General features: G+C 47.6%; 4 protein-coding genes and 1 pseudogene across 4 annotated transcripts; 2 read left to right on the top strand and 3 right to left on the bottom strand.

Annotated features, from left to right (window-relative positions):
• Nucleotides 1-10,544: 10,544 nt before the first annotated feature.
• On the bottom strand, nt 10,545-14,572 carry LOC136493645 (oxygen-dependent coproporphyrinogen-III oxidase, chloroplastic-like). The gene is made up of 8 exons (XM_066489744.1): nt 13,836-14,572; nt 13,229-13,304; nt 12,609-12,703; nt 12,018-12,101; nt 11,638-11,725; nt 11,235-11,359; nt 11,057-11,155; nt 10,545-10,875 (listed from the first exon to the last, which is right to left on the bottom strand). The coding sequence occupies exons 1-8, from the start codon at nt 14,394-14,396 to the stop codon at nt 10,807-10,809; spliced, it is 1,197 nt and encodes a 398-aa protein (XP_066345841.1). The 5' UTR covers nt 14,397-14,572; the 3' UTR covers nt 10,545-10,806.
• A 12,065-nt stretch (nt 14,573-26,637) lies between these two features.
• On the bottom strand, nt 26,638-30,079 carry LOC136492327 (uncharacterized; annotated as a pseudogene).
• A 16,638-nt stretch (nt 30,080-46,717) lies between these two features.
• Nucleotides 46,718-52,187, top strand: LOC136493644 (probable potassium transporter 15). Its single transcript, XM_066489743.1, has 10 exons — nt 46,718-47,281; nt 48,297-48,525; nt 48,623-48,871; nt 49,055-49,105; nt 49,208-49,468; nt 49,705-49,757; nt 49,875-49,989; nt 50,172-50,426; nt 50,523-51,045; nt 51,259-52,187. The coding sequence occupies exons 1-10, from the start codon at nt 46,973-46,975 to the stop codon at nt 51,773-51,775; spliced, it is 2,562 nt and encodes an 853-aa protein (XP_066345840.1). The 5' UTR covers nt 46,718-46,972; the 3' UTR covers nt 51,776-52,187.
• A 10,140-nt stretch (nt 52,188-62,327) lies between these two features.
• On the top strand, nt 62,328-66,123 carry LOC136494409 (protein ENDOSPERM DEFECTIVE 1-like). Its single transcript, XM_066490572.1, has 6 exons — nt 62,328-63,326; nt 63,429-63,548; nt 64,710-64,826; nt 64,904-64,993; nt 65,464-65,571; nt 65,859-66,123. Exons 1-6 carry the CDS (start codon nt 62,388-62,390, stop codon nt 65,916-65,918), a joined length of 1,434 nt encoding a protein of 477 aa, XP_066346669.1. The 5' UTR covers nt 62,328-62,387; the 3' UTR covers nt 65,919-66,123.
• A 356-nt stretch (nt 66,124-66,479) lies between these two features.
• On the bottom strand, nt 66,480-67,825 carry LOC136494410 (late embryogenesis abundant protein, group 3-like). Its single transcript, XM_066490573.1, has 2 exons — nt 67,646-67,825; nt 66,480-67,542 (listed from the first exon to the last, which is right to left on the bottom strand). The coding sequence occupies exons 1-2, from the start codon at nt 67,823-67,825 to the stop codon at nt 66,673-66,675; spliced, it is 1,050 nt and encodes a 349-aa protein (XP_066346670.1). The 3' UTR covers nt 66,480-66,672.
• Between the last annotated feature and the right edge of the window lie 3,211 nt (nt 67,826-71,036).

Genomic DNA, 71,036 nt, shown 5'->3' with positions numbered 1-71,036 from the left:
TGTGCCGATGTCGGCCACGCTCCACAACAGGCGCTTTTCACATCTACTCCCTCGTCCGCAAAAATATGTAATTATGAGATCGTGCCGGTCAAATTTATAAGCTTAGTAGATCGAGGCTGCCGATTGGGAACCACTTCTAGCTTCTTTCGTCGTTGCCCTGCCCCTTGTGTGAACCGGATTGCAGTTGGTCCACGGGCCCAGGCATGCAACTCGCGACGACCTTTAGCTTGGCACGCACATACACACACTGGGGTGCAGTGCAGCTCTGTAAAGCGATGGAGGGACATGCATGGTCAGGTCAGATAAGATAAGAGCCCTCCTTTAGTTCCACTTCAATATCCTAAAAAGTGCTACAGTACCTGTCACATCGAATGTTTGCAGTCCGTGTATGAAGCATTAAATATAGACGAAAAAAACTAATTACACAGTTTGGTGAAAAATTAGGAGACAAACGTTTTGAGCCTAATTAATCCATGTTTAAACACTATTTACCAAATAAAAACGAACATGCTACAGTAGCTCCGAATTTCAACTTTCTGGAACTAAACACAGCCAGAGTCGTCTCAATACGGCAACAGACAGAGATGGGAGCACGGCGGGGAGCATGCCGGCGAACGGCGGTGGCCTCGCTCGCAGTGGACCAGTGGGGCGGTGGCCGTTTATCTCATCCCGGACTCACCACCGGAACCAAATTCTACTACTACTACTGGCTCTACGTTGAGTAGCCGGGTACGGGGAAAGCTCCCCATCTTTTACAGGGCTTGTCTGGCTTTTTTTTTTTAAGAATGGCAAAAGCTTTGCCACTGTTTTATTAATAGGGGTTTTGTGTAGCGGACCTTGCAAATTCATACTCTCTCCCTCCAAAAAGGATGCAATATAATTCTCGTTTTCTAATAAGTCACAATTTTAACTTTAAACAAATTTATATTAGTAAATATTTAGTGGCATAAATGCTAATATTCAGCCTGTTCGTTGGTTGGTTTTTGGGCTGATAAGTCCGGCTGGTGCTGGTTTGTTGTAAGAGGAAAACATTATTGGGTGGCTGATAAGCCCTAGCTGAAACTAACAAACGAACAGAATGAATTATCTCTATAAACTTGCCAAGCTTAAAAACAAGTTTGCCTTATCTTAAATTTAGGATTGTATTTTTTTTAGGACGAAGGTCCAACACAGTGCACAGTTCCTGCACTAGTACTATCCCATAGTTTACTATAAAAACAGAGCACTTTGAAGCGAGCGGGAAATGATGCGGTGTTTTGAGTATATTAAGATTACTGAGCACCCATGACCCATGTTGCAGCACTTGGCACGAGTAATTTTTTCAGTGATGACCCGCATGCTGGCTATAGGTTCCAATCCGATTCATTTTAGTTTTTACACACCATCCAGCTTTAGGTTGTGTTTGGATCCGGTGACTAAAATTTAAGAGGTGTGTTGGGAGGATGTTGCATGGAGTGTTCGGATACTAATAAAAAACAAATTACATAATTCGTCAGTACTCCACGAGACGAATTTTTTAAGCCTAATTAATCCGTTATTAGCACATGGTTACTGTAGCATCGCATTGTCAAATATTAGACTAATTAGGCTTAAAAATTTGTCTCGCAAATTAGTCGTAAACTATGCAATTAATTTCGTAATTAGTCTATATTTAATACTTCATGCATGTGTCCAAACATTCGATGGGACAACGACTAAAATTTAGAAGGGGCACCCAAACACCACCTTAACTGCCTATCAGTAATCAGTTCATCAGCTAGCGCCTCTCCATTCCTTCATTTATGTGCACATGAGTTGTTTATGCGCCTGACGAAAGATTGTTAAACCTAGATTCGGTGTGTCGTCTCTTTGCTTTGTGCGCTAACCTAGACCGACTGTCTAGATGTCCCTAGCCTCGTATCTTTCTACTCCGGGCAAATCACAATTCACAAGCAATCAGCAATAGGCATTAGTATAAGCAATCCCATATAAATAATTGCTATCGCTAACAAGCAAGATTTGGAGGAAAATTCATGTGCCGATCCATCAACTTGGCACGAGGTGTCAAGTAGTCCCTCTACTATTGAAATACTGTTTTTGGGTCTACGAATTTGATTTCGGATGTCATCCAGGTCCAAACGGGTTTTAACCCGCTCCATTGGTTGGCGTGGTGCGCTGACTGTGTATGACGTGGCTCTTACATGTGAGACCCACATGTATATTTCTATTTTATTTTTTTCTTGTCACTTTTCTGTCAATTTCCGTTCCTCTGTTCGCACAACCCGCGGCGACAGCGGCGAGCCTGCGCACGGCCGGTTTGGGGAGCCCGTGGCGGCAAGCTCGCGCACGACCCGGGGGGCGCAGTAGGGCCCACGGCGGCGGTGAGCCCGCGCGCGGCCGACCTGGGGGCGCAGCAGGGCCCGCGGCGACGGCAGCGGCGATCCCGCGTGCAGCCAATCTGGGGGCGCGGCGGATCCCGCAGCGGCGAGCCAGCACGCGGCAGGTTTTGGGGCTCGGCGGAGCCTGCGGCGGTGAGCCCGTGCACGACCCGCGGCGGTGAAGGTGTCGTAGCGGAGGAAGAGCCTGCCGGCGAGCACCACCAAGCTCATGCCGGGGCGATGCTTGTTGTCAACGCTCATCGTGTCGGTCTCCCTGCTGTTGGACCACGTACCACAGCAGCTTCCTGCCCTCCTCGCCGACGAACCGGTCGCCAACGAACTCCCCCGCCGTGGGCCTGAACACACGGGCGTCCCTGGTGGCCAGCGGCTGGTACCCGAACACCATCTCCCCCTTCTTCACCTCGTACGTGTCGTGGCTCTCCACCGGCAGGTCGGCCCTGGCGCGCCCGTACTGGAACTTGACGAGCCGGTCCAGGCGCAGCACCTCCCACACCTACACCACGGAGCACGTCAGCTCCATCATCTCCAGTGCCGCCGCCGTCACCTCGCCCTCGCCCCCGGCCATGGCGGCGTGGATCTCCGCCGCCAGCTTCTCGTGGAGCCCGCGGCCGGACTGCGCGACGCGCGCCAAGCTCCCGGTGAACATCAGCCGCAAGCCGCTGTAGCTGTTGAACGTCGTCGCGAACAGCAGGTTGTGGCAGGCCTCCTCCCTCGTTGTGCGGGCACGACGTCGTGCGCGAGCTCACCGCCGCTGGCTCCCCAGGTCGACCACGTGCTGGTTCGCCACCGCCGCCGACGCCGCCGCCACGGGCCATGCGCGAGCTTGCTGCCACGGGCTCCCCAAACCGGCCGCGCGCGGGCTCGCCGCCGTCGCCGCTGGTTGTGCGAACAAATGAACGAAAATGGAGAAAAATTTGACAAGAAAAAATAAAATAGAAATATATATTCCACATGTGGGTCCCACATGTAAGGGTCACGTCATACACAGTCAGTGTGCCACGTCAACGTACATAGCGGACGTCATACACGGTCAGTGTGCCACGTCAACGTACAGAGCGGGTCAGGACCCGTTTAGACTGATAACATCCGAATCTAAGGCCCGATGGTTGGTCTGAAACTTGGCTGAAAAATACTGTTCCGATTAAATCGTTGTGAGAGAAAAATACTATTGAAGAAGCCGAACAAGCAAAATATAAAGTAAGCAGAGCCTAAATTAATGATCTAGAAATAGTATTTTAACATATTGTACAAGTCGAAAGACCGAATATGTATTTTTTTCTCTATTTAGGTCTTGTTTAATCGGACGAAATTTGAGAATTTAGCTACTGTAGCATTTTTGTTTTTATTTGACAATTAATATTCAATCGTGGACTAATTAGGCTCAAAACGTTCGTCTTGCGATTTCGAACCAAATTGTGTAATTATTTTTTTTTGTCTATATTGAATGCTCCTTGTACGTATCGTAAGATTCGATCTGATGGATACTCTAACATTTTTTTGAAAAACTTTTTTTTAGAACCGAAGAAGGCCGAGGATCTAGCATATCACTGTTCTATGCCTCTATAGTCCACTAGCTCAAAGTTCGAGGCACATGCAAGTATCTTACTGTATGTGGGTGGGGCCATGCGCAATTGCTGAAATTAGATATTTGTCCCCGGCCAGCGGGACATTGTGATGAGGGGACAAGTGCTATAGCTCGATCGCAAATAAACAATCAAAGGGGTGAGCAGAATATATAGCGGTACTGCATGCACATATATATTATTATAATTATATATACGCTGGAGGATAATCACTCAAGTGCTTGTGCTTTTCCCGGCACAGGAGCAGCAATGAGAATTACTGTATTGCTGAGAGCAGTGCCGGATACTGAGCCAGCTCAACTCGGCTCATTATCTTAAGGAGCCAGAAGGCCAACTTGGCTCAGCTCATTTACGAGCTCGAGATGGCTCATTAAACTCGTAAACCAGATATAAAAAGTACACAGAATATACTATTTATATTTATCTAAAGCTCGAGAATAGTAATAATACAAAAGGAACACATCCAATAGCCTTAAATAAAAAAAATTAATATATGCTAATATATATACAAGTATAATAATATACTATAGTATTACACCATACATCCATGGTCCATACTCTATACCATACATAATGTGTCCATGAGTATCCATACATTCATCAAAAACAAAATAATAAAGTCATAGTAATCCTAAGTTTATAGGGTCTAGACCAGTCATCAACCAATTGTAAAGTATAAGACATGAAGTAATACAAAAACTAATATAAGTTTCGTTGCTTTTTTTCCTAGAAGTGTGGCTCATTTGACTCACGAGCTGACTAGAGTTGGCTCGTTATAGCTAACGAGCAAAAATCTTAGCTCGGCTCAGCTCGTTGCGAGCTAACGAGCTAAGTTTTTTGCCGGCCTTAGCTGAGAGGCGTAGTTTTGGAGTGAAAACTGGTGGTGTGGCTGGTTTATCACTTTCAAGGGTGTTATTAGTATAATTATCTCTGTGCGTGCGTATCTTTATGTTATATCTAAGTCTCCGCATTAATATTTACAAGATAAACTAAAAAAACATAATAAATTATAAAGTTCTCATAAAAATCAGTGACATCTCGTCATCTACTTGAAGGATATGACGCTGATCATCGTAGACAATAATAGCCATAAGATATGTTCTATTTTTCTAAAAAAAACTATCTATATTTGCCATTATAAAATAGTAAAGTAATCCCCTAAATCTTAATCTAAATTCGCATCATTGTCATTATGTAAACAACTTAAATTACCTCTTCATTACTCATAAATGCCATTAGAAAAAAAATAAAGTAGCCTCTAAATTTGCATGAAATTACCAACATGTACTCAAATAGATATACTATTGGGGAAAAATATGAACAAGGACAAAAAAAAATAGATAAGTAGATAAAGTAATTGTAACTCAATTCTATCTCAGAAAAAGATAAACTACTAGTAGGAATAAAGTATTAAAGAGTTGTGTTATTAGAATATGACAAAATGATACAAAGCAAATACAATATTTTTTTATTAGAAGCAAGTTTTAAGTTTATACATAATTTTGCTGGTACTTATGCCTCTTAAAATTACTAGACCGTTGTGGCAACACAAGTCGATGGATTTGGCAAATTAATACATCATGTCAGTTTTAGGTCATTCTAGACCAGTTGGTTAAGCCTCCGGGTGACGTCCTCCATGACCAGAATTCGAATTCTTGGTCAGGCAAATTTCTAGTTAGTGGTGTGGAAAAAAAAACCTCGCCTGTCCCACGCTCCCAATGGACCTGCCATCTCACCAGGTAATGGGACCCAGTGTGTGGGCGGGGCATGTGTTTCGAGGGTTTTCTCGGGCTGGGTGAAAAGTCCCCTACCTTAAGCTAAAATAGCTCGGGGGTGTCTCCTCGCTGCCCGAGATTTTTTTCCTGGGCTTCAGTGCTCCAATTCCCTAGAATATAAGCTCACTCAGGAATATCCCATGCAAGGAAAGTGATTGGCAAACTCGAGCAGTTTCGGCACATAGGGACCGGTAGATGTTCCTGTTCCTTAGCTGAATCTAATGTGAAGCAGAAAGTTAATGGGCGTGTTTGTTTGCCTGGACGTGCCTAGCTTGCATGGACCAGCCCAGCCAGGGTAGGCAAGGGCAGGCCCAGCGGCTGCAACACCCCCTTGTTTGGTTCTTTTTCTCAACTGGGCCTGGTCCAAGTCGGATTATGTTTGTTTGCCTGGACGGTTTGCCAGTGATCCCAACTACCTCCCAACTGCCAGTCTGGGAAGGTGTTTGTTTGCCTGCACGTCTCGAGAAGGTCAACGAACAAGCACAGGATAACACAAATGAAGCCATACAATAGTCTATGGAATAGCAAATGTTTGGACCGGTTTAACTCATATTACAACATGATAAAACACAATTTAGTCTAACTAAATAAACTGATAACCAAGCTGTTCATTACTAACAGCTTTTGTAAATGTTCAGCTTCATCCACATGACAAAAACCAAAGTACACAGCAAGATAATGACAACATTTTCGTAGCTCATAGCCGAACTTGGTGCTGCAGATTTCACCATAGAAATAGAGGTCCCTTGTACTTCTTATGCACAGCCCCTCAATAACCCAGCACTTGCTCACCGCACTGAGCCCAGCTGTGGTACACACCAGGTTTGTACCCCTTGAAAACAATATACCATGCACACATTTCTCTGCATAGAACAAGCACCAAAGCCTCAGTCCAAAAAATTTCAGGTGCGACCCATCAGTTTATTCAATGAGGCTGTCTACACCAGTTGAAGTGGCAGACAAACTTAAGAAACAAACAGTTGGATTACACATAGCAAGGTTATAGTAGACATCACAGGCAGGTTATAGTTGAAATACCTCACCTTTCCATGTACTGCATCATAGGCAAAATAAAAAAATATGGCCTCAGACTAGATGATTATGTGTAATACTTCTCAGTAATGTCATGGGTGGCACTGCGTTAAAAGAACCAAACATAGTAGGACGTATTTGTTTGTCTGAATAGACAAAAAATAGGCAGGAGAAAACTAAAAACAAGACAGCCATGGAACCATGGAACACGTCCATCCCAGCCACCGAGGTCCCTAAGTTTGCAAATTCTACCCAACCTCTGCATCGATTTTCTAAGGTGGTTGTACACCTGAGTGGAGGACACTTCCTCCCCACAGTACTCCCTCAAGGCCTTGGCAACCTGGTTAACCTCGTTATCCTTGAATCCCTTGTCAGCTCTAACCCCACTCTCTACCAGCTAGCTTATCCTCCTAAGCACAAAGCCACTAGTGTTACTAGTCCACCTCATGGCTGGCCTAGCAAACCCCCCCCAGCTGCAGCAGCCCCTGCAGGCACACCACCAAAACCAGCAGCGGCCACACCATTCACAGCAGTAGGATCGGCAACAGCTACAGCACCAGCAGGTGGGGCAAAAGCAGACCCACCAGGCAGCAATGCAGATGCATTGACAAGCCCAGCACTAGCAGTCCCAGCCATCTATTACATTGAATATTCATGACAACAATGATGCCAACAACCATACATTGAGATGATAGCAATGAAACTTAAGTTATTACATAAACAAATGGCCACAGGAGGTGTCCACCATTAAAACATTACATTTGTTGCGTGCCCTTAAACCCGGCTTAATCCGCTTCTTTTTTCATCTGAAACAGTGTTTTTCTCTCATAAATTCCTCCAGCATTCCTCCAAACCATCCAAATTCCTCCAGAATTCCTCCCAGCGAACAGGCCCAATGTACCATTAGTTCCATACAAGGCAGCCAAGAATTATTACAGTTCCATAAATGTTCTCATGTCATGAAATGCATAGCTAAATCCTAGAAGTCCCCCTTGTTCCCCACGTTGCATCAGAGATGCCATCCCTAAGTGATGATATGCTAGGCATCTCTTGTGACTGCAATTCATTGACAGGTGCCCCAAAAGTAGAAGAAGCAGGGTTTGGTGCCCACTCTGCCTCAGTTGGGATGACAGCATCATGCCCAAATCCTAGAATCCAATTGTGCAGAATACAGCAGGCCTGGACCAACTTTACTTGAGTCTTGTAAGGATAAAATGGCTTGTTATCTAGGATTCGAAAGCGATTCTTCAAAGCCCCAAAAGCCCTCTCAATGCTCACTCTAAGAGAGTTGTGTCTTAGGTTGTACAGCTCTCTAGCATTGGTAGGATAATGCCTAGGACCATACTCAGATAGATGGTACTTGACACCCCTGTAAGGAGGTAGGAAACCAGTTCTACAGGCATACCCAGCATCCACAAGATAGAATTTTCCTACAAGGCAGTGTTGTATTGTTTTACAATGGTGTTCAAAATGGTTTAAGGAATAGTAACCAGCTATGGTGGACAATGTTACCTTCAAGAACACTCAGACCCCCATCTCTCTCTAAAGCATCAGCTAGAACAAGTGCATCATGAGCAGAACCTTCCCACCCAGCCAGTACATATGTGAACTTGAGATCAAAATCAACAGCTGCAATCATGTTCTGTATGCAGCTTTGTTTCCTGCCCCTGAATGGTACCTGCATGCGCCTGGGCACCCTTGCCAACACATGGGTGCCATCAATTGCCCATATACAGTCCTATGAATAATGAAGAAACATAAGTAATCTTATGTGAACAGCACTCTATAGACAGAATAATGAACCAAGACATCCAACAAATACCTTGAAAAAAGGGTTCCACCTATGACTTCCCAGGATCTTAGGATGTGTTGCACCATAAGGTGGTTTGATCAGGTCAACCCTCAGTTCCCCAATAGCAAAAAGAACCTGGTGAAAGTGTCTGCTAACTGTCTCTATGGATCTTCTAAAGCTATGGTGCACAACTCTAAACCTTTGATTATACCCAACCACATGAAGGAACATGGCAACTTGTTCCTCCACAGAAGCATTAATGGAGTCCAGAACCAAGCCCCTTTGCCTAAACAAATTGTAGAGTGAAAAAATGGTGCTCTGCACATCCTAAGCATGGCTATGCACTCAACATCAGTTGAGTTGTAAATGAGAGAAAGGTTCTTCTCCATGTGTTCATCTGCTTCTAACCTAGGGCCATAACAAATGGGCTCATCATCCTCTCTACGCCTTTTCAGTTTGGATGAAACCAGGATAACCACGACAACTACCATGGCAGCAACTTGTTTAGCCTTGGCAGATCTTTGCTGCTCGAAGTCCATCTACATGCAAGAATGACAATTTTATTTCAGTTTTAGGCATGCCTTGCTGGCCTCTAAATGGTAACATTTTAGACATACAATACAAGTGGTGGACTAGGTTTCATCACCTCGGCTGCATGTGCAAAGCACAACCACCCATAGGTTCCACCTCAACATCATAGACCATGAAAAACCCACATAAGTCGTGCTAAAGTAAATCCCAATCTCAAATCATGTTCAACAGTTAACCGTAGCACAAATGTGTCATTGCAATCAGGCAAGAACAAGAAGACATCATCGATTAGGACCAAGAACAACCAGATCTGAACCCAACCATCAACAGATCAAAGCATCACATCGCTATGAGCACGCAGACCGCCAAAATTGGGTCCCATGTAGCCACATCCATCGCTATGAGCACGCAGACCGCCGAAATCGGGTCCTGTGTAGACAAATCCATCGCTATGAGCATGCAGACCATCGAAAATCGGGTCCCGTGAAGTCAAACATTTCAAGATTTTACCTTGCTTTGAGGACGGAGAGGAGGAAGAAGTCGGCGGCTTGGGGAGGAGGAAGCAGATCCGGGGAGGGAGGAGGCAGCGGCTTGGGGAAGACGAAGCAGCGACACCAACAGGCCCACGTCCAGGCAAACAAACACGGCAACCAGCACCGCCGGTCATCCCGAGGAAGAAGACGATGGCGACGGGGACCCACACCCTTGCACCGGCGAGACGGAGGAGCAGCCGAGCTAGGCCCGCCTATGACCCCACCGCCACCACACACCGCCGGAGGAGGAAGAAGGATGTAAGCTAACCGAGGAGAGTGGAGAGCGAGAGGGATTGGAGAGCGAAGTGGAGGAGGGGGACTGAGGAGAGCAACGCCTCGACTTATAAGGGAGGGCGAAACCCTAGCGGCGCGAAAGGGGGGAAATGTCTGCCGTCGCGCGCGAGACGAAGGGAGCAGCCTGCCAACCGCCAAAATGAGCCCGCGTGTGGCCGATTTTGGCCGCGCTCACGAGAAACGGAGGGGAGGGGCATTCTCTGGGAGCCAGGCTCGCTGCTGCTTGAAGCAGCGTGCAGCCCAGGCCCAGACGTCCTCCAGGCAAGCACCCTCCCGTCCGGACAAACAAACACGCCCAATATGAAAGCAAGCTGCTCCGGGTCTCCAGTTAGATATTCTTCTAAGGAAAGAACAAAGCGAGCACTCCGTACCAGCTGCCAACCAATCGCCGTCGAACCGCGACTCGCAGCATAGCAACGTTGCCGGCGCTGTTCGAAAGCCATTGCGAGCGGGCTTGAAATCAGATGGGTACGATGCATCAAGTGGTGGAGATGGGAGAAGCGCAGCGATGCGCCAGCACGATGGTCAACGGGCCATTTGTGTATTTTGGGGGCCTTTGGGCCAACTAGGCCGGGCTGCAATGCACAACATCCAAGTGACCGCAGACCTGCCTGCATCAGTGAGTATTTCCTGTAGTAGGAGGGAAATGATAGTGTTTATAAACCTGAATCCTTTGTAAATACAGAAGGCAATGGTTCTCTCATTCACATGGGAAAAAAAGCAGCAGATAGATACAGACAGCTACGGCATTACTACATCATATCATATCATATTTATTCACGATTCTACAGATACAAAGAAACAAAAGAACTAATGAAACTACACGTGATCAATCTTGGCGCTACAGATGGGAGAACTCTAACAAAAGATCTCAAGAACAAGGGCTAATCAGATCCAATCCTTTGGGTTTATGCACGCGTCCAGAAGTTTCCATTCCTCAGTCCCTTCTTCCGGTTTCTGCAAATGAAGTTGTATGCTAGTGTTGAGGAACAGTTTCCCAAGTTATTATTAAGAATATAGCAATTTCAGCAGTGCGTTTTCTTCATTTATTTTCCTTTTTTTTCCAGTAACTCTTGAGTATTCTCTGGTGGAAAAGCTAAGACATGTCGATATGAGTCCACCGAGTGTAATAGCTTACATGATCATACTCCCACCGTGCTGTGAGTGGAAGGGACACGAGTATGCTCTCAATCCTTCCTCCAGTCTTTAGGCCGAATGTTGTACCACGGTCGTAAACCTTCAAAAGACGGGTACGTTAAAGCCAGAAGATAGGCATCCAGGCAAGACACTGGATGTATTCGCCTAAGACCACTTACTAGGTTGAACTCCACATAACGACCTCTCCGCAATTGCTGCCATGCCTTGTGCTCCTCATTGAATGGAGTGTCCTTACGCCGTTCTATGATTGGTACATACGCAGGAAGTACAGAGTCCGCACATTCTGTAGACAAAGAAAATCACTTTGGTTATCATAACCGTAACTACAACTCACCTAACTGTGCATATCGCACAGCAATCTAAACACTGAAATGCAACATCTAATTAGCAAACATAGCTGGTAGAAAAAAGGAACAGAACTCAAAGCTATATCTGACAAGAACTTGAACTCATCCTACACACTAGATGTGGAAATTCCATCCCATAACTGAACAGTTTAGAAACCACTGTACCAAGCTAATACAAATAATTTCATCCAATCATTCTAGCAAATGGTTTCACCTGTAGCGAAGTTGAGAAGCATTTCTTGATCATAATCATTAAGGTCATCAAAAAATATTCCACCAAGCCCACGCCGCTCATTACGGTGCTGCATTGAGAGACAAAACATGAGAATTCAACACAGGATACCAGAAACTCTATGTTGAAACATCAACTGGTTCATCCAAAGTTTAAGAAAAGGCAACTAGTATCTTCTCCAGGATTGCCAAACTAGCATGTCCAAAACCCCAAAAAAAAATGTCAGGAATTTCTTTTTCATTGAGGAAAACTGGAGATATCTGGATCAAGTCAGCAAATGCAAAATCTTGTCATGTGGTCTAAACTGTAGAATTGATTCCTTTCATAGTTTCTAAAGTAACAAATGAAAGAATTTAAAGTACCTTAATATAAAAATAATCATCACACCATTTTTTGAATCTTGGGTGAAAACTTGGATCAAATTTATCACATGCTTGCTTTTGAACCTGAAATCAGACAAAAAAAATATGTTGTGACAACAAATACAAAGCAGCAACTGAAGTGCTAACTAGCAATAGTTATTAACTAATTGACTATTTTCTCTGTTCTGATTCCTCTCTCGAGATTAGCACAAGGACTTTGCCCCTAAGAAACCCTAAACAATAAAAGGTGTGTAACTGCATGGAATTCTGTTTTGCATGTACTAGTACTGAGGTGAAGTGCCCACGTATTGGACTGGAAGACACCCTTTTTGAGAGCAGAGCAACTGTAAACTATATCGAGAACCTAATTGATTCTTTAACTACATTTAACACAGCACTTGACATCGAAGACCCTTGACTAGTTCACATCTAGAAAGTAGAAATGGAGGAGCATAAAAGTAGTGCCAACTCCATAGGCTAGCCGAGCATAATACTATCTAGGAAACAATTAAGCATTGTCCAAGACATCGAAGTAGAACACAAAACAGTATTGGGTGCATGGTTTTGCAACATGTAAGGAGTGGTACATACAGAATGGAAATGCTTCACATCCTCTTCGATGATGTATGAAGGAGTCAAGTCAGTACCACCGCCAAACCACCATTGTCTTGGTGCACCAGGTGCATCTGCAGTTGGATGTCATAACAGATGAGTATTGAAAATACCATTTCCCAACAAGACATTTACAATATGTAAAATGATTGTAATAGACATGATCAACTTGGGTACCTTGTTAAAGTAAATAAGATGGGGTCAGTTCTCTTACCAATATCTAGAGGAGTTTATCTATTTTAAGCAGACTCACTAAATGCAAAGCATAAAACATCTAGTTTATACATGGGTCTTTGTATATGAGGGTGGCACACATATTGAAGCACAAGATCCACTTGGTGTGCAGAATATTAATTACATCATAATACCACTGTTCACCTAAACAGTTGTTTAGCCTGTTTAAACACCGTGTAAACGCTACACGGTGGTGCACCGTTTCCATTTAATCACCCGTTTAGCCCGTTTAATTGGCCGTTTAGCCCGTTTAATGGGACGTTTTGCCCGAATAATGGCTAAACGGTAGGTGACCGACTGTTTACCGTTTAGCGTTTAGGAAAACACTGCATAATACATCACGATTTACTAGGATAGAAGGATACCTTTTGCTGCATCCGTCTCAAAGTAACGGTAGTTAAAATGCAATGTTGGAGCAAATGGATTCTTGGGGTGAAGCACCTGGAAAAGGAAAAAGAAAAACTATCTTTAGTCCATGTATCATAGGTTAACACAAGAAGAGTAAAGTATTGCCTAAGTTGAGTGAAAAAATTCATAAACATGAATAGTAGCAGATCAGCATTATCAGTATCACAAAAAAGGCATGTACATAGGGTCAAGTTGTAGCACTGTAGCAGTGAAAAGATACACCATATATAGCTACAATAGGGTCATTATCCGACTATAGCATGCAATTAGCAATATTGAACAAATGGGAATCTACACACTATGAATGGGCTCGAAAAGCCAAAACAGCAAATAATTGCTAAGGTGCCAACAGGTCCACAAGCATCCTGATTCCTTGCGTCAATTAATACAAATGCAAGAGGACTACATATACTGGGTAACTGGGAGCAAGGGGCAGCTAAACACTAAATTCCCTAAGTTATGGCATTGCAATGTCTGCATGCAACTGAAGAATCTACATAACGATAGCCAAAATGGAGAAGAGATCTAGGTCCGTCAGGTCAATGCAGCAGGAAAGCCACTTACCGAACTAATCCCCGCGGCGAAGAATGGCACGGGGCCAGGCTTCTGGCCATCCGCGGCGGCGGCCCCGTTCTTGCCGGCCTCCCCCTTGGCGGCGCGGTACGCGTCGGGCGGCATGACGCCGTAGACGACGGAGACGTTGACCCCGGCCTTCTCGAAGACGCGGCCGTCCTGCAGGACGCGGCTGATGCCCCCGCCGCCGCCGGGGCGCGACCAGACGTCCTCGACGAAGCGCGCGCCGCCGCCGTCGGCCTCCTCGAGAGCGGCGCAGACCTCCCCCTGTACCCGGCGGATCATGGCCTCGAAGCGCGCCCGCACGGACCCGGACCCGGCGCCTTGCCCGTCCTCGCGGAGGAACGTCGGCGGCGGCTCGCTCTCCGGCGTCTCCTTCTCAATCGCCACCGACGCGCGCACGCTGAGCGCGCGGCTGCGGCGGGGGGCGACGCCGAGGCCGAGGCCGGCGCGCGGGAGGTGCGCCTGGGCCGTTGCCCGCCCGCGGAGGCCTGCGGGGGCCGGAGCCGGGGCTAGGGTTCGGGACGGGGTGGAGAGGAGGGAGGACGCCATTGGGTTTGGGTGGGTTGGTTCGGCGAGTGGTCGATTAGCGGTTTTATGTAGGCGGCGGTGGCCGCCGGTGGGCGGCGCGGGCGGGATGCTGCCCGCGGTTTTGCAGTTGGGTGGGAGCGGGAGCGAGAGCGATCTCCCGGCTATGCTGCCCTCCTCTGCTGGCTCCAAAGGGGATAAGGAAATGGATCATGTTTGTTCGAGGCTTTCGGGATTTTCAGATTCTGCGAGAGGGATGCGATGCGATGCGATGCGATGCGATACACGAGCCTGCTGAGGGATGCGACTATGCGAGCCTGATGTGACAGTCTAGAATGGCTTCTAATAATAACAACGTGATGATAAAATGGCTTAGAAATTGGATTTAAATCTTGTTGCCCCGCCACGTGGTTTGGACTTATTTGGCTTATAAGTCATAGCTGAAAGTACTATTGATTAATTTGGTGTAAGAGAAAAATATTATTCGTTGGCTGATAAACCATGACTTATAAGTCAAATACGATCGAGCGAACATTGAACCTATTATGTTCACTCAATCGTTCTAATCAGGATAGGTTCACGAGGTTAAGTGAGACCACTTCATAGCGACAACAAGAGTAACATAATCAGGATAGGTTCACGAGGTTAAGTGAGACCACTTCACGGCGACAACAAGAGTAACATAACATAACATAGAAAGCTGTTCCACAGGTTCTTGTGTTTACCGGACCAGGTCACTTGTTTTCTAAGAAACGGAGCGAAACAGTGGTCGCCACACTGAAATGTTGGCCTCCCGAGTCCAACCTCTTCGTTTCGTCGTAAACGATCGTGGATTATTTATTGCTGGCTGGTTTGGTGGGAGAAAAAAATACTGTTCCAGCTTATAATCCACGATCGTATACGAGCGAGCGAACGGGCTGACAAATCTGTGAGTTCTAGATTTCGGTGTGCGTGAGCGATGGCACATAGCTTCAGCCTTCATTTTTAAGTAACGGATTATATTATACTGAAACTGTCAACCTGCTATTCAGCCACCCGCAGAAATTCAAATTAGGAAATATAATAGGATGCGTTCTGAAAGAAAGGGAAAGGGGGAAAGCCGAAAAGTCAATTGGTATGCACTTTTTCAACTTGTTGATAGAAATTGAGAATGCTGACATATCCATCTCATAGTCTCGAAGTGCAAAGGAAAAGGAAAATTACCATTCACAATGCTGGCACATTCTACGTTGACGTCGTATCGCTCAAGATGTGTTTTTTTTTTAAAAAAAAAGGAAAAATGATAGGATCTCTCAACTTGATAATGTGTCTTTTGGTTTGTACAGAAAGAAGTATGCGTATGTAACAGGTGTAGCTATCAAATTCTCAACAGACTACCATTTAAACTAAGCTTTATACGTCCCATTTCACTCTCCAAATCGGTGTAGAGTAACACGGTGGCGAAAACAGCTTCAGCTATGATTTTTTATCATGGAGCAGATTCTCTGACGAAGTTGAAGTTATTTTTTAAATAACTTTGTAGAATAAAATCTCTATAATGTCCTTTTTTTCTTTTTTTTCTTTATTATTCCTCTTTTTTCTTTCTATCTTATTTTCTTCTTGTTTTTTTTCTTATTCTCTCTCTCCCTTATCCTATCTCTCCATCGGGCGTTCCACGCGCTTCTCTGGCATCTCCCAACTGGACGGGACGCGGACACCATCTCGCGCACAGGTTTTCCTCTACGCAGCGGACTCTACTCCATCCCTTCCCGTATCTGAGTTAAATACAATAGTGATCCTTAAACTTGTAGCGTTATGTCACTGAGGTCCACGAACTCTCAAACTCGAAATTTGACCCTCCGAACTTATTAAGTGGTGCACCATAGGTCTATACCCCTTCGGATGCACTGACTAGGATGATCTTTTTTTACAAAAAGCCCCCTGTTGTAGACATGTTCTACCTCCGAACGGCCGTGGCATCCGCAGCTGCCTGTCTCCCTCGCGCGCGGCGGTGTCCGCGGCTGGCCATCTCTCGCGTGCGACGGCGTCCACGACCGTCTGTCTCCCTCGCGTGCGGCGTCCACGGTCGTTCGTCTACCTTGTGATGGCGTCTGCAGGGGCTGGAGGCTCTGTAGGCGGAGGCAGCGGCGGCGGCACGAGCCGAGTGGTGGCGCAAGGCATCGAACGCGCGGGGCGAGTGCTGTCACAGCTGCAGAACATGACTGGGCTCGGACGCTGTACGACTTAACGAAGCAGCGGAACTACGCGACGGACGCCGTGGGCACGTTCCTGAACCGCGCCGAGGGCAAGACGACATTGGGCGCGCGTTGGGAGTGGAGTGGCGTGGGCGAAGTACAACGACGTGGTGCCCGTGGCGACACACGGCGACGTAATGCGCTACAGAGGCGCTCGCGTGACGCCGATGCCGAGGAACAAGCGCTGGTGAAGCCGTGCACGACCACGATAGCGCTGGACCAAATGTTGGCGTTGCTCTCCGGCAGGCAAGCGGGCCTTAAAGAGCTCGTCCTCGTCAACCTTGGACTAGACGTCGGTGACCTTGGCATTGAGCATCGAGTCGAGCAAGATGATGCTGGACTTGACATCGCGGTGCACAATGTTGTTGTTGAAAGGTCCTAATGGCTAGAGGGGGTGAATAGCCTATTAAAAATTTCTACAACAACACTTAGCAACCCAGTTAGACAAATATGAGGCGAAGCTAGTGTTGCGCTAGCCTACAAAAAATGTAAGCCACCCACCACAATTCTAGTTTATATAATCTCTATCCACACAGTAGCTATATCACTACACTAAGTTAGTGTGCTCTCAAAGACTAACTAAAGAGCCACACTAACCAAACTAACAAGCTCTCATGACTAGCTATACTAAAAAGCTTAACAACTAGTTTGCGGTAATGTAAAGAGAGAGTGAGCAAGATGGTTATACCGCCGAGAAGAGGAATGAACCAATCAATCACAAGAATGAATATCAATGAAGACCAATCACCTCAGAATTAAATGATGACATAATGATTTTTTATCAAGGTTCACTTGCTTGCCGACAAGCTAGTCCTCGTTGTGGTGATTCACTCACTTGGAGGTTCACGCGCTAATTGGCATCACACACCAAACCCTCAGTAGGGTGCCGCATAACCAACACAAGATAAGGATCACATAAGCCACGAGTAATTTACTAGAGTACCATTTGACTCTTCACCGGAGAAAGGTCAAGAACCTCTCACAATCACCACGATTGGAGCCAGAGATAATCACCAACCTCTGCTCGACGGTCCTCGCTACTCCAAGGCGTCTAGGTGGCGGCAACCACCAAGAGTAACAAGCGAATCCCGCAACGAAACACGAACACCCAGTGCCTCTAGATGCAAATAATCAAGCAATGCACTTAGATTATCTTCCAATCTCACAAAGATGATGAATCAATGATGGAGATGAGTGGAAGGGCTTTGGCTAAGCTCACAAGGTTGCTATGTCAATGCAAATAGCTAAGAGAGTGAGCTTGAGCCAGCCATGGGGCTTAAATAGAGAGCCCCCACGAATAGAGTCGTTGGCTCTCTGTATCCTGAAAAGTCGGGGCGACCGGATGCAGGACCCCATCGTCCGGTCGCCCGATACTTGCCACGTGTCATCGGCTTTAAACGCTGATCGCCCGATCTCAACGGTCATAGGTGCACTTAAGTTGTGACCAGACGCGCTATAGTGTAGGACCAGAATAGGACCCCAGTGTCTGATTACTTCTAGTAAGGTTCCAGTCGCGACCGAACTCACACAGCATCCGGTCAACACACAGACCAAACCCTCGAGCGCCACGTCATTAGCACCGGACGCGCCAGAGTAGTGTTCGGTCGATTTTGTCAGCCAGCGTCCTATGCAACTCAGAGAGTCCAAAGAGCTCTCTGAGCGACCAAACGGGTCCGATCACACATGACCGAACTCGCTCAGAGTCTGGTCAATCTCTGTTGACTGACCGACGCCTAGGTTTAACCACCGGACGTGTCCAGTCCCACGAGGACAACATTGGGTACACTCTATGAAACCCTGTCTTTTCTATACAGGGCTCTGGTGAAGTTTCGAACCCTTGCTCCCAAGTGCTAAACACAATGTGTATCACCTTTGTGCATGTGTGTTAGCATATTTTCACAAACATTTTCAAGGATGCTAGCACTCCACTAGATCATAAATGCATATGCAATGAGTTAGAGCATTTAGTGGCACTTTGATAACCGTATTTCGATATGAGTTTCACCCCTCTTAATAGTATGGCTATTGAACCTAAATGTGATCACACTCGCTAAGTGTCTTGATCACCGAAATGAAATAGCTCCTACCACTTATACATTTGCCTTGAGCCTTTTATTTTTCTCCTTCTTCTTTTCAAGTCTAAGCACTTGATCATCACCATGGCATCACCATCATCATGTCATGATCTTCATTTGCTTCACCACTTGGAATGTGCTACCTATCTTATGATCACTTTAATAAACTAGGTTAACACTTAGGGTTTCATTAATTCACCAAAATCAAACTAGAGCTTTTAGTTGTGACGGATGTGGCCGACGATGTCCATCTCCGACGTGAACTCGCACTCTAGCTTCTTGTCTAGATCCCACGCAGCACGGAGGCCCATCCTCGGCGAGGACGCGTAGCACGGAGGCCTAGCCAAAGTTCAGGGGCCGAAAAGCGGTGAGCTTCCTAGGCTCCTCGATTCGCGTGAGCTGCCGCTTCCACCTCTTGATGTCGCGGACGACGATTGACGAAGAAGGCTAGTGCCGTGATGAGGACGATAAGCGCGGCGCCCGTGCCAAGGAGGCCCGTGCGGAGATGCAACGAGACATAGCCGCCTGGCTAGGCCGCACACGAGCTTTGGGACATCGTCGGTGGCCTCGACATCCTAGTCATGTCACGCAAGGACGCGCACATGGCGGCCGTAGAATGGGGAGAGGGAGCAATACCCACGGTGCACGGACCGACTCATGAAACGGTCGCGCTCGTCCGCCCCTGCAGGCGCGCTCGCCAGACACGAGGTCGTGGACAAAGCACAGAACAAGGGAAGCTGTTCGCGGAGCTGCTCAGGGACGACATCTTCAGCTCCGACGGTGACTCATGCCATGCGTAGTAGAAGGCCGCTAGCGCGAAGGTGCACTCGGTGTGGTTCCTCTGGTTCTCTGTGGGCACCATCGAGCGGCTGGTGCACCGTGCACGGCGGGCTGGTCTGGCTGCTGGAGACGCTGAGCGAGCAAGGGCACGTGGTGGACATGCAGGGTGCTTTTTGTAAAAATTTATCTTAGTTAGCGCCTGCCAAAGGGATATGGATCTATGGTGTCCCACTTGACAAGTTTAGAGTGTCGAATTTCGAGTTTGGGAGTTCTTGGACCTAAATGGAACAACACTTTAAGTTTAAGGACCGTCAATGTATTATTTCATGGGAGGGAGTGAACCGATCTAGCGTCGGGGCGGGCGATGGTTCTACCGGTATTAGGTGTAGAGATAGGGTAGGACAGAAACCAATGAGGGTCTCCAGACATTCAGGAGCTATTCTATTTATTATTTTTCGCTCGCGCTTTGTTGTTTAAAGCAGACGCTTGTGCAATCGTGGAGACTAGAAACGGGGTGCGGCGTTGCTACGCCTGCCCTGGACACCTCCTCTAGATTTGGACCAGTATTGCAATGGATAGCAGAACATAGAAATATACCAGGAAGACAGTTGACAGTTCACTATTCATACCTAAATGAAGCACAGAGGATCACATTGAAATGAATTTCAGAACTATGTAATATGCTCTTTGAGGGAGTATAAATGTTTTGTTCCTTAACAAAGAGAAGGGATTGTTCAGATAATGATATATTATTGAGATGCAACTTTATTTGTTTATATAAAAGCCTTTGTTCTGATGTCTTGGAGAACCTGCAATTAGTCATGTATGTGAAATGGAAAATGAAAAGGAAGAGCCACGTGTGAAACAACCTGCACCATTTCCATATTACAAGGTATGATTGTAAGATATCGTCAGTATCAGCATTACTATTTTTTTCAGTGGCCCAAGTGTTAGCATTTTGACAACGAAGGGAAAAAGAAAAGACATGCCCATGGAGTGGAGCTAGATATCATATATAGTTCTATTGGAGGCGCAACCACCATAGTGTTCTTCTGCATGAATATTTTTTGCTTCGCAGAGGACATAGGCAGGGAAAATTCATTAACACATGAATCTTAGTGGTTAAAAAAAGTAGATTTAGTGGGAAGGGTGTACATGGACAATTCCTTGAGTACACAACATAAAGATATTCTGACTATGAAACCATATCATAAATTAAGTGCATGGAAATAATCAAGTTACCTGGTTGCTATGGGTAGTGAAGCGAGATCTATTGTGAATTGTAGTAAGCTATGTGAACAGACTTAAGGAGGACAGAAAGAAACTATTAGTAAAAATCGATATAGTATTATCTTTCTTGAGAAAACAAAGGTGTTTTACTTTTATCTGGTTTCAGATACTGCAATACCTGCACGGAACAGCTATCTTTTTGGTGTGTATGTTTGACATGTCTAAATAATCAAGCGATGTCTCTGCATCTGCTGTAAGATATACAAGGTTTTCTTCACCATTTTCAGATGCTCCAAGATAAGGTCCTGGCCACTTTTTTCAATGATCCAATTATCAGCATACAGAGAAATTCTTTGAAGATGGCTGGCCCTTTCTCCACTGCCACCTGTGAACCACAAGTGAACTGGCTTTGGAAATCTCCCATTCACTGGATAGCAGTATACAACCTGCAACTGGCATTAGTTAATGGGTAAAAAAATTCAAGGTAATATTAAATTTTGTGCTTGCAGAAGATATAGAGCAGATTTTTACAACAATATTAATGCAAGCATAACTACTAGTGCCCTTCTCACAAGCTTGCTGTTAAAAAAGTTCAAGAAAGAAATATGGGCATAGAACCTCTAGTTACTACAAATGACATAAGGTGCAGTTTTGTAAACCAATGGTACAGTAGTTTATCCAGCAAGTCTGCACTTTGTAGTCAGTTTATAGCCATTGCACATATACTTCAAATCTGATGATCTTAAGAAGAGGGCATCAGTTGAATTATTATTGGTTACTTAGTTTACCAAATTATAAGATCTTTCAAATACACAGGTTAGTCAGTCGCCTCATATAAACTACTCAGGTGTAGGATCCCTGAAAGAAAACTGACTGGGTCCGGTGCCATCTAGATCATCAATCACTTTATTTGGTCGCATAAGGTCCACAAACTTGAGGTCTGGCAGCATATGAGAAAATTAATACTTGTACTTCAATAGGCTTTCTCGTGCTCTTTCCCTAGAACTATGCTCAACACAGAAAATCTGTAAAACTCCATATAATTGCACTGGGTAGTAACAAAGTTAAGTTATTCTATCAATCATACTAGTTCAAAATAGTGTGGTATGCAGAATTAGCACACTCTCATCAGATTAAACGATGCAACAATGATATTGATGCTTTTGGTGAAAAAAATATTTGGCACCTGGCATGAAGAGCATTTGATAGTAACAAGTTCACCTAGACAAAATGTAGCCTTTCTCAGAATGCATAGGCCATGCGCATTGGATAATTGCAAATGCGTCCGTCAAGTTAGCATCGTCCATTTTGTTGGCACAGGCCTGGTACCGTGCTGCCACCGGTACCCACGTGTCAAGGGAGAAGGTAGTGGATCCGAGGATGTGAGCAAGACATCGACATGGCCAAGGATGCTTGCCATGTTGTTCTAGGGCCGAGGACGTTTGGTCCTAGAGTTGGTTCAGTGAGCAGCTTACCTTGGGGAATTTCAACAAACAACTGCGCTGCATCGTCCATGTCCGGCTGCTGGAGCACTGCCCCGTGCGCTCTGTGGCGTGTGAGGTCGCACAGGCACGGGGAAGCTACGAAGCGCCGGTGGTGCTGGTTGACTACTTTGTCACACTTGACATGCTTGGTGGTAGGTTGGTGGCCCCGCGCTGCTCGGCCCGCTGGACCACCTGCTCGCACCGCGTCTCCCGCCACGCCGCCACCGTGTTGGCGGGCCTCATGCGATGGTGTGGTGGCTAGTGCCTCCTCTTACTCGCACCTCTGCAGCTCCACGTTGGCGTGCCGACGCTCTTTCTCCGCCGCCTTCTGTTCCGCCATCGCCAGTCGATATGTCTTTGTCGTCAGTGGTGCCCGCGAAGAGGAACCCAACTTTGGGCGACAGTGTGTCGAGTTGAGGAACCAGGCACACACCCGTGCCGCGTCGCGCTGGGCTCGTCGGTGGACTGCGCCTGTGCCGGTGGCACGCACTCCTGGTGGCGTTCGCTAGGAGCTACATCCATGTGGCGGCGTGCTCGGCTCACTGCGCCACGCCAGCACTTGCAGTCCGTGGTGGCGGTCATGTACGACTGGCCTAGGCCCTAGGGCCCGTGCCGCGCGGCGCTCGACTCGCCCTTGCCGCCTCGCTGGTGGCCCGCGCCGTGCCGAGCGCGACGGCCCGCCGCACATCCAGGTGGCCTCGCACAGTCCCCGCCCCGCGAGGGCGAGGCAGAACAATTCACGAGCCGAACGGGTGGCGACGATTCGCGAAAGTTCGGGTTTCCAGCTTACTGGGCGACAGACCCGTGATGACTCCGATTGGACAGTGGATATCGCATGAACGCTCGATCCAACGGCTAGCGGGTTAGCGGGTGACGTGGCCCTAGCGGGTGCCCGTGGTTTGGATGCAGGATTCCTATAAGAAGATGACTTGTCGCTGCGGTAGGCGACTAGGCGTATTATCAAGGGAAACTTGATTATCAATTTCTCACTGGCATGAAACGTAGACAATATATGCGTGCACGCGTTGGTTGTTTCACCGCAATCCATCCATATAAGGCCTTGTTTGATGCATTAGTCAGATTTACATCCATCTACATGTGTGTTAAGGGTGTATTGGAGTGTAATTTAAACTAAATTCTACCTCAACACACGTGAATTGATATAAATACGACAATATCAAACAATGCCTAAGTGTGCATGTAATCAGCCAAATAACATTTTGCTGTGAGTGTGTGGTTCATCCTATCTTTTGCTTCACCGCCTTCGTTTTTTCCGACAATTTTGCAGAGTAGATTATAACATCAAAACTGATCGGTAATTATTTAGGATTTAACCAGCCAACAAAAGTATAATCTTCATATTAATGTACCATAGTACTCTCGGATGACTTGTTGCCGGCCGACCGACCGACCGCGAAGAGTATAAATATTTCTCTTCCATCAAGTTATCTCATCCGTATTTACATTTACGGAGCATTTGGGTGACCAGTAGGCAGTAGCGTATTGGCATGTACATCTTCACTTGTGCATTTGGGTGTGCGTACTAATTTCATAGCCAATAAATTATACTATTAACTAACTCTTTTTTAAGGAATATTATCTATTACATCTAAAAATTAACTAACGCTATCGTCTGCCCCGCTCGGTCAAATCCACCGCGCAGACAGTTTATTTCCGGACACGGACGGGTGGATCCTACCCCACATGCAATGCAATGCAATATGGTTTCCAAATCAATCACGTTGCATGCCCACATGCAAAGCAATATACGGTTTCTAGATTTATCACGCAGCCGCTCCTACGTTGTATGCCGCTGGGGGCCTACGCGCTACGACAGGCAAGGATACCGGTGAACAGAGATTTTCCAAACGAGGGACACTGCTTAGAAGATGGAAAGTGCAGACTGAGAGGAAGGAGATGGTGGAGCTATTGAAAAAACACTGAGCATGTTCGCTGGTTGGTTTCTGGATTGATAAGCCTAGCTGGTGCTGGTTTGTTGTGAGAGATAAGCTTAGCTGATGCTGGTTTGTTGTGAGAGAAAAAATATTATTGGCTGACTGATAAACCCTAGCTGAAACCAACGAGTGAACAAGCTGACTAACACGTGAACCCTGCATTGAGCATGTACACCGCTACATTGAAGGCGCCCACGTCGGCTAGGATGCGGGTGATGTTGACGCGGCCGCTGGCGCTTAGAACTCTGGACGCCACGAGGACTGTGGCATTTGAACCTGAAAACGATGTCGACGAGTGGACAATGGCAAGGGAGATGAACGGTGATCTCGATTCTGAACAGCGTAGTAACGAGCTTCACGGAGGCGGGCAAGCAGCGAAGGTCGGTGGGGCTGAGGTACTCGAGGAGGACATGCGGCTTACGGAGAACATCTGCGAGGTCGGCGCCCGACGCGGCTAATGCTGACGATGACTACGGAAGGTTGCCGTTCAACAAGCAGTGTCAGGGACGACCACCACCCCACTTGTCCCATCAACCTGGTAATCCCGTCGCTATATATTTCCAAGTGAAATTCCTGGCTCACTCATAGACCATAGTGGTTGGCCCATACCGATTGCCAACTATGCGAGGCTTGAGAAGCCTAAGAAGGCACAACACAATATTTTTGGAGAACATTACGTTTACATGTCTAATTGGGGTACATCCTCCCCGTATGAGATTTGGAAAAAATCTACACAACCCCCTCAACTATTTAGGATAGACTATTTCACCCCTAAAACTATAAAACCGGATTTTCTACCCTCTGAACATTCTAAAACCGGTTAAATAACCCCCAGACGGTTTTGGACGGTGATTTTGTCTTTTTCTTTTTTATTTATTTTCGCTGAATCTTTGAAAAATTATAGTAAATCACAGAAAAATCATAAAATATAAAATCCAATTTTGTTGGACTTCGCATGAGTAGGTCTACATAATGAATATATAATATAGTATTCTTTAGTATAAAGTTTTGTTGTAGCTTTAGATCTATGCTTTTTTGTAATTAATTAAAACAATTCATAGCTGCAGCTTTTATGGTTCAATTGTGATGAAATTTTTATGGTTGGCTAATTATTGCGTGCTTGAACTATAGTAAAAATTTTATACTCATTGAATCATGTATAACTTAGTTATAAATTTATTTAGGTTTATGCTTGTTAAATATATGCTTTATCTATAACTGACTTATACATGACCCAATGATCATGAATTTTTTACTACAGCTCAAGCATACAATAATTAGTCCACCATAAAAAAATTTACCATAATTGGACCATAGAAGCTGCAGCTATGAATTATTCCAATTAATTATAAAAAAACATAGATCTAAAGTTACATCAAAAACTTTGTACTAAAACATATCATATAATATGTTCACTGTGTAGATCTACTCATGTGGACTCCAACAAAATTAGATTTTCTATTTTATGATTTTTCTGTAATTTACTATGATTTTTTAAAGATTTAGCAGAAAAAAAAGAAGATAAAACCACCTAGCAAAATCACCGTCCAAAACCGTCTGGGGGTTATTTGATCGGTTTTGAAAAGTTTAGACAGTAGAAAATCTGGTTTTATAGTTTGGAGGACGAAGTAGTCCACCCTAAATAGTTGAGGGGTTACGTAGACTTTTTCATAGCTCCAAATAAAAAAGAACAATACAAATCTCCCCTCTGGATATCCTGATAGTTACCGGCCCTACATTGTAGTCAAATTTCAATATATAAAAGATACTAATATTTATCATAGTAAATATATACCATTAAATTCGTAATGAAATATAGTTGCATACTATATTTATATGATGTCACGAGCATTAATATTTTTACCTATACCAGATATATAACCATAAGTTGCACAGGGACACGTGTGTCCCCGTGGCCCATAAAAATACATCTCTTATTTAGATGAGACTTGACCAGCTATATAATTTTATTCGATATGGTTTAGGTTTTTTCTTTCTTTTGCACTAGATCGAGCTCGTCGTTTAGTGCACTTGGCCAAAACATTCAGAGTCAAGGATGCCCCCACACCAACTCCGCACGCGGCCTCCCACATCACCTTCTCCTCCTTCTGCCATACGACTATTGAGGCCGCGTTTAGATCGCAAAAAAATTTGGTCTGACCCAAAAACCTGAACGCTGCAGGTTTTGGTTAAAAACCTGACATCCAATTTTTTTGGGGCTTGCTGTTTTGTTGCCAAAATTTTTGGCCTGACCCAAAACCTGACAGCTGCACCATTAATTGTCTCTCATGCAACATGCAAACACATGCATGCACACAATGCATGCTGTAGCTGCAAACGCATGCATGCTGTTGTCTCTCATGCAACAACATGTATGTTTTATCACAATGACACAACAGATGTATTGAACAATTAATCACGTATAATTCATCCACAAATTGTCGTCAACCATTAACAGTAACCGTACATCTGCAGTACACATACATGTCCTCAAACACACAAAACTGTCAAGAATGGTTTAGCAAAGCATAAGCAATCGAATCACGAAATTCATTCATCAGATCAGACTCATCCTCAACTTCCTCGGGGTCAGGCTGATTGTCAGACGCTTGTCGCGGCACATAGTTATCATCACGGTCACACCTTGCAAAGTGTCTATCCCCTATGCCACCTATCCTAATGAAATTATGTAGAGCACAACATGCAACTATGATTTGGCTTTGTTTATGAGGTGCATAAGAAGGGATCTGATGCAAGATGCGCCACTTCATTTTCAAAACTCCAAATGACATTTCAATGATATTCCTAAGACATGAATGTGCATAATTGAAGGTCTCCTCTTTACCTTGGGGTTCTGGGGCATCTCGATACTCCTGCAGATGGTACTTAGTTCCCTTGTAAGGAGCAAGGTAACCTAGCCGGTTAGGGTACCCGGAGTCCACAAGGTAATATTTCTCTACATCAGCAAAAAAATATTTTACATTCAAGTAGTTGAACAACAAGGAACCAAATGTACTATCAGATAGGTGTGTACCTGCAGGTGGATGTGGAAAGACATGGCTGTATGTTGTTGTTCCATCATTGAATACTCTCATGTCCTGTACAGACCCCGGCCAACCCGCAAAAACAAATATAAATCTCATGTCAAAGTCACAGACAGCCATGACATTTTATGTAGTCATGCCCTTGCGGCACAAGTGCTGCACAAACTTATGATTGGGCACCACACAAGGTACATGAGTTCCATCTATAGCCCCTATGCAGTCCTTGAAGTAGGGATAGAACCTACGGTTTCTCAGTCTAGGATGCATTGTTCTAAATTGTGGGTCGACAGGCTTAATGATGTAAGCAGCAAGCTTCACCATACACTTCAAAACTTTGTGTAACATGTTGGAGATAGTCCCTAGTGACCTCTCAAATCTGTCCTTAGCTTGCCTAACAGATTGTGGTGCCCCAATCATCCAAATAACATCCCTAGAGCCTCAACCGAGGTGGACTTAGTACTAGATTTCAAGCCATATGATTGTACTAAAAGATCATGCAGTCTATGGAACATAGGTGGGCTCATTCTAAACATGCTATAACAGGCCTTGCTATCCCCAAGCTTCCTCTGTACCCATTCCAACCCAGTCATGGTAGGTTGCCTATACTCAGCCCTATTCAAATGCTTGTCAATGTGCAGAGCATACTAGTACATACCATAGATAAAGGCATCATCATCTTCAGCATCCTCTAACTCAGCCATCATCATCTCTTCTAAATCATCCCAAGGGTCTACACAATGGGTTGCTGCTGCTGATACAACATCAACCTGTCAAAACAAATAAGGAGTAAACTCAGTCATGAATCATATTACAAATCAATGTCATGCATGACTACGTTCACTGACATGTGCCAGTCACTCTCACCCATGCATCACATAGTTCAAATGGTCACCATACTTGAAGTTCACCAAACATTACTACATTTAAGTTGTTGAAATAAGAAACATCACAAACATAATTGAAACACACATTCATGCACTACAGACTTAGTTCAAATGACATAGGACATGACTGACATTGTTTTAGGACACCATTATGACATGAACTTCAATTCATAGACGAAATAAGATAAGATGGTCTATGGGTCGACCGGCGCAGCTTGCTCGATGATGATCATCCTTTCTTCAGGGCTGTTGGCAAGGAAGAAGTCCATATCACTTTCATTGTGGATGATGTTGTACAGCCCCCTGAACACTGTTGGAGTCTGTGCACTTATACCCATCTCCTTTGCTATCTGGGTGACCCTGTCTATCTTCTGGCTAAGGGCCGACCGTGAATTATGGTCCTCTTGCTTCCTGTGCTCAAACATGCTCTCCATCAGGCAGAGCCTACGGTTGGCAATTTTATTGTGTGTCCTCGTGTTGTTGTCCATTGCCCTCAGTGCTGGGCTCTTGGACCTCTTGCATGGGCTGGAGGCAGTGGTGCTCGTGCTGCTGGCCCTCTTGTTGCCAATGCTAAGTGGGGTCAGCTGGTCATCCTGCTCATCTGCTGCCTCTTCATTAGAGCTTCCACCATCCAAGTCAATAGTACCACTTTCACCAGCAACAAAGGAGGTGGAGCCATCTACTGTGTTTCCAGTAAATATTTTGTCCATTTGATCTAAGTACTCAGGCAAACCTTTCTTGAACTTCATCAAATTAGATTGCCCCTACAATATGAAATCATTTGTTATGCATTGTTTTACTTAGTAAGTGTTGAAACCCAGAAGAGATAGATAGACCATTTACGTTGGTATTTGCTTTCCACCATGCATTAGTGGCCTCAACAGTTCCATCGTCGCTATGGCCTAAGTCAGAGCCGTAGCAGAGCTTGTTACAAAATGTCCATTAGGCCTTCAGCTACCTTAGCCTACTAGCAATCTGCTCCCTATCATGGACCAAACCTATTGCTGCTTGGTACCTCCTTAAGAGGTCCCTCCACCCAGTCTTGCTCATGACTCCCTTAGTACAATTGCCAATGGCAATTTCATGGCACCATATGTCATAGAAAATCTGAGTGTTCGGTATAGTCCAGTTTGCCTTGTGTTTGATAGCCTAAACGATGCATAACAACACTAGGAATTATGAAAACAAAATGCAACCTAGTTTTTTGTGCAGTTCTGTAACAGGACTTGGTAAATGGCATGTAACAAGTTTTAGTTCACCACATGTACAGAGATTAAAGCATTTGGTAAACACTTAAGCTAGGTTAATCAATATCTATAACTGTTGTAGCTTAAATTTGTATCACAGCAGACCCATAGCACCAGCAACTAAATAATACATATAGCACCTAGACATATGCATGTAACTCAGTAGATCTACTACTAAACAGAAGATCGAGGAGAAAGGGAGTGGCATTTGTACCAGGACTCACGAGGCTTGCGTGTTGTCGTCCTAATTGAAGTTGTCATCAAGAATGGCTAGCCCCGGCCCGCGTACACGCGCACTGTGGCCCCTGCGATGGCTGGACGTGCTTCCCCATGGATGAGACAGAGGAAGGATGAAGCCTCCTCCAACAGATGTTCCACCCATGCCTGCTCCTTGTCCTCCTCCACCGACAATGCCAGTGTTCGACTAGAGGTTGCGCGCAATGTTGCGGGAAGGCACGCAGATGGGGGTGGGAGCCATGGGGGGACCTCATTGTCCCCCCAAATGTAGCCCGCGTAGGCCTGCATCTGCATCCAATCCTCACCGACATTGAGATCTAGTGACTCCAACCCTAGCCGGGACTGGCTGAAGCTGCTGGAACCTGAGAAGGTTTGCGCTGCGTCGGGGAAGAGGCCACTACTGCCGGCATGGCACCAGGGATTAGCGGGCGCCAAGAAATCCTTGGTGCGCGCGTCGTTGCCGTGGCCAGCGCCGTCGATGCCATGGTCACCATTATAGCCGGCGCCATTCATGTCATCGCCGTCGTGTCCTTCCATCATCGAACACGCGAAGGTGGTCCTCGATCCGGACTCCAACGGTGTGGACCTAGCGGCGGAGCTCATGGATCTACGCGGCGGCAGTGGGATGGTAGGAGACCGGTGGCGGTGGGAGGGAGTGACCGGTGGCGGCAGGCTAGGGTTCGAGAGTGGATGAGAGTGAGGGATAGAGGGCCAGTGTCGGGCGAGCGTGAATGGATAAGGGGTGGGTGGGGGGTACCAGGCGTCCTTCACGACTCCCAAGCCGCACAGTACTAGGCCTTCCACCCCACCATAAACAGTACGAGGCCAAAAATTTTTGGATGTCGTTTAGTTCCAAAAAGCCTAAAGCCAAAAAAAATTGGGCTGGGCCAAAAAATTTTGCGATCTAAACGCGGCCTTAAGCAATGGCCTCCAAATCCAATTGCACTCTCAGAGCCCTCCTTCCTTCCACAAGAAGCAGTTGTTGGTAAATAAAGTTGTTATCGTGGCCGGAGCTAGACCAGCCGGGCAATTGTTGGCGCCTCACCGCACGGGGCGAACTAGAAGCCAAACCAGGTAGTGGCCTGCCCGCGACACATGTCATCAGAACCTGTGTTGTTGACTGCCATGGCTGTTATTGAGTTACGGCCCTAAATCAACCAACACTGCCAACTGAAATACAACAAGTCTCCCCTTTACATTCCTCACTCTTCTAGCAGCAGTCATCTTTGTCTCTAACAAGATCGAAGACAAGTTTGGGATTATGCTACTGGACAAAGCCGCACACTCCCTCTCTCTCTCTTCCTTTTTAACTGTATAAGCTATGAACTATGGAAAAGCTTATGTGATGTGAATTAAGAAGTTACTCCTTCTATCCCCCAAAAGTAATGTTCTAGGATTTTTTCAGGCAGATTAGTGGAGAAGAGAAATGTTACTAATACTCTTAGTATGTCACACAAGATTACCTAAAAAGAAGGGATGTTAGGTGATTTACTTCCTAATTAAGATGCATTGCATGCAAGCATGCAAAGATCCGAGGCAGGCAACAAACAGTAGCGCATCTCAATTGGTAATTTAGCACCGGACCGGTGAGTCAACATCGTGTCTAAAACTCAGAACATCATTTTTTCTAGAACAAATTTTAAATCACAGAACATCACTTTTTTGAGACAGAGAGAGTATAATTGTTGGGTTCATAAACCTGGGGTCCCTCATGGACCGGCTTCCCAACAAAGGCTTGGCCCAACAGACAACGTTGCGAGCAAACACGCAACTCATGGGCCAGCCCAAAAAAACCTAAACAACAGGCTAGAAGGGCGATCCAATCACCGACTAGAAGGCCTAGCCAAGGAGGAGCAGCGTCCGCTTCTAACTCCAGTCCGCCTCTCTGACCGGAGCACTCGCTTCGGTCTCTAGCCTGCCTCTGGACGACCTCTCTGACCAAAAGGCCTGGCCAAACACCGCTTCCAAGTTTGACCTGCGTCTCCGACCGAGGATGCGCCGAACCCCTGTTTACAGCTCCTCTTCGACTGGCACAATTAGAGCCAACTGGGACCGACCAATCAGGGACACCCGTTCGGTAAGGACCAGGAAATGGACGGAGAAAGTAAGGCAGGGTACACAAATCAAACCACAATACCAGGGACCGTACCCTATGCACCTGCCAGTCAGTACCCTACGACCTTCCTGGCATGGTAGAACCGAAGCAGTGTTGTAGGCGCCAACATTTTCCCCTACAGTGTTGTGGACGCCATTAACTCCCATACTGCACAAATACGGTAAGGCTCCCCCCACATGCCTCTGGGCATCGATAGTGTCATGGGCGCCGACATTTACCATACTAGGCGAACATGGTAAAACCCATTGCATGCCTCCAGGTATCAATAGTGTGGTAGGCGCCGACGTCTACCATACCCGAAGAAGACAACACAAACCTCCCACGTGCATCTGACATTCAACAGTGTTGTGGGCGCCTACCATCATCATGTATCCGCTGGCGTGGGCAACAAGGTTTAGTAGCACACGCACTCTCCCCCTCTCACTTGTAAGGCCATCGCCTTCATCTATAAAAGGGGATGCGCTCTATCCAACAAAGTTAAGTTAATTCAGATCGATAAAGTTCACATAGCACATAGTGGAGCTCCCGTCACTCTCGACCCCTCTGACCGAAGTCCGACCAGACCTCTTGTACTCCCCATCTTTCTCCCTTCTGTTTGTCACCACTACAAACTTCGAGCACCTAGGCTCAGGAATAAAGTCACCGACCGTCTCAAACTAGACATAGGACATGTTGCCTGAACCAGTATAAACCCTATGTCATTGAGTGCTAGGTCACCTCCGATCACAACATACAACAAAACTTTAAATATTTATGTGTTGGTCACTTTCTGCACCGACAGTTGGCGCCGTCCATGGGGAAGACGTTGTACGTTCAACACTTTTTGGTCATTGGATGGCCCACTTTTCCGCCACCTTTGACATGGCAGGCTCAAGCAATACGACTCGCTTCGACTCACTAGAGTTTTCCGCACTCCCACCTGCTGGGCTGTGGGTTCCACCCATCTTCGAGCCATCCTAGACCTTCCTTTTCAGAAGTCTGGACTTCATCACTGACCTACTCGGCGTACTACACCTCCGCGAGGAGGGACTCATTCTAACGCCCGTCGGAGGAACACCCTCCGTCGGCTCTGGGACGCACGACGACTTCAACGACGAGGCATCCGCGCTTCATTCCGAGCAAACTCTCTGCTCAAACCCCGCTGTGAGTAATGTACATGCTGATATTTACTTGCTATTCTCTATCTTCCATCAATTATCTGGAGGAACCCATTGTCCCCGCCACGACCGCCATGCGACCGGTTCCCCTACGGCCTTGCATCCCCCGCGGATGCGTACGTCCGGGGGCTCCGAAGAATGCCGGCGTTGCCCCCTCTCACATCTGAATTCATGGGGATAGCGAGCTATGCTCCCACATGTTTCCTTGACCTCATGGATGATGATTTTGAGAGTGATGGCTCCAGCATCGGTGACGTGGCGACTAGCCATCGTTTGTCCTAGGAGTGTGCTATGGCAGACGCTTTGGGACAGCCACCGGTGCTAGCGGAGTCCTTGTAGACTCACACCCCTCCAAACCCTCATGTGGAGACCCCTATGCTCACATGGGAGCACGGCAAAGAATTATGACAACAGTGATTGAATTAGTCGCCACCTGCGCCAGCGCGCTCGACGCACCACACTGTGCCCCGTGCGCATAAACTGGCGAGCGGCGCTTGGGGTCGCGCCCGTCGGGTCTAGCGCAACACCATGGATGAGGGGAACGATCCCCCATAGTTTGCTCGGGCTGATCAGAACATCACCGCTGCAACAATGCTTCTGTGCGGCCTTCCCAAGCCAAATGACCCCAGGAACATGTGATCCACTAGAACCTTCGGGCACTGGTGGAAACCACCGCCGTTCAGTAGGCGGAGAGCTCCGCATCATGACACCGACTCGTGGCCTCTCTCCCCACCAGGGGAGTGGGGACACACCGAACGAATCACTCCACATACTCACCGCTATAGCCACCAAGCACGGCATAGGAGGCCACATCTGCGCCTTGACTTGACTTGGCGCCCGCTCCACACCAACTGCCTATACATGAGCGGCTCGGCCTGAACTAAGACGCTCGCTTCAACGGAGGCTGAGGCAAAGTTAAGGCCAAGCGCGAGGATTAGGACAAGGGCCCCTCCATGTAGAGGGGCAAAAAGAATAGAAAAGATCACCACCGACCGGCCAACTCTGGGTTGGTTGCCACGGCTGATCAGATAGACCAGCAACCCTAGTAGGGCCTTCCGGGCCACTTCAACGAGCTCATGGAGAGCCCATGCACCAACCACGCCTACCACATCAAACACCTCTACAAGGACTGTGAGCTCCTCAAGCGCCTTTTGCGATAGGTCGGTAGGCCAAAGGAAGAAAAAGGCAAAAGAGCAGCGACCAGGAAAGGGAGCATCATGGGCAAGGCTTCGGACGACTGAAGGACAAGGTGATCCAACCAAATGCCTGCCAACTGAAGGATGACTATGACAATGTTCTCACCAATGCTTGGAACAGCTATGTCATTTCTTCCCCTAAAATTTAGTCTTACCATTGTTTACTTAACGTTTGCTCTTGTAAAAGCGCCCTGACCCGAACACTTTTGGCCCAGGTCGCTCAGGGGCACCATGGGGGTGCACTACCACCTCACTTTTTGTTTACTATCATATGGTAAAACTCCTTCCTACTCGAATGAAAGGGTAGTTCGTTCCTTTAATTTACCTTACGTAGCTTTGCTTCAAAAATTCCGACTGATCGCATCCCGCCTCTACCTATGGTTATGAGCAGCTGAGCCTCGTGGGCCATGCCCAGGCTCCTAAGGTTGCAGCCTACTGCTCTTTTATTTTGCTATCAGCCATTTTTAAACATAAGTCAAATTTTAAAATCCAAGAAAATCGTTTCGAAAATTTTACTTAGGCCTAAATCACGGTGCTAAGCAAGCTCGTAACATCAGGGGTGTTACACATGGGCCCTGCCTCGCCCGACATAGAGGTCATGAGCTCTGCCTTACCTGACCTCTGAGGACAGGCTCTGCCTCATCTAACACTAAGGTCGTGAGCTCTGTCTCACCCGACCTCTAAGGTAGGGCTCCATCTCGCCTGACATCGAGGCCATGGGCTCCATCTTGCTCGACCTCTAAGGGCAGGTTCTGCCTCGCCCAACATCGAGGCCATCGGCTCTACCTCGCCCTGCCTCTATGGGCAGGCTCTGCCTCGTCCGACCCTTGGGTTTGCGCTCTACCTCGTCTGGCCTCTAGGGGGGACTCTGCCTCGACCGACCCTATGGCTAGGGGATCCGTCTCGTTCGACGGAGACCCATGCCGCCGCCAACCACTCTTGGTCCAAGTGAATAGGCCTGGGTCAAAGCTCTGACACTAGAAAGGTGATCGGCATGCCCCGATATAACCTATGGTTGTGACGGGCCATACATGGGGATTCACATTAGGAACAGCATCGGGCATATTGGTGCTGTTCTGCCTAACCCTCGTACAAGCATTGACATGCACGTTAGTTCACCATGATGTCTGCTAGGACGAAGTGGAGCACCATGACCAGGAGACAATGCCTAGGCATGGTGCTAGTGACAGATAGGGCCATGACGTGGAGCTATCCCTGTTGATGTCTATAGGGTCATCGGGACCCACATGAAGGAAAAGAAGGACCCGGTGATCCTGGAGGACTTCTTCTCCTTCTCCTTCTCTTCTTTTCCCTCCACGATAATCTGTGCTTTCCCTTGGCCTATAAAAGGGAAAGCAGGGCATCCCATGAAGGGGACTCAAATGCATCACAACACATCCCACTGATTTGGACACGGACCGATCGAACCGATCGAACCCTGAACCGATCAGAACACACAAGCACATAATCGAGCAGCGATCGAGCTCTCAGCACCTGTCGCTCCTCTCACTAGAGACTTGGGACATATCCCTCTCTCAACCATTTGTAACCCCTACTTTGAACTTTTAGTGCTAGTAACATGAGCAGCAGCAACGAACTGGATGTAGGGACATTCTGTCCTAACCAGTATAAGCCTTGTGTCATCTTAGCACATCATCCGGGCCAGACGCGCAATATTAGAAATTTACTTACTAGTGGCAACTCAAAACACCAATAGTTGGTGTGCCAAGTAGGGGGCTTTTGTGTGTCTCGACATTCACACCACGCGTCGGATGCCTAGTCACAACCTCTGCTGGGTCCCGGGTACGCACATGCACTTCGAGGACCTAGACTTCATCGTCATGACAGAGGGAGAGTTGGCGATGGCTCCCACCACCATCCAACCTCTGCACTCCGCTGGCCTCGACATGATTGTCGAGGCGCTTGAGGAGCAACAGCTACACGCACTGGAGGCCTGCGCCCCTGGAAGTGACCAGCTCCTCGACTTCAACTATAGGAGGTTAAAGCACCAGCTCAGCGCCTTCCTAGGACCTGACCATCCTAAGATGACCTATGCCACCTCACCTTCTCTTTTGACAATGTCATGGCATAGCTTGTCAGAAGAGAGGCATTCTCTCTGGAATACCTCATCCGGAGCACCCCGACAGCACTCCCGTTTGGTCTTCACAACGCCATAGATACCGATGGCCACCCTATGGCGCAACTCATGCCTCCATCCCCCATGAACAAGGAGTGAACCAATCACCTCTGTGTTGAGGAGTGAACTAATCAATCACAAGAATGAATACCAATGAAGACTAATCACCTCAGAATCAAATGACGACACAATGATTTTTTATCGAGGTTCACTTGCTTGCCGGCAAGCTTGTCCTCATTGTGGGGATTCACTCACTTGGAGGTTCATGCACTAATTGGCATCACATGCAAAACCCTCAATATAGTGCTACACAACCAACACAAGATGAGGATCACACAAGCCACAAGCAATTTACTAGAGTACCTTTTGGCTCTTCGTCGTGGAAAGATTAAGAACCCCTCACAATCACCACGATTAGAGCCAGAGACAATCACCAACCTTCACTCGATGATCCTCGCTGCTCCAAGCTGTCTAGGTGGTGGCAACCACCAAGTGTAACAAGTGAATACCGCAATGAAACAAAAACACCAAGTGCCTCTAGATGCAAATACTCAAGAAATGCACTTGGATTTACTCCTAATCTCACAAAGATGATGAATCAATGATGGAGATGAGTGGTAGGGCTTTGGCTAAGCTCATAAGGTTGCTATGTCAATGCAAATGGCTAAGAGAGTGAGCTTGAGCCATCCACGGGGCTTAAATAGAGAGCCCCCATGAATAGAGTCGTTGGCTCTTTGTTCTCTAAAAAGTCAAGGCGATCGGACGCGTTGGTCAGATTGACCGGATGCACCCTGCCAGCATCCGATCAATGGATGGCTACCACATCATCCCTCACTTCAAATGCTGAGCACCTAATTTCAATGGTTAAACCATGACCGGACGCAGCACAGTGCCAAGATCGGACGCACCTTTGCCGAGTCCGGTCGTTTACAGAGAGGTTCCATTCATGACCAGACGCGTCAGTTAGATCACGACCGGATGTAGGACCCCAGCATCTGGTCACTTCTAGTAAGCATCTAGTCACGATTGGACGCATTCAGTCACACCTGACCGGACTCGCCCAATGTTCGATCACTCTCCCTCTTCTCTATGCGCCACCACATCAGCATGACCGGACACTGAACAATGTTCAGCTAGAGTCCAGTCACTTGCATCTGGTCAAGAGACCAATGGTGGCCTTCACTGCGCGCCATTGACTAGACACAGGATCCCAGTGTTCGGTCACTGTGTGACCAGCGTTCGGTGCACTCTATGAAACCCTGTCTTTTCTGTACAGGACGCCGGTGGCACCATCGAACTATCCGTACTCTATGGGTCGACACTCTATCAGTGAAGTTTTGAACCCTTGCTTCCAAGTGCTAAACACAATGTGTATCACCTTTGTGCATGTGTGTTAGCATATTTTCATAATTTTTTCCAAGGGTTTTAGCACTCCACTAGATCCTAAATGCATATGCAATGAGTTAGATCATCTAGTGGCACTTTGATAACCAAATTTCGATACGAGTTTCACCCCTCTTAATAGTATGGCTATTGAACCTAAATGTGATCACACTCGCTAAGTGTCTTGATCACCGAAACGAAATGGCTCCTACCTCTTATACCTTTGCCTTGAGCCTTTTGTTTTTCTCTTTCTTCTTTTCAAGTCCAAGCACTTGATCATCACTATGGCATCACCATCATCATGTCATGATCTTCATTTGCTTCACTACTTGGAATGTGCTACCTATCTTATGATCACTTTGATAAACTAGGTTAGCACTTAGGGTTTCATCAATTCACCAAAACCAAACTAGAGCTTTTAAGGGGATGCAGGGGCCTCGCCTCGCCTGCGGGTGGAGTAGCTAAATGCTCGACACCAACTTGAGGAAGCGCGACTCTAGCTCAAGTAGGAACACGTGGAGCTTGATCGAGAGATCGAGCGCCACGGATACTGTGGGCACGCGTGTGCTATGGCCCATGACATGAACCGAAGGATCATCAAGGACGATGAAGCCCTCCCACACTTCGTCGAGCAAGCCAGAACATCGCTATTATGGCGGCCTTGTTTTGTGGGCTTCTAGGGCCCATGACGCCCGAGGATCATCGGACCCATCATGAGATTCGCATGCTACTCGACCACGCGGTGGCACAGCAAGCCAAAAGCTCATTGTCTCGATGACGCAAGCTTGATGCCAGCCAGCGCACACCCTTAGAGCAACCCGACAAGGACACATCAGTCCACCAAGCATCGCAAGGCAGTAGGCTACGCACCGTGGTCTTGGTGCATGAGCATCTCGGCCACAACCGTGATGCGTGCAACACCCTCGATGCCTGCAGGCGTACCCATGGCGATACGGGGGAGGGAGCTAGCCATGGCTACCACCCTTGTCATGGCGGATGCTACGACAATGGCGAGGACCAAATCTAGAGCCCTAGCCTGCCAGGACCTTAGGCCTTTGGCTGACACATCCTCAACGCCGCCTTCCCGCCATGATACCGACCACCAACCAACATCCCGAAATACTCTGGGGAAACGAACCCCAGAATGTGGCTCGAGGATTATTGGCTTGCTTGCCATGCCGGTGGAGCGGATAATGATGATTTCATTAACCGCAACCTACCATTGTTCCTGGCCGATTCGGCACAAACATGGTTGGAACACCTTTCACCCAACAGAATCTAAAGTTAGGTGGACCTAAAAGAGATCTTCATGGAAAACTTCCAGGGCATGTACAAGTGTCCTAGGAACCCATGGGATCTCAAAAACTGCTAATAGAAGGCCAAAGAAACCCTCCATGGGTATATCTGACGCTTCTCTCGGCAATGCAACGAGCTGCCTAACGTCGCCAACGCCGACGTTATAGGAGCTTTCCTATCTAGGACCATCTGTGAGTCCCTAGTTCACAAGCTAGGATGTAAGGGCCTGTGAACCACCAAGGAGCTCTCGACATCGCCACCAGCCATGACTCGGGCGAGGAGTCGGTCAGAGCGATCTTTGACCGCCTCAAAGGCAAGGCGAAGTGGGACGAGGATGCCGACGAAGGCGCCTCTGTAAGGAAAATGGACCCCTAGCCCATTTACTTTGGATTTTGGTGCTTGATGACCAACATAACCAAATTGGACTAATGAATTTGCAAGTGATTGTTTTATAGTTCAATAGGGTGCAAGACGTGACTTGGACAAAGGCGACATGATGATCCGATAATCAACACCATAAGCAAGACCCTAGATGCACAAATTGGACCCAAGATATCAAGCAAAGTCCAAGCACGATGATAGGAACCAAGCTGGATACAAGATCACAAAGAAACAAGCTTCATAGAGTGATTGGACGTGTCCGATCAAGAGGCTCAGCAACAGCAGACATCAGCAGTAGCGACCGAACGCTGAGGACTGAAAGTGACCGGACGCACCGATGGCACTATTCATCATCCCGGCAACACATTCAGCACTAACCAGACACTATCGGTAAAACGACCGGATGTAGGAACTGCAGTGTCCGATCGAGTACAGAGAGGTTCCAGAGCGGCGAAGTTGCGACCGGACGCGCCCGGTGGCATGTGACTGAACGCCATCAATGTCTGATCAGTTGATCGCGCCAAAGATGAAGTGACCATTGTGAGTGACCGGATGCGTCCGATCAGAACGACATCAGCGTCCGATCAGTAGCAGAAAAGCGAAATTTTATCCACAACGGCTACTTTCTTAGTGGGGCTTATAAATAGACACCCCAATCGGCCATTTGATATAAGTGGAGCTGAGAAAACATATCAAGGGTGTTGATACACTATTTTAGTGATCTCTACTTATATAGTGCTTAGTGATTCATTAGGTGATTAGCGTAGGTGCTTTTTGCGAAGTGCTTAGGTTGATTAGACCACCGCTTATGTGCTTGCTCTAGGTTTAGGCCTAGTGTTTAGTGAGGTTTGCATACCTCTTACCACTTGGTGCTTGCGCATCATTGTTGTACATCGAATGGGCTTATAGTCTTATGAGATCACACCAATTGCGTTTGTGGTGTGGCTGCCACCGTGTACCTAAGGGAACAAGGACGCGACATTTTGGCCGGAAGCTTGATAGTGAAGACGATAGGGAGCGGTCCAGGAGAGGCACACCAAAGACCCACTTGCGTATGGGGGAGGCCTAGGGCTATCCACGGAGTTACCCGACCTAGAGCTTGGCCCTTGTGAGGGGCTCCAACGAGGACTAGGGGGAAGCTTGCGCGCTTCTTGATACATCGGTAAAAATACCACAGTCGTCGATGGGAGTTTGCATATCTCTACCTTACTCTTTAGCTTTCACATTTATATTGTTTGTATAACTCCTTTTACGGTAGAGGTAGCAACACACTAGTAAAACCGTAGTTACACATTTAGATAGTTTATCTTTTGCATAGGTTCTGCTAACGTTAGAAAAAGAGGCCATAGTTTTGAGTTAGAGTTTTATGTTTCCTAATCCACCCCCCTCTTAGGCGTCATGGTCCCCTTCAGCCTCCAACCATCTCGTCAAGAAGAAGAACAAGCAGCGGCACGAGGGCTCGCTCATGGCCACCACCGACCGCAAGGGGGGCCAGAAGCCTATGGAGGGTACCCCAGACCACTTTGAGAAGCTGCTCGAAGGGCCATGCCCGAACCATTCTTTCCCCATTGAGCACCTATATAAGGACTATGACCTCTTGAAGCGGTTCTTATCCGGAGGCTCTGATAAGGGGGAGCACAGGAAGGAGCCTAGCTAGATGAAGTGCGCAACATCGTCCTCCTCTGCTCGGCCAAGTACCAGCAAGCGTTGCGCTGGTACCACATCCGTCGGATGTGGGGTCAGGCCTTCAACATCGGGGACCTAGTGCTCCACTTCATCCAGAGCAACAAGAACTGCCACAAGCTCTCTTCGCCATGGGAGGGACCGTATGTCATCATGGGGGTGCTCCGACCAGGCGCCTACAAGCTCAAGGCCATTGGCGGTGAAGTTTTCGTTATTGCCTAGAACATCGAGTAGCTACGTCACTTTTACCCTTAATATACGCACACTTTCTCTTATCAGTTTCGTTATCAACTTACCCAATCTTTAGGAGACACCTGACCCTAGCAACGACAAAGGGTCGGGCCTCACTCGAGGGCTAATAAGAGCATATCTATCCGGTAGACAGTCTCTATGTTCGACCCTTTCTCATGATTAAGACCCAAAAGTGAAGTTTGCGGAAACAAATACTGAGTAAAACTGGTCGGACTGCGAGAAACCTACACCTCGGTGGCTATGGCGTCTTTGCTCATCAGCGTGATTAGAGTTTTTTCACACCTTGGGCTTTTTGGCCTTAGCCACGGAAAGAGTCGATACGCGTTTAAGAGTCTATCCGCCTGGCAAACATTATCTGTGCCCGACCCTCTCTCACGTTGAGACTTAGAAGCTAGGGTTGCAGAAACGAACGTTGAGTAAAACTGGTCGGACTGTAAGAAACCTATGCCTCGGTGGCTACGGTGTTTTGGCTGACTAGTGTGATCAGAGTTTGTTCACCCGCACTCCGGGCTTTATAGTCTTGATGGTCGAAAGGGTTGGAACCCACCAACCTTTTATACAAAAAGGGGGAGAAGGGCTAAAAAATTGTTTGGCCATAACTAAATCTGAGAGCTTGTCCATTTATTATGAGTTCATCGCCTGGCTTATCTGCCTAACTAAGTTATTGGGTAGGATGTTCGCATCCCCTATCTCCATAGGTAAGTCTTGTCCCAGCGGGTAACACAAGTCGATCGGATGGCTTGGCCGCTGCTGACTTATGGGTAGGGAGCAGCAGGATGCCCCATGCGGGTTATGCCAACCCCGTCACGAACGACAGAGACAGATTCCACTCGAATATGTTCGATAAGAGCTCCCCGAACCTGTCAGTCGTGCCATCAAAGTAGGTCCTACGCTAGTAGGTCGCCCTTAATCTACGCACTTTTTCTCTTATCAATTTCGCTATCGAGCCCCCGACCGCTGCAATGGCAAGGGGTCGGGCCTCACTCGGGGGCTGTCAAGAGTATCTATTCACTAGACATTCTTTATGCCCGACCCCTTCTCACGTTAAAAAACTAGAAGCAAGGTATGTGGAAACAAACTCTGAGTAAACCTGGTCAAACTGCAAAAAACCAACGCCCCAGCGGCTACGACATTTCTGCTCACCAGCGTGATTAGAGTTTTTTTGTCCCCGCACCCTAAGTTTTAGCCTCTGCCTTCTTAGGAAGGGTTTGGAGGGGCCAACCTGTGGAATCTCCATCGAGGAGAGGCCAACAGGTCGCCTGAAGTCGATCAGATGACTCTGACCACTACTGAGAGATGGGTAGGGAGCAGCAGGATGCCCCATGCAGGTCTCACCAACTTCGTCATGAACGACGGACCCAGACCCCACATGGACATATCTGGTAAGAGCTCCTAGAACTTGTCACTCGAGCCACCAAGGTAACTTTACTGACCCCCACTTTACTTTTCCAGTACATGAGCATTCATTCATCCATTCTCATGCATGCATTCATACATTTATTCATACATTCATTCATACATTCAACTCATACATCCAAGCATTGTATATACAATTATTGCATCATAACGCTTCGCGTCGCGTCATGAAGTGGTAGTTGTCTCATTTGACATGAGCGGCAACCAACCGAGGTACGAAGGCTGGTCCACGAAGGGATCAAGTCTGCCTCGCGTCAAACAGAGCTAGGGGAGAAAAACATAGATGAGCCCCAGCAGCCTTGCCCGACCCTGCTCAGAAGCGGACAGCGACATCTAGACATTTCTCGTTCGATCCTAACCTTATGCCAAGCCCACAGAATCTCCATCAAGGAGAGGCCAGCGAGCCACCTGAGTTGCTCTCCGGAGCGACATGGGCATCTGCCGAGAGGTGGGTTAAGGAGCAGTGGAATGCCATATGAGGGCTATGCCGACCCCGTCAGCGAATGATGAACCCGGATTCTGCTCGAACATGCCTGTTAGCGAGCTCACTGAGCACAACACTCGAGCCATCGAGGCAAGTGTCGTTAGCTTAGCCCCTTCGGTTGCGAAAACCACGGATGGGGTGACGCATGAAACATGGCCAACCCCCACCCGAGAACTATATGGATTGACCGCTGAGGATCTAGGGTCAGTCACCAAGCTAACCCAAGCCAGATCCCCGCGAATGGGATATTAGGGGCCCCACTCAGACTAGCCCATTAACAGCTCACCGGACGCCATGATTCGTCCTTAGAGAAAAATCATGGCAGGCTCGGCCCCTCTATTTTTATCGAAAAAAACGCCTGAGGAAAGACAATCATAAAGACGAACTGATCCTCGACTGGCCCCCTACTACGGGAGGGGGCTCGAGGAAAGGGAATCACCACCCCTAGCTCACGCTGTGGGCAACAAAAGAAGACCAAGGCTTTCAGAGTCCTCCCATTTGGAAAAGCCTCCGAAGGAGTTTTCTACTCCTCTAGAGGTTTAGGGGCTACCGTCGGAGACCAATATAAGGGTACCCAAAGAGGAAAAGCTAATAACCATCAACATTGATTTATCCGAGTAGTCAAGAGTGCAACTACAACTCCAACTGACCCTAGGTGCGCAAGCTCTGCCTCGCCTGGCCTCTAGGGGCGGGCTCTGCCTCATCCGACACCGAGGCCGTGGGCTTCGCCTTGCCCGACACTAAGGTCACGGGCTCCACCTCGCCCGACCTCTGAGGGCGGGCTCCGCCTCGCCCGACCTCTAAGGATAGGCTCCGCCTCGCTCGACACCAAGGCCATGGGCTCTGCCTCGTCCGACCTCTGAGGGCTGGCTCTACATCGCTCAACATCGAGGCCGCGGGCTCCGTCTTGCCCGACCTCTAAGGGATGACTCCGTCTCGCTCGACCTCTGGGGGCGGGCTTCGCCTCGCCTGACACCGAGGCCACGGGCTCCGCCTCGCCTGACCTCTGAGGGCTAGCTCTGCCTCGCCCGGCCTCTGAGCGCGGGCTCCGCCTCGCCCGGCCTCTGGGGGGGACTCTGCCTCGACCGACCCTAAGGCCGGGGGATACATCTTGCCCGATGGAGACCCATGCCGCCGCTAACCACTCTAGGTCCAAGCGAATGAGCCTGGGTCAAAGCTCTGACACTAGGGAGGTGACTGACACGTCTCGATATAACTCGTAGCCATGATGGGCCGTACATGGGGTTCACATCAGGAACAACGTCGGGCGTACTGGTGCTGTTCTGCCTAACCCTCGTACAAGCACTGACATGCGCGTCAGTTCACCATGACGTTCGCCCGGACGAAGTGGAGCGCCACGACTGGGAGACGACGCCTGCGCATGGCGCCAGTGACGAATAGGGCCATGACGTGGAGCTGTCCCTGTTGACGTCTACAGGGTCGGCGAGACCTGCATGAAGGAAAAGAAGGACCCGGCGATCCTGGAGGACTTCTTCTTCTCCTTCTCCTCTTTTTCCTTCATGGTAACCCGTGTTTTCTCTTGGCCTATAAAAGGGAAAGCAGGACGTCCTATGAAGGGGACTCGAACGCATCGCAACACATCCCACCGATTCGAACTCGGACCGATCGAACCCCGAACCAATCAGAACACACAAGCACACAGCCGAGAAGCGACTGAGCTCTCGGCACCTGTTCACTCTTCTCACCAAAGACTTGGGACATGTCCCTCTCTCGACCGTTTGTAACCCCTACTATGAACTTTCAGTGCTAGTAACACGAGCAACAACAACGAACTGAACGTAGGGATATTCTGCCTGAATCAGTATAAATCTTATGTCCTCTTAGCATATCATTCAGACCAGACGCGCAATATAAAAAAATTACTTGCCGGTGACAACTTAAAACACCGACTCACGTATTGCCGGTGAGCTCTAAAGATCTTCCCAGATGAGGCAGATTAATCCATTGAAAATCATAACAGTAGCAAGGTCTTATAGGTAACCGGAATATTCAGGATCTCTCCCAACCAAAAATATCCTTTTTTTTTGTATGTTTGGGCATTTTTTTTTTCATTTGCCAGCTGCATGGGATGTCACCAAGCGCCAAACATCCTATACAAAAGGGACATGCCAGTCAAAAAAAAATCTTGGACGGTTCAGGTGTCCTATTTACACATGACACACGCATTTTGATATAGCCATCCCTTGTTAGTAAATTTATCCACTGCCAAGCTCATGTATTTGATGAGCTTCCACGTGTATATCTTGCATTTATGTTGTTACATGAGATTTTTAGATGGGTCAAGGTTGTCATCCCATAGGATCCCATTAATTGCACTAGATATGCAGAACAATTGTAGGTCTCGTTTGCTTGTCTTATGAGCCGTACTGTTTTGAAAAAACAATATTTTTCTCTGACAATAAATCAGCGAACAGTACTTTTAGTCATAGCTTTTCAGCGAAGCGAACAGAGCGTAATCTAGATGTTCGTTGTCTATCTTCGAGTTACGTCTCCCTCTACCTCTGACTAATCTCATCAATATTCAATGTGAACCTCCACGAAGACAAATTCTTGTATTCAAGTGGTAGATACGATTTTGTTTCACAATGCGCACATATTGACTCAATCGCCATTACAATAACTATTGCTCAAAGTGATGCAGTGCAATGCTTCCTAGAGAAGTGTCCTCCAATCAGGTATGGCGTCAAAACATTGTTGTTGTCATTGCCATCAGTGACAATGTAGAAGAGTTGAAGAGCAGTCAGTTGCATCGTAGGAAATCCATTATGCAGGACGAGGGTTGTATTTATGAAAAAAAACTATATATAAAAAATATCCTAGTTCTAGGAAAAAGATATTCAAACAATAGAATAAGATATTCATGGTAGAGAAATTAATCTATATTCTTGCAAATCAGTATCATTTTATTATCCCATTTTTTTCACCAAGGAAACAATGATAGATGAAAGAATCCAAACTACTAGGTTTCAATAAATGGTCAGGTCATGTTTGAATGCATGTGTATTCGTTTTAATCCACATGTGTTGTAGTGGAATGAAATATGATTTAGTTTAATTTTATTTCAATCTACTTCAACACATGTGGATTGAGATGAATATCATGTCACATCCAATGTTTGACACATATTTCCCTCGGACAAAAGTTTAGTCCTGTCACATCGAATGTTTGACACATGCATGGAATATTAAATGTAGACTAATTATGAAACTAAATGCACAGATTGAGACTAATTTGCGAGACGATTTTTTAAGCCTAATCGATCTATGATTTGACAATGTGGTGCTACAGTAAACATGTGTTAATGACAGATTAATTAGGCATAATAAATTTTTCTCACGGATTACTGAGGACTTCTGTAATTTATTTTTTTATTACTATCCAAACACTCGATGTGACGCTCATATGACACATGTAAACTTTAGCGGCCCTGTTTGGCTTATCCCATATTTGACTTATTCTGTTTCTTTTTTTAGCTGGAATAATTTTTTTTTTTCATAATAATTTAGCTAAAATAATATTTTTCAGCTAGTTCACTCAAATTTCAGACCGGCCAAGGGCGTCTCGCCCCCTTTACTTGATCGGTGAAAATAGGAGCATTTGCGCAACTCATGTGATCCCCACGTGCTGCCATCTCAGCGGCACCGGCACCGGCACCCGGCACCCCTCACCTTCCGTCTCCGCGAACAAAACCGCTCGCTCCTGTCCGGCCCGCCATCGTCATTGGTTTCGCGCACTCTCGCTCCTGCTCCCGGTTTTGTCGCTCCCCACTCTCTCTCCTCCAGGCTCCAGACCTCCACCACCCCACACCGCCGCACGCCCACACGCAACCACGAAACGGAAATTTTCTATACTAGTTTCCTCGCCCTGCCTGCCCTCACGATCCGATCGGGACCCAACCCTAGCCCGTAATGGCGTCGTCGGCGGAATCGTCGGCGGCCGGCGGCATGCGGAAGGCGCCGTCGCTGGAATGGCGGTGGGTGTCCACGGAGGAGGAGGACGACGAGGACCGCGCCGGGGCCGGGGCCGGGACCCCCGCGGCCGTCGGGGCGGTGGGCAGGGGCGGGAGCTTCGAGTCGGAGGACGACGAGGATGACGACGAGGAGGAGGAGGAGAAGGAGAAGGGGAGGAAGAGGCTGATCCGGACCGTGCCGTCCGTGGACTGGTTCGACGTCGAGGGGAACGAGGTCTCCGTCGCGCAGCAGCTCGACGACTCCGAGGTGAGGAGGGCACGGGTGTTGTTTCTGTTGCGTGATCGAGATGGATTTCCTGTGCTCGGGCGCTTACAATGGCCGGCGTTACGTGCTGATTTGCTTATTTGGAGAAGAAGGATTTCGGGATTTGTAGTTATTATTAATCAGGTGGGGGAAGGAAATCTAATCATTGATAGAGAACTGCCTAAATTGAGCTTAGGCTAAGGTGGTGTTTAGATCCGGTGATTAAAATTTAGGACGTGTGTCGGGAGGACGTTGCATGTGGTGTTCGGATATTAATAAAAAAACAAATTACTTAATCCGTCGTACTCCACGAGACGAAATTTTTAAGCCTAATTAATCCGTCATTAGCATATGTTTACTGTAGCATCATATTGTCAAATCATGGACTAATTAGGCTTAAAAGATTCGTCTCGCAAATTAGTCGCAAACTATGCAATTAGTTTCATAATTAGTCTATATTTAATACTCCATACATGTGTACAAACATTCGATGGACAACGACTAAAATTTAGGAGGGGCAACCAAACACCGCCTAAGAAGATCGAGTGCAATGTAAGGCACATTCACATGAATGCCAATTTACTCCTCCAACCTGAACCTACGACACACAGGCAGTAGTAAATTAAAAAAGTGCAGCTAATCTTGTTGGATACTCCCTCCGTGGTTTGGTCCATACAAAGTTGAGTACATATGTGAAAGCAATTAATGAATGTATTGTAAAAGTAAATAGGGCAACATTGAAACGAAACTTACAGGCAGGTAGTGTAAATGTTCAATAGTATTCCAGGTGGGTTTTGTGGAACACCATCAGCTACTGTTTCTTTTTTTAAAACAGTAACCATTATTTCAAACTCCTGTACCAGATAGATGCGATTTTTTTGGACACTTTGGGAAATTATGTTAGGTGTACATAGGTAGATCCTAATATGTTCCAGTTTGCTGAAGAATGTCTGCCATTGTTGATCATGTTTCACTCATTATCTTTCATGTGGTTTAGTTATTTCATTTACATGTGCAGGAGTTCGATTTTGGCAGGACAATGTTTCTTGCTCTTCAGACTCTTGCTGTGGTGTTTGGAGATATTGGAATTGGTCCATTGTATACATTTGATGTCATGTTTAACAAGTACCCTATTGTTGGAGAGGAGGATGTTCTTGGAGCACTCTCACTAGTTCTGTATACTCTTATATTGATGCCATTAGTGAAGTATGTTTTGGTTGTCCTGTGGGCCAATGATGACGGTGAAGGTATATGCGAGGTTGTGAATTGAGTTAATCAGGTTCAGGCTTTTATGCAAAAGCGTGCCAGAGGCTTACATCTTCCATTGGTTCCATGACTCTGCAGGTGGTATATTTGCTTTGTATTCTTTGATTTGTAGAAATGCAAAAGTGAGTCTCATTCCAAACCAAGTACAGTCTGAGAAGAGGATGTCAAGTTTTCGACTCAAGCTTCCAACACCAGAGCTTGAGAGATCCATAAAAGTAAAAGAGAAACTTGAATCGTCACTACTGTTGAAGAAGTTGCTTCTAGGCTTAGTCTTGTTTGGGACTTCCATGTTCATATCCAATGGAGTTATCACACCAGCAATGTCAGGTTTGCTTCTTTTTCATCGTGTCCACATTTCAACTTAAATCACAAAAGTTCTGTTAGTGGATTAACCATGAAGAATACTATAGACATCGAATGAATCTTTGTCTTTTCCATGTCATTTCAACTTATTTCAATGCTAGAGAGCGTTTTTGTCCAGCCAAATTAATTATTTATCCTTGAATGCAGTGTTATCTGCTGTCAGTGGCTTGAAAGTTGGGCTACCAAATACCTCACAAGGTGATATTTTTTGGTTCTCTTGTATCTCATAGCATGGAGTTTATTTTTTTTAATGAATTATTGCTTACTTTACTTTGTATTTTCATTGAACGTTCTTTGCAGATGTTGTTGTGATGATTTCAGTTGCACTTCTTATAGTATTGTTTAGTGTACAGAGGTATGCCACTAGCAAAGTGGGGTTTGCAATTGGCCCTTCTTTACTTTTATGGTTTTGTTGCCTTGGAGGGATTGGAATATACAATCTGAGTCTATATGGCCCAACAGCTTTTAAGGCATTTAATCCTCTCTACATTATTTATTATTTTGGGAGGAATCCTTTTCAGGCTTGGCTGTCCCTCGGTGGTTGTCTTTTATGTGCAACAGGTAATCACCATAGTTTATTGATCTATAATCAGCTGAATGTCCAACATTTTTTTCCTTTTGGTTGTCGTCTTATTCACTTTGTTGGATATCTTTACTATCGAGCATTTATTAATGAAATAAGATTCTCTTCTGTAATAGCATAGTGGTTCAGAACTTTGTCTTAAATATGTGAGTAAAAACATTTGTTTCTGTCATTATAAGAGACTCACTTTAAGTTTATCCAAACTATCTTGCAGGATCTGAGGCCATCTTTTCGAATCTTTGTTACTTTCCTGTAACATATGTTCAGGTATTATCTGCAAGCCAATGAAGCCTCGACTTCATTTGTTCCCCCCTACTTGCAGCTAATATTTGAAACACTTATGTGATCTGTATGTACTTAATAAGCTCTTATTTTACTTTGCAGTATATGTTTGTGCTTCTTGTTCTTCCTTGCCTTGTCTTGGCGTATCTAGGACAAGCTGCCTTTCTCATTGCCAACCAAAAGTCATCTGAGCAGGTCTTCTTTTCATCTATTCCAAGTAAGTTGGATGGTGCTGAACATTTAGCTTATCTGCCATTTTCTCATGGATATTTTCCAATAATGCTTCTTCAATACGTAAACAGTTGCTGCTTAAATCAGTTGTGTTTTCTGCTTGCTTTTTTTTAACCTATCCGGGGGACTAGCTACTTCCACTTATTTTATGCTGGCTTCTCTTTGCAGGTGGAGTTTTCTGGCCTGTTTTCTTAGTGGCGAATCTTGCTGCACTAATTGCCAGTAGGACAATGACGGTTGCTATATTCCAGTGCCTAAAGCAGTCTATAGCACTTGGTTGTTTTCCCCGGCTCAAAATTGTTCATACATCTCGGAAATTTATGGCTAAGATATACATTCCCGTTGTAAACTGGTTTCTAATGGTTTCCTGCTTGGGCTTTATCATTCTGTTCAGAAACATATATGATGTTGGCAACGCATATGGTAAATGATGTATTGATATGCTTTTGATGCCAGTATGTTCTCTATTTGTTCAATCTGTTAGTTTCTGCTGCTCTAACAAAGTTCCATCTTGAACAGCTATCGCTGAGCTTGGGGTGATGATAATGGCCACGGTTTATGTTACAATAATAATGCTTCTAATATGGGAGTTCAATATTACGAAGGTTCTGTCATTTGTTATCACATTCCTATTCTTGGAGCTGATTTTCTTCTCATCAGCTCTGAGTAGTGTCGGAGATGGGGGCTGGGCGTTGTTGATTTTTGCATCTGTTCTACTCATGATTATGTTTATATGGAACTATGGGAGCAAACTAAAGTATGACAGTGAAGTCAAGCAGAAGCTTTCAAAGGATTTGATGAGGAAGTTGGGGCCCAACCTTGGTACCATCAGAGCTCCTGGACTAGGCTTAGTCTACAGTGATATTGTGAAAGGAGTTCCTGCAATTTTTGGTCATTTTCTGACCTCACTCCCTGCGATACACTCGATAATTGTATTTGTGTGTATCAGGAATGTGCCAGTTCCTGTGGTTCCCCAAAGTGAAAGGTTTCTTTTCCAACGTGTATGCTCAAGGGGCTATCACATGTTCCGCTGTATAGCGAGGTAAAAGCTTGATCTTACATGTAGATAAGTTTTGTTCCATGTGAAACTTACACTTACAAAAAGAACATCATGATCGATTGTAGTTAATTGCATATGAAATGTAGATACATTCATGATTTGTCATCCAGTTATGAACTGCTGTAGGGATTTTTAAGCTTCAGCATATGGAATCAACAGCAAAACCTCCCCTAACATTAGCTTGTTTTTGCACAGATACGGGTACAAAGACAAGAAGCAGGAGCACCATAGCGTATTTGAGCGTCTTCTGATTGAAGGCCTCGAGAAATTCCTACAACGAGAGGCAGTAGAGCTATCCCTACAAAGCGAAGACGACGTCGACTCGGACGAAGAGCCTCCAACCCCTGTGAAGATCATCCAAGCACCAAACGGCAGCCTCTACTCGCTCAACGTCCCTCTCCTGGCGGACTATGCGCCTTCAACAGAGCTCATTCCTGAAGCCAGCTGCTCCACGCCTCAGCACGATCCTGTACTGGATTATGCCCAGAATCTTGAACTGGAGCTGGCGTTCATCAAGCAGTCCAAGCGGTCTGGGGCCGTCTACCTCATCGACAACCCCATCATCAAGGCTAGGAAGGACTCGTGGTTCTTCAAGAAGCTGATGATAAACTATTTCTTCGCGTTCCTGAGGAACAACTGCCGCCGGGCGATCATGTTGATGAGCATCCCGCACTCGAACATGATGCAGGTGCGCATGACTTCTTATGTCTGATTGCTGGAACTGCACTGGTTCTGCTCATGGCTGTCTGATATAAACCACACTGACCGTAAAAGGATGAAGGTGGCAAATGGCAAAGAGGATATCGGCACTCTTGTTTTTGTTCACAAGTTGATGATGGCTTCGGTTGTTGTAGGAATCTATCTCCCGTGTAGTTGTACAATGCCAAAATGTGGCTGGAAGTTTTAGCTGGCACACCGCTAGGGTGGTGTATTAACCTTTTTCCCCTTGTGCAGCAAAGATTCTTTTTGTCACCCTCCTTGATTTTGTTAGACATTTTTTGTGTTTGCAAAGCTACTGGTGAAATGTGGCCATTTGTAAGTATATTCTCGCCTAGAGCATGTTCTTGCTTTTGCAATGAGCCAAACTGAGATCAGTGTGTTTTGTTAATGTATGTGTTATTTCCTTGCCAGCCTGTTCGTTTTATCGTAAGCGATTGTGGATTATTTACTGCTGATTTGGTGTGAAAAAAAAAAATACTGTTGTAACTTATCATCGATATCTTTTACGAGCGAGCGAACAGGCGTGCGCGGCAGTTCCTGTTCTGAAGAGTTTCTGTTCTGCTCGCGGCGTCGCGGCAGCGAGATTAGTCGAGGACACGAGAGGACTTGTACGGAGGATACCGCTTCGTTTTTATTTCTTTTCCCCGTCCGCATCTCTTCTTCCTCGTTCGCGCGCCTGGGATTTCGCCGAGGCCGGCAGCCGCCCCGCCGGCGCCGCCCCCATCTTCACGGGTCCGCCGGCCCGTCGTGACACCAGGTCGTCGGCTGCCCGCCCCACCTCCACAGGCCCGCGGCGTCACCAGGAAAGGAGAGGTCGGTTTCCGGCGGCAACCTCCACGCCGGCCAGCGAGCTCGGCTCCGGATTCGCCGCGGCGAGGTGCGGATCCGGCGGCGTGCAGCCCTGCCCCGGCGCGCCTACGCGGCTTCGGCGGCGGACAGCCCTACCCCGGTGGCCTGTGCGGTCACCTACTCCGGCCCTGCCTCAGCCGACCGAGCGGGCGCGGCCCCTGCCTCGGCCTCGCGCGAGCGGCAGTCCCCATCGCGGACGGACGAACCGAAAAGGAAGAAGACGCACTGACGCACAGGGAAAAAAAATTTAGTGATTGACAGGTGGGGTCGCATATGTCATGTGGGGCCGCTGACAGCAGCTTTCCCGAAAGCCACAATTGTGCAACGAAACGGTCTTAGCAGTCTTTTCAAAAACCACGGCTCACAGTAACTTTTTTAAAAACTACAGCTCAACCTGTAAGCTTGAGTCAGGCTGTGAGAAACAGTCTTGTTGGACGTATTTGTTTGCCTGGACGGGGGCCAGGGCATGGCTCATGCGGTGCACCGCGCCGTGTTTGTTTGTCTAGAAGACGTCTGGGCCTAGGCCGTACGCTGCTTAAAGCAGCTGCGAGCCTCGCTCCCAGAGAACACCCTCTCCTCCGTTTCTCGTGGGCACGGTCGAAATCGGCCATTCGCGGGGCTCATTTTGGTGGTTGGCGGGCTGCTCCCTCCGTCTCGCACACGACGACAAATATTTCCCTCCTTCCACATCGCTAGGGTTTCATCCTCCCTTATAAGCCGAGGCGCCACTCTCCTTAGTCCCCCTCCTCCACTCCGCTCTCTAATCCCTCTCGCTCTCCACTCTCCTCGGTTCACTTGCATCCTTCTTCCTCCTCCGGCGGTGTATGGTGGCGATGGGGTCATAGGCGGGCCTAGCGCGGCTCATGTCTGCCGCTCCTCCTTCATCTCGCCGATGAAAGGGTGCGGGTCCCATCACCGTCGTCTTCTTCCTCGGGACGACCGGCGGTGCTGGTTGCCATGTTTGTTTGCCGGGACGTGGGTGAAAGGACCGAGAATGTCGCATAGAGGGGGGTGAATAGGCGTTTCTAAAAATTTAACCCTTCAAAATGCGGAAACGATTAGAGTTGGAGTTTCCCACTTGAAAACTCATAATCAGATAAATAAACTCCTCACGAGTACGCCAACAGGGTAAACAAAGTATATTGAATATGTATACGAGATACAACCCTGCAACCACAGAGTTAGAACAGAGAATGAATAATTTTAGCACATGTAGGAAATATCGGAGTGTCCGGTATCAATTTCGAACGCGTCCGATATACACGGGCTGTGCAAGTCAGCTCCCCTCTTCTTCCCTTTCGATCTCTTCTTTTCACTTAGTTGCTGATACCTTTAGCTAACCTGTATACAATCTCAAGCAACACACAAGATCACGAATGACAAATATAAAGAAAGAGATCGAGACACACGATATGTTTTACCGAAGTTCGGCCTTCCACTAGTTGATTCCTTCCCTTGCGGTGGTGGAATCAAACCACTAGTGGAATCGAATCGCGAATGGCCAGAGTCTTTTCCAACTCATTTTTCTCCTTCCACTAGTTGATTCCTTCCCTTGCGGTGGTGGAATCGAACCGTTACAAACTTTTCGAGGCACACCACAAGCTCTTGGGTGCTCTCCAACGACGCCTAGCCATCTAGGACCGAAGAGTCAAGAGTAACAAATGCAAATCAGGAGATCAATAATATGCACAAGTGCTCAAGGGTGGCTTGCTCTTAAATTTGAATCTCTCTTAACCCACAACATGGGTTTTGCAAGATTGAATCAATCACTCACTAAGAGAGGGTTGGAGAGTGTTCTCAAGGCTAAAAATGTATGAGAGAGTCAGCAGAATTAGCAGCTTTCAAAGGTGGAGGCTAAGTAGTATTTATAGCCCATTTAAAAAACTAGCCGTTATGTGACCGTTGGGCAATACTGAACACATCCGGTGGCTGTACAACCCCAATGGTCACTTTGTCAGTGACGCGTGAGACGTCGAAACTCTCGACGATCGCCAAAACTCTCGACCCCCAAAACTCCCGACTCACGTCGGAACTCCTGACGAGCCAAGCCGAGACAACGAAGAAATTGCTGCGATTGGGCAAATGCCGAACACGTCCGGTATCAATATTGCTAGACCAGCAGGAAATAAGTTAGCTCTTTTGTCTCTCAACCACTCAAACCTCACATGGGTTGGATTGAGCACTTATGAATATTATCAATCAACATGATACGTCCCTCTTAATAGTACGACATACCTATTAATTCAAGATCCAATAAAAATGGAGTTTGAAGCACTTGAGTTGAGTTTCTTGAACCGAAATGCCATAGCCTTCAATCTTCATCAAGTGAGGGTGTCAACATGTTGATTTTGATTTTATCCTTGCGCATTGCCATCTTGAGCATTTGACTTGATTCCATTCAACATGATTTGCCTTTATAAAGTCATCTAGGTTTGATTCTTCACTTCAATATGACCAACATGATTTGATTGGTGACTTTACTAAATGCAAACACTTCCTTCTTCACCCTAACTAGGTTCCTCAGTCACCAAGCCGTCACTTGCCCTTCACCCTTGCTTAGTACCTCGAAGTCTTTCCTTACTATCTTTACCATCTCAAGCCATCTAGTCACACTTGGTGTTAAATCATTCATTAAGTTCATTTGTATACTTGTCTTTCATCTTAGCAAGCTTCAATCGGTGAGATCAATCCATATGCAATCTCTTGTGTCTCATTAATTATTTTTCAACATGCTTGCTTTCATATGAATCATCGAAATCCCACAACAAATAAGCCTTGCATGAATTATATTTGCATTGTTGTCATTTGTTTGAACTAGATTGTTTCCAACAATACATCATTTTGGCTTGCATTAAATCTCTATGAGATAACTTATTACCTGTCCACACTTAGCAAATGAGTTAGACCTTTAATCACATTGTCATTCAATCATTCAAAACCCACTAATGGGCTAGATGCACTTTCAGTGGGTCCTCCCTCCTCAGATCTGCTTCCTTCTCCCCAAGCCACCGACTTCTTCCTCCTCTCTGTCCTCAAAGCAAGGTGAAATATTGAAATGTTTGGCTTCACAAGACAATGATGTGATGCTTCAGATCTATTTGTTCTTGGTCCTAATCGATGATGTCTTCATGTTCTTGCTTGATTGCAATGACACATTTGTGCTATGGTTAACTATTGAACATGATTTGAGATTGGGATTTACTTTAGCACATATTATGTGGGTTTTTAATGGTCTATGATGTTGAGGTGGAACCTATGGGTGGCTGTGCTTTGCACATGTAGCCGAGGTGATGAAACCTAGTCCACCACTTGTATTGTATGTCTAAAATGTTACCATTTAGAGGCCAGCAAGGCATGCCTAAAACTGAAAGAAAATTATCATTCTTGCATGTAGATGACTTCGACCAGCAAAGATCTGCCATGGCTAAACAAGCTTTTGCCATGGTGAAAGGTCCTAATGGCTAGAGGTGGGGTGAATAGCCTATAAAATTTCTACAACAACACTTAGCAAACCGGTTAAATAAATATAAGGCGAAGCGAGTGTTGCGCTAGCCTACTAAAATGCAAGACACCTACCACAATTCTAATTTATATAGTCTCTATCCATACAATGACTATGTCACTACACTAAGTTAGTGTACTCTCAAAGGCTAACTAAAGAGTCACACTAACCAAACTAACAAGCTCTCACAACTAGCTATACTAAAGAGCTTGACAAATAGTTTACGGTAAAGTAAAGAGAGTGAGCAAGTTGTTTATATCGCCGTGTCGAGGAGTGAACCAATCAATCATAAGAATGAATACCAATGAAGACCAATCACCTCGAAATCAAATGATGAACACAATGATTTTTTACCGAGGTTCACTTGCTTGTCGACAAGCTACTCCTCGTTGTGGCGATTCACTCACTTGGAGGTTCACGCGCTAATTGGCATCACATGCCAAACCCTCAATAGGGTGCCACACAACCAATACAAGATGAGGATCACACAAGCCATGAGCAATTCACTATAGTACCTTTTGGCTCTCCACCAAGAAAAGGTCAAGAACCCCTCACAATCACCACGATCGGAGCCGAAGACAATCACCAACCTTCGCTCGATGATCCTCACTGCTCCAAGCCATCTAGGTGACGGCAACCACCAAGAGTAACAAGCGAATCCCACAGTGAAACACGAACATCAAGTTCCTCTAGATGCAAACACTCAAGCAATGCACTTGGATTCACTCCCAATCTCACAAAGATGTTGAATCTACGATGGAGATGAGTGGGAAAGATTTGGCTAAGCTTACAAGGTTGCTATATCAATGCAAATGGCCACGAGAATGAGCTTGAGCTGGCCATGAGGCTTAAATAGAAGCTCCCACAAAATAGAGTTGTTGTACCCCTTCACTAGGCACAACTCGGGGTGACCGAACGCTCTGGTCAGATTGACCGGACGCACCCTGTCAGCATCCGATCAATAGATGGCTACCATGTCATCCCTCTCTTCAAATACTGAGCGCCCGATCCCAACGTTTAAGAGATGACTGGACGCAGCACAGTGCCACGACCGGACACAAGACCCCAGCGTCGGGTCACTTCCAGTAAGGTTCCAGCTACGACCGGTCGCGTCCGGTCATGCCTGACCAGACTCACCCAACGTCCGATCACTCACTGTCTCCTCTGTGCGCTGCCACGTCAGTAGGACCGGACGCACCCCGCCAGCGTCCAGTCGAAGACCGATGCTAGCGTCTTCACTGCTTCTACTGACCGAGCGCTTTGGTCCAGTTGAGACTAGCGTTCGGTGCACTCTGTGAAATCCTGTCTTTTTTGTACAGGGCGCCGGTGACACTCTGTCCGTGAAGTTTCTTACCCTTGCTCAAATGTGCCAACCACCAAGTGTATTACCTTGTGTACATGTGTTAGCATATTTTCACAAATATTTTCAATGGTGTTAGCACTCTACTAGATTCTAAATGCAAATGCAATGAGTTAGAGCATCTAGTGGCACTTTGATAACCGTATTTTGATACAAGTTTCACTCCTCTTAATAGTACGGCTATCAAACCTAAATGTGATCACACTCTCTAAGTGTCTTGATCACCGAAACAAAATGGCTCCTACCATTTATACCTTTGCCTTGAGCCTTTTGTTTCTCTTTCTCCTTTTCTAAGTCCAAGCACTTGATCATCACCATGACATCACCATCATTATGTCATGATCTTCATTTGCTTCACCACTTGGAATGTGCTACCTATCTCATACTCACTTTGATAAACTAGGTTAGCACTTAGGGTTTCATCAATTCACCAAAACCAAACTAGAGCTTTCACATGGTAGTTGTCATGGTTACCCTGGTTTCATCCAAACTGAAAAGGCATAGAGAGGATGATGAGCCCATTTGTTATGGCCCTAGGTTAGAAGCCGATGAACAAAGGGAGAAGAACATTTCTCTCATTTACAACTCAACTGATGCTGAGTGCATAGCCATGCTTAGGATGAGCGGAGCACCATTTTTTCACTCTGCAATTTGTTTAGGCAGAGTGGCTTGGTTCTGGACTCCATTAATGTTTCTATGGAGGAATAAGTTGCCATGTTCCTTCATGTGGTTGGACATAATCAAAGGTTTAGAGTTGTGCACCAGAGCTTTAGGAGATCTATAGAGACAGTTAACATACACTTTCACCAGGTTCTTTTTGTTGTTGGGGAACTGAGGGCTGACCTGATCAAACCACCTTCTAGTGCAACACATCCTAAGATCCTAGGAAGTCATAGGTGGAACCCTTTTTCAAGGTATTTGTTGGATGGCTTGGTTCATTATTCTATCTACAGAGTGTTGTTCACATAAGATTACTTATGTTTCTTCATTACTCATAGGAATGTATAGGGGCAATTGATGGCACCCATGTGTTGGCTAGGGTGTTCAGGCGCATGTAGGGGCCATTTAGGGGTAGGAAACAAAGCTACACACAGAATGTGATGGCAACTGTCGATTTTGATCTCAAGTTCACATATGTACTGGCTGGGTAGGAAGGTTCTGCTCATGATGCACTTGTTCTAGCTGATGCTTTAGAGAGAGATGGGGGTCTAAGTGTTCCTGAAGGTAACATTGTCTACCATAGCTGGTTACTATTTCTTAAACCATTTTGAACACTATTGTAAAACAATACAACACTGCCTTGTAGGAAAATTCTATCTTATGGATGCTGGGTACGCCTGTAAAACTGGTTTCCTGCCTCCTTACAGGGGTGTCAGGTACCATCTATCTGAGTATAGTCCTAGGCATTATCCTACCAATGCTAGAGAGCTGTACAATCTGAGACACAGCTCTCTTAGAGTGAGCATTGAGAGGGCTTTGGGGACTTTGAAGAACCGTTTTTGAATCCTATATAACAGTTAACAATGACTGATGCAGTCAACAATATAGCCAATGCACTTAGAGAGATGCAGATCTGTACCATGTCATGATGGATATGCCTGGCTTCATTGAGGAGGCTCTAATTGTTGCTTTCTCCCATCTGCTGGACAACACCACATGGTTCTTTGGCTTAGGACTTTCCTTGCCAAGAACTACTACATGTAATTCCCCTAGGGCCTTCCTTGCCCTGGTCTAGAGGGAAGCAGTTGAGGATTATATGTAGTCTCTTCACCCTCCACCACTCTCCTTGACTGACTTTTGTATGTTTTTGGGTGGGGTGTGACCCTGTGCTCTACTGAAGGGGCTGACACATTCTTTTAGTTTGTGGCTGATGTATGATTGAGGAGGTGGATAACTATAGATGGCATGTAATGAATAATGAGGTAGATAACTCTTGGTACCTGATCAAGGTGCAAACAATTGGTGGCTAAATGTCACATGATCTGTAACATAACTTGATTTGGCCATGCTACTAACGCAGTGCCACACATGACATTATTGAGAAGCTATTACACATGATCATCTAGTCTGAGGCCACATTTTTTATTTTGCCTATGATGCAGTACATGAAAAGCTGAGGCATTTCAACTATAACCTTCCTGTGATGTATATTATTACCTTGCCATGTGTAATCTAATTGTTTGTTTCTTGAGTTTGTTTACCACTTTAATTGATGTAGCCAGTCTCATTAAATAAAATGATGGGTGGCACCTAAAACTTTTTGGACTAAGGCTTTGGTGCTTATTCTATGCAGAGAAATATGTGCCTGGTATGTTGTTTTCAAGAGGTACAAATCTGGTGTATACCCTAGCTGGGCTCAGTGCAGTAAGCAAGTGCTGGGGTATCGAGAGGCTATGTATAAGAAGTACAAGTCCTATGAGCAAGCCATTGCTAATTTCAACTCAACAGTCAACTCAATTCCTTCTAACAAACCTTCTACCTCTATTTCTGTGGTGGAATCTGTAGCACCAAGTTCGGCTATGAACTACAAAAAATATTGTCATTATCTTTCCGTGTACTTTGGTTTTTGTCGTGTGGATGAAGCTGAATAATTGCAAAAGCTGTTAGTAATGAACAGCTTGGTTATCGGTTTATTTAGTTAGACTAAATTGTGTTTTATCATGTTGTAATATGAGTTAAATTGGTCCAAACAATTGCTATTGCATAGACTGTTGTATGGCTTCATTTGTGCTATACTGTGCTTGCTTGTTGGTCTGCCCAAGATGTGCAGACAAACAAACACCTTCCCAAACCTGTGGTTGGGAGGTAGTTGGGATCACTAGCGAACCATCCAAGCAAACAAACACAATTTGATTTGGACCAGACTTAGTTAAGAAAAACAACCAAACAAGAGGGTGTTGCAGCCACTGAGCCTACCCTTGCCTATCTTAACTGGGCTGGTCCATACAAGGGCACGTCTAGACAAACAAAAGGAGGCTTTTACGTGTGTGCCATTAAAAAAGTTTATAATTACACATAAGCCATTAAAAAAATTAACCGCACACAGGTGTCACCGTTGTAAACTTCTTTGCCTTATAAGCCATTCCGTCCGTGTTCTATTTGTTTTTCGCCGTTTGGTGTGGGACCTGCCAGTGAAATTGTCCATATTACCCTTGGCGGTCCCACACCAAACAGCGAAGAACCCTAGGGGAGAGAGAGCGTGGGGACGGCTCTGGCTCACGGCGACAGCGGCGCAGCGGACTAGGAGTGCCGGCGCCGGATCTGGTAGCGAGGCCGCCGGGGCACTTCCTTGCTCTCCCCGGGCGCGAGGCCTCCTCCCTCCCGGCGGCGCACACGGCGGCCCTTGCAGGCGACGCGGACGGCCTCCTGGAGCCACCCGCCGGCCTCACGCCCCGCGCCCCCTGGATCGTGGCCCCCCGTCACTAGAGCACCGCGGCCACCCTCCTGGAGCTCGCGCCGCCGGATTTGCCGACAAGGAACGGCGGCGCCCCGGCTCCCCTCTCCACGGCGACGAGCAGCGAGGCCACCAGGGCACCTCCTTGCTCTTCCCGGACGACGTCCACTTCCCCTTCCTATCCCCACCGGTGGTGCATCCAGCATCCTGGGCGCCGCGCGCCTGTGGCGAGTGCACGACGAGGCTGGGGGACTGAGATGGCGATGGCGCCCTGGAGCTAGCGGCCACGCGCGGGTATGGCTACGGCGGACGACAATGGTAGCGCGCGGCTGACGAGGAACGCAACGACAGATCTGGTGAAGGAGACGGCGATGGCGGGCATGCGGTGGGGCAGCTACGAGCTTGTATGCATTGACGGTGACGGGGCGCAACGAGGACGACTAGGCGCTCGGCCGTGCGGACGGTGATGGGATCCAGGCGGGTGAGGAGTAGCGAGGCGCCGCCGGATCTGGCGACGTGGCGCTGCGGCGCCCCGGCTCCCCTCTCCACACGACGAGCAGCGAGGCCATCGGGTCCACCACGACGGACGACGGCGTCATGACCGCCTGGGAGGTCATCGGGCCGAGTCGCGGGTCGGGTCGCCGGGGAGCAGGCGTTGGCGCGCGGCCGGGCGCGGCTGTCGGCGCGGGGCCTGAAGCGTGCGCGGTCGCCGGGGGCGCGGGGCCGGGCCGCCGCCGCCGAGGGTGCAGGGCGGTGCCGGGGCCGGGAGCGTGGGGCTAGGCCGTCGGGGTCGCAGGGCGGGGTTGGTGCTAGGAGGCGCCGGGGGCGAAGGGCGGGGCCGAGGCCTGGAGGTGCCGGGGGCGCAGGGCCGGGCCACCGGGCGCAGTGCCGACGACGCGCAAGGGAAAGAAGACAAGGAGGAACACAGAGAGAAAGAAAACTGATGTGGTGAATCGTAGTCGGTTTCCACCTCCGAGGGTAATATGGACAATTTCACTGGTCGGTCCCCACACCAAACGGCGAAAAACAAACACGGACGGAATGGTTAGGCAAAGAAGTTTAAATTTTTTAATGACACTCGTCTAAAAGCCTCGAACAAAAACGCCCATTCTCTTTCAGACCCGGCGTCGCAAATGATCGCGAGCCCACATCCCCTCCGCCTCTCCGGCCGCCGCGCCAGACTCCGCCGTTCGCTTGCCGCGACGTGCGCGTCTCCCTCCTCCCACTGCCTCCGCCGTCCCCCTCTTCTCCGAGCGCGGCGCGTAACGTGGGTAGCCCACCGGCGAGGTGGCCCGCATTGACATAGAGCCGCGACGGTAGCGAAACGTTCGGGGAAGCCGTGCGTACCGCATAAACCCGTCCTCGCAACTAGCCGTTGTACCCGTCTCTCCCGAAAATCCATCCCGCTTCCCCTCGACGGCCCACCCCCTTCTCCACTCCGATCCGATCTCTCCGGCTTGGCCGCCGCCGCCGCCACGCCGTCGGGGCGCGGGGACCTGATGCCGCCTCCGCTACCCGTACCGCCGACGACTGCGGCCCGTCCGCGCCGCCGCGGAAGGGAAGTCAGCTCCCGGTACCTCTCGACGCCCGTCCCCTCGACCCCGCGCCTCTCCACCGCCTCCGCGGCCTCCTCCACGCGGTCGCGCTCCCCGACGCCGTCGCCTCGTGGACGGCAGCGGGCGGCCACGCCCTTCGCCAACGAGAACCACCCGCCCCCGCCGCCGCCTCCCACGGGCACCGTGGCGCGCCGGCGGGCCGTGCAGAAGCTTTTCGACGAGACGGGCGCCGGCAACCCGCGCGCCTCGCTGGGCTCCAACTCCTCTGCCTCCGCCGTCCCAGCACCTACTCCGCGGCCGCTCCCGCGCTCCACCAGCCGGCCGGCCGTGCACACCGAGCGGAGAGGGTACCCGCGCCTTCCGACGCCCGCGCATGCTAGCTCCTCCTGCCCTTCCTCTGCCGCGGTGGAATCCGACGCTGCCTCGTGCTGCTCTTCATCTGATACGTCGTCCACGGCCACTGACTTCTCTGAGGCCGATGTGGCGCTCGGGATGGCCCCAGCCGCGCCGTGCGAGAGCCCGCCGCTGCGGGGCCCAGCGTCCTGCCGCGGGGGACGCCTCTCGTCAGAGCTCCGATCGTCGGTGCCGGAGTCGGGCGGGTCCTCGCGGGCGTCCAACCCACTGTGCTACCGCTCGCTCAACTCGGCACTGTCGATCTCAATGGCGATGGCTGGGAAGCTGACGGCAGCAGGGAGGCCACCACAGCCGCAAGGGCCGAAGGCAGCTGATCTGAAGAAGGCGACGATCGTGGGGGGCAGGAAGGTCGCGGGGAAGCAGGAAGACGTGCACCAGCTGCGGCTGATGGACAATTCGTACCTCCAGTACAGGTTCCTCAACGCCTGGGCTGAGGCTGCAGGCAAGGCCAAGGCGGCTGCTGCAGAGGTAAGTGGTTGTTAATGGAGGTGCATCGGTCCAGCCGTCAAGGGGGTGGCTACGAATTAAGGTGCTGATGATTTGTTGTTTTTGGTTTTGTTGAGTGCATAGAAATCGTTGTACGGGCTCGAGGAGAAGATTGCCAGCCTCAGGGCATCTGTTGCTGAGAAGAGGGCAGGGGTGGAGAGGATGCAGAGGGATCATAGATTGAGTTCAGTAGTAAATGCGCAGGTACGGCGAAGCTGTGATTTCTGAATTTTGAATTGCTGTTGTGTTCAGTGTGCATTTCTTCATAATGGGTGCTAACCAAATTGCGTGATTGTTGAATCTTCAATCAAATAAATCATATGAATCAATTATTTTCTTGGCATGCATTAGTCAGATAAATGACATGAATCAATATATTTTCTGACATGCATGATAGAAACTAATATGGGGAACCTCGCGGCTATTAAAACTCGACCTGCGGGGGGTTATGACGGCCCCCGGGTTTCCCTTTAAGAAGAAGATCTTCTTACACAGATCGAGAAAACCCCCGAACCCCCGTCCCACAACCTGACGCAGGAGGTGCGTAACCCTGTGAGAACCGGGCCGGAGCCTACCACTGCGCTTTGGCACATGGGGACGGGCGAGGGGATTTTTTTAACCTCAGCCTGAAATCCGCTCCCATGGGGAGTCGAACTCAGGACCTGAGGAGTGCCGCTGGGCCACCTAACCGTTAGGACTAGGCACCCTTTGGCGAACCTCGCGGCTATTCACTAGGAATAACACTAAATGGATATGTTTGACTACTATATCAACTGAATTCAGAAGTAGAACAACATTATTTAAATCTAGAATAGGGTTAAATGTCCAGAATTATATCCAGTTTTCCCATTCAGAAGTTTGTTTTTTCAGAAATAATGGAAAATGTATGATACAGTTTGTGTGGTACTCTCCTTTTTTGTTGCCTGTATAAAATTGAAAAAAATATAGGTCTAGCTCTTGAAAGCCATGTATATCTTGACAGCGTGAGTTTATTTGTATCAAATCAGGTACCATGTCTGTTGTCAATGTGAATTTTACATGTAACAGGTTAAGTATTCAGAATAAAACCAGTTGCCCCATTTAATTATTATTTCTTCTTTTTCAAAGGAAAATAGAAAATATATTACATGATTTGTGTGGCACTCTCCTTGTTTGCTTTTCTGTAGAATATACAAAATATGTTCATGAAAACTATGTGTATTGTGACTGTGTGAGATTCTTTGTATCAAAGTGGTTATCATGCTTTGATTTATATTTATTTGCTGAGATGTATGGTACAAAGGGTATATATATATGGTCAATATGAATTTTACATGTAACACTTTTCTCTTGCGTTACTCTAAAAACGAGATGTGAAACTTTCAGGTGCCATATTTGAAGCAGTGGAGTGACATTGAGGGGGGTCATGCAAGCTGCCTTATAGGGGCAACAACAGCACTATATAACGCCTCGTTAAGGCTACCAATCATTGGGAGTGTAAATGTAGGACTTCAATACTTCATTACACATCATTTTGTGCATAAGACCAAGTATCATGTTGTAAATTGATATGCTTGCAGGCCAACTGCGAGGAACTTACAGAAGTCCTTAAGTCGGCAACACAATTGCTTGAACCGCTTTCACCTTGTATCGAAAATTTCCTGCCAAAGGTGAGATTACAGACAATTTTGAAAAGCAAACTACCAAAGCAGTGTGATGCCTAGCTTTCTTTAGATGCTTTTGGTCCATGTTCAATAACTGAAATTGTTAAAATATATCCGTAAATTGACAGCGTCAGATATAGTTTTAGATGAAATATAGTAAGAATATCTTTTTAAGCTATATATAAATCAAAATCAGATAGGGTGAAGATAATAGCAAATTTAATGGAATAGAAACTTAGTTCCTAATGTAGTAGTGGTTCCTTTTTAAGTCATATACTTATCATCGCTTCTTGCTTTAACTAATATTGATAAAGTGTTTATAAATTTGCAAATTTTAGATAGATTCAGTTATTGTGGTGAATGTGGTGTTCTCATTTGATTTGGTGTACCTATGCAACGAAAAAACTATCTCGTCATGTAGTAAGTCCTTGTTTATGCAACAAAAAAAAAAATTATATTGCCAATTTGCCATGTAGGTCCAACAAATCGACGATGTGGCATGTAATCTTGCCCAAGTTATCGCTACTGAGAGAACCTTAATAGAGGAGTGTGGTAATCTCCTATACCAAGCACAGAACCTGCAGGTATGGATCTAAATTGACAATCATCTCACTTCAGTCAGCATATCACTTTCCCTGTCTGGCATCTGCTCTTCTCACTTCAGTCAGCATATCACTTCCCCTGTCTGGCATCTGCTCTGACTTTGCCACATACGCCTTGTTCGTTTGGCTTATAAACAGTACTTTTTCAGCCAACGAACAATATTTTTCTCTCCCAACAAATCAGCCAACAGTATTTTCAGCCATGTCTTATCAGCCAAGCGAACATGGCATATCCAACTCTGATGCAATAACAAATTCCAATTGCATAGATGAGGGAGAGCAGCCTGAGGAGTCAAGTGATGCAACTGAAAGAAAATGAAGCGAAGTAATAGAAGGAAGATGGGGGAAACACGCCGCCAGGTCGTTTGTTCGACAGAGGGAGCTGACTGTGCTCCACCGTTGGATGCCCCAGGTGGACAGAAGTTGCCTGATCGATACATAAGTACATAACCAAACGCTGCGAATCAAGAATTGCTGATTCTTTCCAGTAGATATGTTCGGTAATTTGCCGTGGAAACATTTTTGCTGTGTAGCTATTGAAAAAACAGATACAAGAATCGTTTTCCGAATAGAAATTTGTTGATTCTTTGTACTACGCGTGTTGCGCAAAAAACCACTCTCTTTTTGTTAGCATCCGGGAAACAAAAATTCCCAGGTCTGTGTTTGACGAAATATATAGATATCAGCACAATCTTGTTAAGATGAATTTGAGACGAAGGGCAGCTAACAGCTATAGAGAAGTTTTGAGACAAAGGTAAGATAAATTTTGAAAAATAAGCTATAGAAAAGTTTTGAGACAAAGCTAGGATGACCTAGCTAGTTATGGTTTGATATATAGGGAGTAGTATAGTACGTTCAAACGCGTAGTTCCAGGTGTTGAGATGCGGTGCTCAAGATTTCTCTCCCAAAAGATGGGACAGTCCCTGTTCATGAGCTACTCCAATTACAGAGCTTCCATTCGACTCTCTCGGCACGGTTCAACACGACAACGAAACTGGCGCATGCATGATGTTTCGCCAAACATTTTTCAGCCAGCTAGTGGAGTAAAATTCATCTGGACAACGATGGAAATTGGTGTTCGGTCTACGGCAAGCCTGAGCCCTTCTCCCTGGCCTCCCTCTTGTTCCGCTCCCGCGCGATCCGGTCCCGCTCCTTCATGGCGGCGTCCACGTCCTCGTCAGGGACCACGCTGTCCTTGACGCTGTGCGCGGCCTCCTTGGCCGAGTCCCAGGTCCTCCGCGCCTCCTGCTTCGCCATGGCCCCGATCGTCTGCGCCGTCTCGGCCACCTTCCCGGCACCCTCCTTGGTCATCTCCACCACTTTCTCCCCGGCCAACACGGTGCCCTCCACGGCCCGCTCCGCCGCCTCACCCGTGCGGTCCTTGGCTGCCCTCGCCGTCTCCTGCGCCCGGCCCGCGGCCTCGCGCCCCATCTCCTTGGCCCGCTCCGCCGCCTCACCCGTCCGGTCCTTGGCCGCCCTCGCCGTCTCCTGCGCCCGGTGCGCGGCCTCGTGCCCCACCTCCTTGGCCCGCTCCTTCACGTGCCCCGCCCTGTCCGCGGCCTCCCGCGCCGCGTCACGCGCCTCCTGCTTCGCCTTCTCCGTCGCCCGGGACGCCGTGTCCGCGGCCTCGTGCCCCATCTCCTTGGCACGCTCCTTCACGTGCCCCGCCCTGTCCGCGGCCTCCCGCGCCGCGTCACGCGTCTCGTGCTTCGCCCTCTCCGCCGCCCGGGACGCCGTCTCCGCGGCGCCCTCCGCCATGCCCTTCGTCTGCTCCTTGGCCCTCTCCGCAGCGTCCGACGCCTGTTCCGTCATGCGGCCGGCCTTGTCCTTCGCCTCCCCGGCCATCCTCTTGGCGTGCTCCTTGGCATCGCCGGTAACGTCCTTCGCCTTCTCCGCCGCGTCCTTGTACTTGTCCCTGATCTCCCTCCGGTCCTCCGGCGCGCTGTCGTACGCCTGAGAAGCAACAGAACGTAAATGCGTGTCAGTGTCTACCTCCGACGAACTCGATCGCAGAAGTGACAGCGGCGTGCCAGCGGTGACGCAGCAGTGAGCATACCTGGGACGATCTTGGCGCAGCCTGCAAGCAGATGCGGGTCCAGCTCGCCGGCTGCGGGCGCGGAGGAAGGAAGCACGCCGGCGTGGGGAGAGCCTGCTTGACGGCAGTGTTGCCAGTGAGCTTGGCGGCGCCGGCGACGCGCGCCCCCTCGAGCAGCATGGCGGCCATCAGCCTGGACATAGACGACGACTAACCGGCGAGACTGCGCGTTGAGGTGAGGTCTTGGATGGGATCACCGAGTTACCAGTTGTGGATGGGCTTCAGGATCATGAGCTTGCAAGGCGGATACCGTGCGTTGTTATAAAGGAGCCAAGGAGGTGGAGCTGACGAGACGAGGGGAGGTGACACGTCCGGAGACACGTTGCGGTGCAACCTCCGGAGAGGACACGTGCTGACGCGTGCGGCGCTCTGGTGTGTGTTGCTGGCCCGCGGGACGAATTTTTTATTTCCCCCCTTTTTTTAAGTTTTTCACAAATAGTGGAGGTATGTTTTTTAAATCCAGACCATTACCTCGGCGTCATCGTTGGTGGCGCCGAACTTACACATCTCGACGCAAAAGGGATTGGCGCCTAGGTCGGAGGGGGGGGGGGGGCACGTCGGCATCAAAGTAGAGCCGGGGGTGACATGGCAGCCAGCTCGGCGCTGTAGATCTTGGCGTCGACTTTGACGCCGTAAATCTTGACGCTGACTTTGGCACCATAGATCCTGGCACCGAGCCGGCCTTACAGGTGGGTCTTTTTCCTTTCTCTCTTTCTTCCTTTCCTTTTCCTCTCTTCCTTTCTTCTCTCTCGCCCGACGCCTCCCGTCGCCACGCCCCGCGCCCCCGTCCTAGCCGCGCTGCGCTGGCCGGCAGCCCCACCGCCCTGGCCGCCGCCGCGACCCGCTCGAGGCAGCCTCCCCGCTGCGGCCACCGCGCTCTGCCCGTCCCGTGGCGCTGGGCCAGGCGCTGCTGCCTCCCCGTCCTCCACATCCGGCCGCACGCGTAGGTCGTTCTCCGCCACCCCGTCCCATGGCCCTCCACCACGCCCGGCGCCTCCTCCTGCTCTCCACCGCGTCGTGCACTGCTATCGTTGAACAGGTAAATTTCGTGTATATGCAATATAGTTAGATAGTGAGGTTGAATTTTGGTGTAGTAGTTAGTTTATTAATGTACTTAGGATGGTAATGTGATAACCTATTAAGTTTAATTAGTTGGTGATCTAGAGATTAGGTGTAACCTAGTTAGACTATTTACTTACTTAGTTAGCTATCTATTTAGTTAGTTATGATAACCTATTTAGTTTAATTAGTTGGTGATGTAGTGATAATAAGGTGATAACCTAGTTGTTGGACATGTATGGAGCTAGCTATTATGTTATTTGCGAAGCTAGCAGTTACCTAGTATGCCGTTATTGGCACATAATTTGGACTAAACGAAATGTGTTTGCATTTGTGTATGAAATAGATGGACAACCTAGTGAGCATATATCATGGAGGCACCGTGGAAAGAGATCGATATGGATATGTTGAATTTGTTGACATGCAAAGTGTGCCTGTGTTATTCAATGAGAAACCTTCATTTAGTGATTTGGTTGCAAGGTCTCGGGAGGAGCTACATTGCCATGATGATGATGGCATCACAGTTGAGGGTGTACTTCACCTAGGTTTCTCTCCCAACATCCTTAGGAAGATGATCCCAATTGGGTGTGCAGACCAGTGGAAGAACTATGTGAGATCGGCTATGAAGTGCCAGTTCTAAAGTTTGGACATGGTTGTGCGTAAGGTGTTAGTTGATCCCATCCCTCATGGGTTTTCCCCACCAATGGGTTAGCAGGCACACTTTGACCCTCCCGTCCCAGAACCTGATATGGATGTGAAGGTTGCACCTACGGTTCCCGATGCTCAATCTACCCCCAATGAGCTAGTTGGAGATGCTTGTCAGACTCATGATGTTGTGACAGATCCTCCTCATGAGATCCCTTTGACATAGAATCATCTGAGTGTCTTATCCGCATGGTTATTGGGAGCTTACCCCCTTTCTTACATCCATTTTTTTATTCTTTCCTTATTTTTCTACTTATGTTGCTAGAGACATTCCTGACAATGTGGATGTGCCCGCTATTGCTGTGCAAGTGCACTGTGGAGATGAATTCCGTGGCTCTAATAGTGTTGAAATTATAAATGATTCGGAGCCATATGAGATGGCAAGGGCTCTTGATTCTGATAATGATCGCCCTATTGGAGAGCTGATAGAGAGTGATGTTGAGATGCTGAGGCATATCTTTCCCGGTCGTCATGATCCAAGAGTTCACGAGTTCAGCAATCTTGCTTATTTCGATCAGGCGTGTGCAGAAGGACATGATGAGCAGCTCCTAGAAGCTCCTGAGGCCGGCCCTAACATGGTAATTGAGAAGGGTAGGGTATTCAAGGACCTCCCTATATTGAAGAGGTGGTTGGAGGTGTTTGTAGTGATACGAAAGAGACCTTACAAGGTCTTGCATTCATATGCTGAGCACCGTTACACAGATATGTGTGATAAGAAATGCTGCCCATAGAGGGTTTGTACAAGGAAGTAAAAGGTCACCGGAAAGTGAAAGATCACAAAAGTTGTCGGGCCACACAATTATGCTGACCATGTGCTGACACTGAAGCATCAGCAGTTGACATCTACCCTCATTGCCAAGCGGTTGATGGGAATATTGCAGGGAGAACCCAACATGAAGGTTAGGATAATTATGAGGACCATTGAGGTGTTGTATGGAGGTTATGTGATAACTTATGGTAAAGCTTGGAGGGCTAAGCAGCCAGTACTTTTCAATGCAATCAAAGTGGTGAATCAAGGCATGCATTATGAGTATATCACAAAACCAAATGCATGGAAGGATGGGAGGCAGATATTCTTTTGTGCTTTCTTATGCTTCCCTTAGTGTGTCGAGGCCTTTAGGCACTGTGGTCCCATCTTCTCCATTCATGGTATGTTCTTGATTGGCAAATACCAGGGCACACTTCTTATAGCCATATCCTATGACACGAACAATAAGTTGGTTCCTTTGGCATTTGCTTTGGTTGAGAAGGAGAACAATGACAGTTGGGGATGGTTCTTGAGGCTAGTCTGGATACATATGGTTAGGCCTAGCAAGGAGGTTGGCATCATATCTGATAGGCACTAGGGCATACTTAATATCATGTGAGAGCAGATAGAGGGGTATGCACCTTTGCACCATCGTTGGTGTACTTGGCACCTTGCTGAGAATATACTCTAGATGGATGATGTAAAGGATAACTTTGATCTATTCCAGGAGGCTGCTCGATAGCTTGAGGACAAGTACTTTTAGAAAGAATTGGAGCAGGTTAGAACCACATCAAATGCAGAAGGTAGACAATGGCTCACAGGTTTGATGAGGGATTTGGA

This window comes from Miscanthus floridulus, chromosome 11, assembly GCF_019320115.1.
Source record: "Miscanthus floridulus cultivar M001 chromosome 11, ASM1932011v1, whole genome shotgun sequence".
NCBI classification, from domain to species: Eukaryota; Viridiplantae; Streptophyta; class Magnoliopsida; order Poales; family Poaceae; genus Miscanthus; species Miscanthus floridulus.
Note: the sequence above shows the minus strand (reverse complement) of the source record. Positions and strands in the feature narration are given on the sequence as shown.

What these genes read in the sequence shown, in the direction of transcription:
- LOC136493645 (XM_066489744.1), bottom strand. Translation starts at nt 14,396, where the DNA reads ATGGCGTCCTCCCTCCTCTCCACCCCGTCCCGAACCCTAGCCCCGGCT. An exon ending in ATGATTATTTTTATATTAAG is followed by an intron (nt 11,726 to 12,017) that starts GTACTTTAAATT and finishes CTCTCAATGCAG; the next exon opens with CACCGTAATGAGCGGCGTGG. An exon ending in GTTATGTGGAGTTCAACCTA is followed by an intron (nt 11,156 to 11,234) that starts GTAAGTGGTCTT and finishes CGTCTTTTGAAG; the next exon opens with GTTTACGACCGTGGTACAAC.
- LOC136493644 (XM_066489743.1), top strand. Translation starts at nt 46,973, where the DNA reads ATGGCGTCGTCGGCGGAATCGTCGGCGGCCGGCGGCATGCGGAAGGCG. An exon ending in TTGTCTTTTATGTGCAACAG is followed by an intron (nt 49,469 to 49,704) that starts GTAATCACCATA and finishes ACTATCTTGCAG; the next exon opens with GATCTGAGGCCATCTTTTCG. An exon ending in CTTCTTTTCATCTATTCCAA is followed by an intron (nt 49,990 to 50,171) that starts GTAAGTTGGATG and finishes TTCTCTTTGCAG; the next exon opens with GTGGAGTTTTCTGGCCTGTT.
- LOC136494409 (XM_066490572.1), top strand. Translation starts at nt 62,388, where the DNA reads ATGCCGCCTCCGCTACCCGTACCGCCGACGACTGCGGCCCGTCCGCGC. An exon ending in CAATCATTGGGAGTGTAAAT is followed by an intron (nt 64,827 to 64,903) that starts GTAGGACTTCAA and finishes ATATGCTTGCAG; the next exon opens with GCCAACTGCGAGGAACTTAC. An exon ending in TCGAAAATTTCCTGCCAAAG is followed by an intron (nt 64,994 to 65,463) that starts GTGAGATTACAG and finishes TTTGCCATGTAG; the next exon opens with GTCCAACAAATCGACGATGT.
- LOC136494410 (XM_066490573.1), bottom strand. Translation starts at nt 67,825, where the DNA reads ATGTCCAGGCTGATGGCCGCCATGCTGCTCGAGGGGGCGCGCGTCGCC. An exon ending in CTGCGCCAAGATCGTCCCAG is followed by an intron (nt 67,543 to 67,645) that starts GTATGCTCACTG and finishes GTTGCTTCTCAG; the next exon opens with GCGTACGACAGCGCGCCGGA.